This window comes from Ovis aries, chromosome 2 (assembly GCF_016772045.2).
Source record: "Ovis aries strain OAR_USU_Benz2616 breed Rambouillet chromosome 2, ARS-UI_Ramb_v3.0, whole genome shotgun sequence".
NCBI classification, from domain to species: Eukaryota; Metazoa; Chordata; class Mammalia; order Artiodactyla; family Bovidae; genus Ovis; species Ovis aries.
In genome coordinates, this window is record NC_056055.1 from 243,344,704 (window position 1) to 243,405,651 (window position 60,948).

Sequence of the window (60,948 nt, forward strand, 5' to 3'; positions counted from 1 at the left end):
ACTGCTTTATTGCACTCATGGGGAGCCTCTTTGAGAAGGAAGCTGATGTAGTGGAAAACAGAGCCTGGATCCAGCCACACCTGAAGTGGTGCCATTCTTAGACATTTAAAGTTCTGTGAGCCGATAAGTGGCCTCCCCCTTTCTTCCTTTTGCGTAGCTCCAAAGTGCTGGCTAACAGTAAGCTTAGTGCATATAAGCTGAATGTATAAATGCATTCTCAGGGCTTGCTGCATCTGGTAGTCATCCATTTAAGAGAGAAGAAACCTTATCTGCTGGAAGCAGATAGAAGAAATCTAAGATGTGTGTGAAATTTGCAGGGGGTCAGGGAGGGGGGGAGTTGTATGTTTTCATTACTCAAGCCACCCACTGAGGACACTGAGGACACTGAGAACCAGAAAGGACTGCTCTACCCAGGAGGAGCCTCCCTGTGTCATATTACGTGTCTCCTGGTGGTCCTGTTCCCTTGGATGAATCAAACCAAAGGCTTTTCCTCCCAGGTGTGTCCAGTGTGGTTGGAGAGTATCATGTACTTGGCCAAATATTTGGTTTTCCATGAAACAAGCCGTTGACAAGTTACCAAAGCACAAATATGACTGATTCCTAGCGTAACTCAATCCAGTGACTGTAGTGACAGTCTTCGCAGGCGATGCTAACCTGGGTCTACGGACTCCTGAGTTCCATGGACAGAATTCAGGCAGGACATGGACTGGAATAGGGGAAAAAATTATACCTTAGTTTTCACTATCTTCTATCCCAAAGTTAGAATGAATCAGGGCAATAGTCATACCTGTGCCTTCGGTTCCAATAAAAATCACAGATATTTTGGTACCATGTGGAGGAGAAGAGAGTGAAAAAGTTGGCTTAAAGCTCAGAAAACTAAGATCATGGCATCTGGTCCCATCACTTCATGGCAAATAGATGGGGAAGCAGTGGAAACAGTAGCTGAGTTTGTTTTTTGGGGCTCCAAAATCACTGCAGATGGTGACTGCAGCCATGAAATTAAAAGATGCTTACTCCTTGGAAGGAAAGTTATGATCAACCTAGATAGCATATTAAAAAGCAGAGACATTACTTTGCCAACAAAGGTCCATCTAGTCAAGGCTACGGTTTTTCCAGTGGTCGTGTATGGATGTGAGAGTTGGACTATAAAGAAAGCTGAGGGCAGAAGAATTGATGCTTTTGAACTGTGGTGCTGGAGAAGACTCTTGAGAGTCCCTTGGACTGCAAGGAGATCCAACTAGTCCATCCTAAAGGAGATCTGTCCTGGGTGTTCATTGGAAGGACTGATGTTGAAGCTGAAACAGCAATACTTTGGCCACTTGATGCAGAGAGCTGACTCATTGGAAAAGACCCTGATGCTGGGAAAGATTAAAGACAGGAGGAGAAGGGGACAACAGAGGATGAGATGGTTGGATGGCAGCACCAACTCAATGGACATGGGTTTGGGTGGACTCCAGAAGTTGGTGATGGACATGGAGGCCTGGCATGCTGTGGTTCATGGGGTCGCAAAGAGTTGGACACAACTGAGCGACTGAACTGAACTGAACTGATGGTTATTACAGATACCCTGAAATATTGTTTATGTCACTGAAGTGAAGTGAAAGTCGCTTAGTCGTGTCCGACTCTTTGTGACACTGTGGATTGTAGTCTATGGAATTCTCCAGGCCAGAATACTGGAATGGGTAGCCTTTCCTTTTTCCAGGGGATCTTCCCAACCTGGGGATCGAACCCAGGTCTCCCAAATTGCAGGCAGATTCTTTACCAGCTGAGCCACAAGGGAAGCCCAAGAATACTACAGTGGGTAGCCTATCCCCTGTCCAGCGGATCTTCCCGACCCAGAAATCAAACCAGAGTCTTCTGAATTGCAGGTGGGTTCTTTACCAACTGAGCTACCAGGGAAGCCGCTTTATGTCACTACAACTTTGAAATAAGCATGCCAGCTCTTGTTATTTAGTGTGTTAATAAGGAAACACTCTTATGATATCATGGGGCTTTTAAAAAGTATTTTGACAACTGTAGTTCATTATCATTTGTTTTCTTTGCAACCCTGTGTGTTTTATTTTGGGCATTTAAAAACACATTCTGAGGAGGACTCTATAGGTTTCACTAGATTGTCAAAGGGGCCTGAAGCTCAAAAAGAGCCCTTTTGTCTTGTTATTCTCTGAATCCAGTTCTTAGCCTCAGAGAACTTCTGTACACCTACCTATCAACAGGAACAGAAATACCTATATTACAAGGTGATTGTGTGACTTCCCTGATGGTCCATTGGCTAAGACTTCACATTCCCAATGCAGGGAGTCTGGGTTCAATCCCTAGTTGGAGGACTAGATCCCAAATTGCTCAACTAAGACCCAACACAGCCAAATAAATAAATATATGTTTTTTAAAAAAAATACAAGATAATTGTAATGTTTAAATGACATAACAGTATCTAGCCTGCTGCTTAATACACATGAAGACATCTGGGCATGTTTATTCCCCTTTCTTCATTTCCAGCAGTTCCTAGCTGGTGATGCAGTATAAGGCACAGGGAATCAACCCTAGAACTTCCCAGGTTCAAATCCCAGTTTTTCTGTTTTATTAACTGTGTGATCTTAGTTCTCTAAGTCTTCTTCCTCTTTGTTGAACTGTGTCATTTCTTTCCAGTGGTGTTACAAGCATGAAAGATTTTATATATGTAAAATGCCCCACATAGTGCCTGGAGCAGAGGAGATTCTGAAAAATAGAAGCTACAGAGTTCCTTTGTAGTTCCAGTGGCCAAGACCCTGTGTTCCCAATGCAGGGGGCCCGGGTTCCATCCCTGGTCAGGAAACTAGATCCCACATGCCAGAACTGAACCCAGCACAGCCAAATAAATAAATATTAAAAACAAAAAATAGAAGCTGCTCTCATCACCAACAGTCGCAACAGTTTCTATCCAAAAAAAAGGCCAGACACTGCCTAGCACCTGCCCAAGTTATCCTTGCTTTGCCAGAGAACCAGCCTTATCCTTAGCTCACCTCTTAATGGTCTTAGTCACCTCTTCTAAGTGTTGGGTAAGCATCTGGGGATTTCTCCTCCCTGATTTAGATTTTCCCCTAGTCACTCCCTCAGGATAATTCTGGAGGCAGCCTGGTAGTGTCCTCATGTATAAAATACTAGGTAGTCAGAGCTGAAATGACCTTTGGACCTTGTGTTATACATGGGGAAACTGAGTCCTGTGAGAATAAAGAGATTTTTGTTTTCAAGGTTGTGCAGATTTCCTTCAATAACATAGATTAAGTTGCTATCCTTTCTAGAAATTGTTTCATCTTTTCTCTGCATCCTTCCTCCCTGAAAAAGAATGAAAGCGTAGGCATTTCAAGAAAGTGTAGGTGAATAATAATGAGAAATAAAATAATAAAATAATAAAAATAAATAACAAATAATAAAATAAAAGAGCTAACTGTCGTGCATTTAATCATGCCTGGCCTTGTGGTACAAAACGAAGCAGGTCAAAGGCTAGTAGAATTTTGCCAAGAGATCGCACTGGTCATAGCAAACACCCTCTTTCAACAACACAGGAGACAACCCTACACATGGATATCACCAGATGCTCAATACTGAAATCAGATTGATTATTCTTTGCAGCCAAAGATGGAGAAGCTCCATACAGTCAGCGAAAACCAGACTGGGAGCTGACTGGGGCTCAGATCATGAACTCCTTATTGCCAAATTCAGACTTAAATTGAAGAAAGCAGGGAAAACCACTAGATCATTCAGGAATGACCTAAATCAAATCCCTTACAGTTATACAGTGGAAGTGAAAAATAGATTCAAGGGATTAGATCTGATAGATAGAGTGCCTGAAGAACTATGGATGGAGGTTCATAAACCTGAACAGAAAAAGAAATGCAAAATGTACAGAAAAAGAAATGCAAAAAGGCCAAATGGCTGTCTGAGGAGGCCTTACAAATAGCTGAGAAAAGAAGAGAAGAGAAAGGCAAAGGAGAAAAGGAAAGATATATCCATCTGCATGCAGAGTTCCAAAGAATAGCAAGGATAGATAAAAAAGCCTTCCTCAGCAATCAGTGCAAAGAAATAGAGGAAAAGAACAGAATGGGAAAGACTAGAGATCTCTTCAAGAAAGTTAGAGATACCAAGGGAACATTTCATGCAAAGATGGGCTCAATAAAGGACAGAAATGGTATGGACCTAACAGAAGCAAAAGATATTTAAAAGAGGTGGCAATAATAGTCAGAAGAACTGTACAAAAAAGATCTTCATGACCCAGATAATCACAATAATGTGATCACTAACCTAGAACCAGACATCCTAGAGTGTGAGGTCAGGTGGGCCTTAGGAAGCATCACTATGAACAAAGCTAGTGGAGGTGATGGAATTCCAGTTGAGCTATTTCAAATCCTAAAAGATGATGCTGTGAAAGTGCTGCTCTCAGTATGCCAGCAAATTTGAAAAACTCAGCAGTGGCCACAGGACTGCAAAAGGTCAGTTTTATTCCAATCCCAAAGAAAGGCAATGCCAAAGAAAGTTCAAACTATCACACAATTGCACTCATCTCACATGCTAACAAAGTAATGCTGAAAATTATCCAAGTTAGGCTTCAACAGTATGTGAACAGAGAATTCTAGATATTCAAGCTGGATTTGCAAAAGGCAGAGGAACCAGAGACCAAATTGCTGACATCCATTGGATCATCGAAAAAACAAGAGAATTCCAGAAAACTTCTGATTCACTGACTACATTAAAGCCTTTGACTGTGTGGATCACAACAAACTGGAAAATTCTTAAAGAGGTGGGAATACAAGACCACCTGACCTGCCTCTTGAGGAATCTGTAAGCAGGTCAAGAAGCAATAGTTGGAACTGGACATGGAACAACAAACTGGTTCCAAATAGGGAAAGGAGTACATCAAGGCTATATATTATCACCCTGTTTATTTAACTTATATGCAGAGCACACCATGTGAAATGCCGAGATAGATGATCACAAGCTGGAATCAAGATTGCTGGGAGAAATATCAATAACCTCAGATATGCAGATGCCACCACCCTTATGGCAGAAAGCCAAGAGGAACTAAAGAGCCTTTTGAAGAAAGTGAATGAGAAGAGTGAAAAAGCTGGCTTAAAACTCAACATTTAAAAAATGAAGATCATGGTATCTGGTCCCATCACTTCATGGCAAATAGATGGAAAACAGTGGAAACAGTGACAGACTTTATTTTCTTGGGCTCAAAAATCACTGCAGATGGTGACTGCAGCCATGAAATTAAAAGACGTTTGCTCCTTGAAAGAAAAGTGATGACCAACCTAGACAGCATATTAAAAAGCAGAGCTATTACTTTGCCAACAAAGGTCCATCTAGTCAAGGCTATGGTTTTTCCAGTAGTCATGTATGGATGTGAGAGTTGGACTATAAAGAAAGCTGAGTGCCAAAAATGGATGATTTTGAGCTGTAATGTTGGAGAAGACTCTTGAGAGTTCCTTGGACTGCAAGGAGATTCAGCTAGTCCATCCTAAAGGAGATCTGTCCTGAGTGTTCATCAGAAGGACTGATGCTGAAGCTGAAGCTCCTCTACTTTGACCACCTGATGTAAAGAACTGACTCATTTGAAAAGACCCTGATGCTGGGAAAGATTGAAGTCAGGAAGAGAAGGGGACGACAGAGGGTGAGATGGTTGGATGGCATCACTGACTGGATGGACATGAGTTTGAGCAAGCCCCAGGAGTTGGTGGTAGACAGAGAGGCCTGGCATGCTGCAGTCCATGGAGTCACAAAGAGTCGGACATGACTGAGAGAGTGAACTGAACTGAGCCTTGTGTTAAGAGCTGGACACACAGCTCCTCACACCAGCTTGCTCCAACCTAGGAAGCAGGTATTACTGTCGCCATCTTACAGAAGAGGAAGCCCCAGAGAGGGATACCTATCTTGCCCTCAGTCATACAGCGAGTAGGCAAGTGCAGGGATTGAATCCTGAGCTGGCGCAGCACCTGTGCTCTCTCCTGGATGACATTCCAAAGCCTCTTCTGCTCCTCACGTTTACTGAGTTCCAGAGACACTGTGCTTTACACTCATGCTGTTGTCTGGGGTCAGCGCTGTGCCTGGGGGTGGGAGACTCTCACTCCTGAAGTCTCTCACGTGTGCAACTCTGTGCCCTCTACCCCGAACCCCAGAGTCAAGAGCTGGTGCCAGCTGTAGTCCGTGTCTGCTCCAACCGGAACCCAGTTTCCAGGGGAGCCTTGGAGCTGAGTTGACCAGTGGCCTGCCCCATGGGTATCGCTCTGTCTGTCTCTCAGACAGGGCTGCATGGACCTGCTAGGGCTTCCCTGGGGGCTAAGACCTTAAAGAACCTGCCTGCAGTGCAGGAGATCTGGCTCAGTCCCTGGGTCAGCAAGATCCCCTGGAGAAGGGAATGGCTACCGCCTCCAGTATTCTTGCCTAGAGAATTCCTTGGACAGAGGAGCCTGGCAGGCTGCAGCCCATGGGGCTGTAGAGCGTCAAATGTGGCTGAGTGACTGACACATCCTACAGTACCTGCTACATGGACCTGTTAATCGTGTTTGCATTGTTGGGGTTGAGTTGTATGTGTGCTCAGCGTGCGTCCACAGCCCCCACCTTGAAAGCAGATGGGCACTCTGTGCCTTTGAAAGAAACATGATTAAGGCAATTTAGCATCTTTCTCAAGGGATGCTCTTTCTCCACATGGGAGGAAATAACTTTGGAGCTGCGTTAAGATGTTTGAAGTTTAATTCTGTGATGCTCACAGCTGGTCTAATCTAGAGGGGTGAGGGGGAAGCATTTTCCCCCTGGGGCGGGATATGGGGGAGGGGACACAAGAAGAGAGGCAGTGGGGCCTCCTTTGCGACTCCGAGAAGGTCTCTTTCCCTTTCTGAGGCTCAGGGACCCCATTAGTTTTTTAGGTGATGTAAAAATAAAACAACCACTCAGCAAGAGTTTGAGGAGCAGCCTTACTGATTCAGAATCCCTGGAGACACTTAACAAGCTTCGCAAGAGATCCTGACTCAAGCCAGGCTGGGAACCCTCTGGTTCAGAATTACAACATCCTGGGAGACTGGTTCTAGGACATCCTATCAATACCAAAATCCATGATGCTCAGTTCAGTTCAGTTCAGTTGCTCAGTCGTGTCCAACTCTTTGCAACCCCATGGACTGCAGCATGCCAGGCCTCCCTGTCCACCACCAACTCCCAGAGTTTGCCCAAACTCATGTCCATTGAGTCAGTGATGCCATCCAACCATCTCGTCCTCTGTTGTCCCCTTCTCCTCCTGCCTTCAATCTCTCCCAGCATCAGGGTCTTTTCAAATGAGTCAGTTCTTCGCATCAGGTGGCCAAAGTATTGGAGTTTCAGCCTTAGCATCAGTCTTTCTAATGAATATTCAGGACTGATCTCCTTTAGGATGGACTGGTTGGATCTCCTTGCAGTCTAAGGGATTCTCAAGAGTCTTCTCCAACACTACAGTTCAAAAGCATCAATTCTTTGGCACTCAGCTTTCTTTATAGTCCAACTCTCACATCCGTATGTAACTACTGGAAAAAACATAGCTTTGACTAGACAGGCCTTTATTGGCAAAGTAACGTCTCTGGTTTTTAATATGCTGTCTCGGTTGTTCATAGCTTTTCTTCCAAGGAGTAACTGTCTTTTAATTTCATGACTGCAATGAAACTCTGAGCCATGTCATGTAGGGCCACCCAAGACAGACGGGTCATTGGTGGAGAGTTCTGACAAAACATGGTCCTCTGGAGAAGAGAATGGCAAACCACTTCAGTATTCTAGCCTTGAGAACCCCATGAACAGTATGAAAAGACAGAAAGATAGGACACTGAAAGACGAACTCTCCAGGTGGGTAGGTGCCCAATATGCTGCTGGAGATCAGTAGAGAAATAACTCCAGAAAGAACGAAGAGACAGAACCAAAGCAAAAAGAACACCCAGGATGTGACTTGTGATGGAAGTAAAGTCTGATGCTGTAAAGAGCAATATTGCATAGGAATCTGGAATGTTAGGTCCATGAATCAAGGCAAATTGGAAGTGGTCAAACAGGAGATGGCAAGAGTGAACATCAACATTTTAGGAATCAGCGAACTAAAATGGACTGGAATGGGTGAATTTAACTCAGATGACCATTATATCTTCTACTGTGGGCAATAATCCCTTAGAAGAAATGGAGTAGCTATTATAGTCAACAAAAGAGCCCGAAATGCAGTACTTGGATGCAATCTCAAAAACGACAGAATGATCCCTGTTCATTTCCAAGGCAAACCATTCAATATCACGGTAATCCAAGTCTATGCCCCGACCAGTAATGCTGAAGAAGGGGAAGCTGAACGGTTCTATGAAGACCTATGAGACCTTCTAGCACTAACACCAAAAAATGGTGATGCTCAAGTCCCTTACAATTGGCCCTGCGTATCCTTGGTGTGGAACCCATTGGATAAGGAGAGTCAACTGTATTCTTTGCTTTATTGAAAATGCTTTTATTTTTTGTGTTTGTAGAATTATAGAGCCAGAATGTTACGTAGCCTCTCTTAAATAGTGTGGAACATGACGCTTGCTAATGTAATGTAGCTTGCTCAAAAGCCTCATAATTAATTTTTCTTATATATGCATATGTATCTTTTAAAGTATATTGACAGTTTATTAAAACACACAAAGACATAACAAGTCCAAAAAATCCCAAAGTACAAGTAGTGTGAAACTTAAATTTTTTTATCATTTTGTATATGCATTTCGAATACACATAAGTTATACACTTGTTAAAAGAAATGCCAACAATAAGAGGAAAATGCCAGCATATAAGAGAGTAAAAGATGAAATTCCTTTGCACTCACTCTGTTCCCCTCCCTCCTCAGCTGACTTTTTAAAAAAGTATTTATTTTTATTTATTTTAGCTGTGCCAAGTCTTAGTTGTGGCACATGGGATATAGTTCCCTGTCTAGGAATGAAACTTGGGCCCCCTACATTGGGAAGAAGGGGGCTTAGCCACTGGACCACCAGGGAAGTCCCCAGCTGACCGTTGTTAATAACTTGGTGTGATTCCTTCCAGGTCACTTTGCTAGCAGTTATGTGCATTTTAAAAGTTTTACATATACACAAATGTAGTTTGGGTACATGAGCAGGATCACACCATACACTGTTCTGTAACTTACTATTTTTACTTTAGCTTTTTTCACTCAGAGAGCTTATCACACCAATACACAGAGATCTGCCTATTTTTAACTGCTTAATGGTAACTCATAAGTAGACATAATTTATTTAGCTACAGGAATACAAAGTCTTTGAAGTCATCTTCATTTTTTTACAGTGATAAACATACATTTGTATACACATGGGAGAGTTTATTTTTAGGATGATGCTTAGCAATGGAATTGTCAAAGGCATGCTTACTCAAACTTTTGACAGTTGATGCCAAATTATCTTTCAAAAAGACTACCCTTATTTGCACTTCTCTCAGTAGTGAATAGGGCTTCCCTGAAGGTTCATAACAGTAAAGAATCTGCCTGCAATGCCAGAGACCCAGGTTCAATCCCTGGGTTGGGAAGATCCCCTGAAGAAGGAAATGGCTACCCACTTCAGTATTCTTGCCTGAAGAATTCCATGGAAGTTTGAGAAGCCTGGTGATCTACAGTCCACAGGGCTGGAAAGAGTCAGGTGTGACTGAGTACAGTAGTGAATGAGGGTCCCATTTCCCCACACCCTAGCCAACGTTGGGTATCACCAGTCTTTTAAAACTTCTTCTCTGATAGGTGAAAGTCAGTTCTAATTTTACAAATTGTGTTTCAAATGAAAGTTTATAGCTGCATGGAATTCAGAGGGTTGGTTTTTTTTTTTTTTAACGTTTTGAAGAGAACATCTGAGATTTTGAAAGGATGCTTGGGAATCTCAGATGGATCTGTCAAGTCATTATCCATGTCAGAAAGTTCCCTTGAATTTCAGAAACTGTCAAACTCTCTCTTTTTTTGGAGTAATGAGAGCTGATCTTTACCTTATGATTAAATTTGGAAGCATCCATGCATTTTTTTTTTCTTCCAAACCACTTTGTAGAATTAAATTCTGCCTTTGAGCTTAGTCGGGGCCCAGTGGGTGTGGTATGATGCGGTTATAAAGTAGTGAGACTGGTAGATGTGTGGGTTTACAGCATTAGCCCCATTTGTCTCTGCTCAGTCCAACTTTAAGAAAGAATCTGTGGGCTTCCCTGGTGGTCCAGAGGCTAAGCGTTAGACTTCCTAAAGCAAGGGGCTGGGTTTCAATCCTTGGTTGGGGAACTAGATCCCACATTAAAATTAAAAGATCCTGTGCAGCCAAATAAATAAATGTGGGCCCAGAGCCAGCTGCCTGCATTGGAATCCTGGCACCGTCATTTACTACCTGTGAGACCTCAGGAAAATTACCACCCTCTCTGCGTTGTTTCCTCATCTGTAGACCTGGAATAATCAAGTACAGACCTCATGATCTGTTGGGAGCTATTATGTGAAAGTGTGCCTCAAGGCGGTGGTTAGCATCCAATGGGCCCTTAGTGGGTGGCTCTTTTTTCCCAGCTCTCCCCAGGGAGCCCCAGAGAGTTATTTCAGCCCTCTGAGCCTCAGATAGTCCATCTGTAAAATGGGAATGACAGGGAGTTCCATGGTGGTCCAATGGCTAAGACTCTGAACTCCCAATGGATCTGAGGTTCAACCCCAGGTCAGGGAACTAGATCCCACATGCTGCAATTAAGACCCAGCGCAGCCAAATAAATAAAATAAATTTTTTAAAAAATGGGACTGAGAGTCCACCCCTCAAACACTGTTGTAAGATTAATTAAGGAATTATTTGAGTGCTGTGCCCAGAGCCTTGACACCCTCCTGGCCTCATCTGTTTCTCTGGCCTCAGCTCTTTCTCTCATCGATGGACACGTTGAGAGGAGTAGCGTCCTGGAATTCTCTGGGAACTATAAGACTGTGGAGGGTGGCAGGACTGACTGAGGATGCTCTCTGTGTCTCTCCCTGAGTCTAAAACTGGTCCTGTGAACCTATTGGGATTCTCAGAAATAGTCCTGATTTTTCTTCCCTCATCTTCCCCACAACCACTGCCTGCAATCAGGCCCCATACTTCCTCCTGCCCGGTCTTCCCTTCTGCACATCCTCATCTTCACCCACGCTTTGCCCTAGTTCTGGAGGTTCCTCCACATCACACACCAAGTCTGTGTTACCAAACCAAACTTGGGCCACTCGCCTGGGCAGTAAAACCAGTGAACTGACACTGAGTTGCTGTGAAGGCAAGTGCAGCATTTATTGCAGAGCACCGAGCAAGGAGTCCAGGCAGCTAATGCTCAGAAGACCTGAGCCCCTGATGGTTTTCAGGGAAAGGGTTTTTTTTTTTCTCTCTCTCTCTTCAATACTTATTAATTTATTTGGCTGTGCTGGGAACACTTACTTGTAGCATGTGGGATGTTGTTCCCTGACCAGGGATCGAACCTGGGCCCCCTGCACTGTGAGTGCAGAGTCTTAGCCACTGGACCACCAGAGAAGTCCAAAGGAAAGGTTTTGAAATACAGAGTGAGGGAGGAAGGTTGTGGAGTGTGTGATCAGCTCATGGACAGTTATTCTGACTGATTGGTGGTGAGGTCATCAGGAGTCAATATCATCAACCTTCTGGGGTCTACAGGCTTCTGGGTAGCACGCAGTTAATCTCTTCCATCTGGTGGAGGTTTTAGTCTCTGCAAGACAGCTCAAAGGATATGGGTCATAATATTATCCATAGCACTTGAGAAGGAACTGAAGGTCCTTGATTTGTTTAATGGCTAAACTATTATTATTCTGTCTTGCTTGACAGTTTCCCTTTGTTCTGCATTTTCTCACTTCTCTGATTATATGTATTCTTTGGAAACTGGGGAAGGCCTAGGAAACTAAAGTTTCTCTACAAACAAGAGGCAAGTAGAGGGCATTTCGTGGGGGCAGGAGGGTTGAGCAGGTGGGGAGCCGTCCCAGGAAGGCTCCATAGGGTCCTGCTTATTTACATTTGGAGTAAACCTTTCAATTCAACTACTACCTGTTCAAATAATTGATTTTTACTGAGCACATACTATGTACCCAACAATGCGTGACTTTATAGGCATCATTTCATGTGCCCCTCACAATATAGGCAAATAATTTTATTATGCCCATTTGACACATGACCACGGATTTAACTCATCTACAGTCATACAGCTGGTGAGTGGAGGAATGAGGTGAAAACAGAAAAACATCTACCTCTGCTTGATCACAATAAACTGTGGAAAATTCTTAAAGAGATGGGAATACCAGACCACCTCACCTATCTCCTAAGAAACCTATATGCAGGCCAATAAGCAATGGTTATAACCGGACATGAAATAACAGAATGCTTCAAAATTGGGAAAGTAGTATGTCAAGACTATGTATTGTCACCCTGCTTATTTAACTTCTATGCAGAGTACACCATGCAAAATGCCAGGCTGGATGAATCACAAGCTGGAATCAAGATTGCTGGGAGAAATATCAATAACCTCAGATATGCAAATGATACCACCTTTATGGCAGAAAGCACAGAGGAACTAAAGAGTCTCTTGATGAAAGTGAAAGAGGAGACTGAAATACCTGGCTTATTCAACATTCAAAAAACATCTTACATGGCATCCAGTCCCATCACTTCATGGCAAATAGGTGGGGAAACAGTGGAAACAGTGACTGACTTAATTTTCTTGGGCTCAAAAATCACTGCAGATGGTGACTGCAGCCATAAATTAAAAGATGTTTGCTCCTTGGAAGTAAAGCTATGAACAACCTAGACAGCATATTAAAAAGCAGAGACATTACTTTGCCAACAAAAGTCCGTCTAGTCAAAGCTATGGTTTTTCCAGTAGTCATGTATAGATGTGAGAGTTGGACTATAAAGAAAGCTGAGCACAGAAGAATTGATGCTTTTGAATTGTGGTGTTGGAGAAGACTCTTGCGAGTCCCTTGGACTGCAAGGAGATCCAACCAGTTCATCCTAAGGGAAATCAGTCCTGAATATTCATTGGAAGGACTGATGCTGAAGCTGAAACTCCAATACTTTGGCCACCTGATGCAAAGAACTGACTCATTTGAAAAGACCCTGATGCTGGGAAAGATTGAGGGCAGGAGGAGAAGGGGGCGACAGAGGATGAGATGATTGGATGGCATCACCGACTCGATGGACATGAGTTTGAGCAAGCTCTGGGAGTTGGTGATGGACAGGGAGGCCTGGCATGCTGCAGTCCATGGGGTCGCAAAGAGTTGGACACAACTGAGCGACTGAACTGAACTGAACCAGAAAATCAGCTCCTCTTGGGGGACATACTTCCATCCTCAAATAATTAAACAGTTAGACCAAGTTGAATTTTGCCTTTTTTCTCCTTTCAACAGAACTGATCAGTAGATTTTGTTAAAATGACTAATCTGGCCCCAGCCCCAAGTCAGCCCTGCTGGAAGTGAGGAAAATGCGCCCTCTTTTTTTTTTTTGCAAATGACTAACTCTCCAACCCAGGCTGTAGAAGGTTCAGAGAGGCAGGAAATTTCAGAGAGGTAGAAATTTCTTTCCTCCATGAAAAATCCTTAGAACCTGGTGATGATAGAAGGAGTGAAAGGTGTTCAAATTTAGCAAACACTCAAGAAGAGCCTGCGGGGCCAGGCTCAGTGGGAGGCATTTCCATATCAGTGTCTCATTTTCTTTTCACAATAACACAGTGAAGCAGGCACTAACATCCCCAGTTTACAGATGAGAAAACTGCGGCCCAGAGAAGTGCCCTACCTGCCCAAGTTCACACTGTGAAAGAATAGCAGCACTGGAATTTTCTCCTGGGCCGAATTTCCAAGTCCATTTTTCTGACGCTTGTCTCCCTTCTATTTTCCAGTTTTTGTCTTATCTTTCCCTGTCCCCTAATGACAAGAAAGATGTTGTTATTCTCATTTTATAGGTAGATCAGGTGAATGCATGGGTGAAGTTATTCCCATTTTATAGATGAGGATACTGAGGCTCAGGAAGTTAAAGTATCAGAATTTGAACTCAGGCCCACTGGCTTTCCACTACAGCCCAACAGCCCCAAGAAAGACAGTTGGAGTGATGTGATGGGAACAATGAGAAATATCAAACTTTGCCGATTTCTGTGGCTGGTTTAAACTTCTTACAATTTGTATCACAGAATCTAAAACTTCCCAAGATCCTGTAGGAAAAGATTCTTGTCTTGGGCGGTCACACCAAATGTCCTCTGTGAGCTGAACTTCTCTGCTGCAGCTTAACCCCATCATGGATTGGTCTGAGTCAAAAGAGGCCCTGCCTCCCTCCCTGGCCATTACCAGCCTCAGCGTTCCCTTCCCCTCTGATTTCTATTCCCTGGGCAAAGCAATCAAGCTCTTAATTAAATTCTCTGGTTAGAAGTCAAGCCAGAGGAAAACAAACAGAAAAACCTCTCCTGTGGGACCTGTCTCTTCCTTGCACGGACGTTTGAAGCTGGAGATATGATCTCAGCTGCACTCGGACAACCATCCCTCACTGCTCCCGGGGCATTTCCTGTTGGCTCCTTCCCCAGCGCGGCCCCACCCCGTCTGGCCCAGAGGAAATTGCAAAGGAAGGTGTGGGATATTATCAAGAGTCTCCTGCGCGTTCCAGTGAGGAGGGAGTCTCTGGACTCCAGTCAAGCCAGGAGGGTGGGGGCGGGAAGATTTCAAAGGTGGCGAGGAGCCACGGCAGGAAGTACTGTGACAGGGGCTCAGGGACCTCTGGGCATTTCTCCTCAAGGACAGCAGATACCCGGTCACAGACATCCTCCTTCCCAGGTGACTCCCACTCTCCTCCGACTACACTCGAATGGACACAAGCAGCCCGGAGGGCTAGAAGGGGCACTGGACTGTGAATCAGGAAGCCCGGGCCTAGACCAGCTCTGTCACTAACTCAACGTGTGACTGGTTACTCGTAATCAGAGCAAAATGTGTTATGGGGTTACCTGTTAAGTGTCATGCTAAATCCCACACATGGATAATCTTAACTTCATTCTTACAATTTTACCCCTAATTTCCCCCACCCCAAAGAAACTGAAGCTCAGAGAGGTTAAGTGACCAACCCAAAGTCACACAGCTTGTACGTGGTTAGAGCAGAGAGATTCAAACCAGTCTGTCTCCAGAGCCCAAGCTCCTGACCATATCCTCTAGTTAGTTCCTCCGTCTAGGTCGCAGTTTCTCCATCTGTAAATGAACAGGATTGGTGTTCTTGCACTCCAAAGACCCTCCCAACTGTGACAATCTGCGCCATATTCAATATTCACAAGCAATTCCCTAGGCTGGGAATATAAAGAGAAGTGAGGCTTAACCTCTGTCATCAGGTTATAAACTCTTTGAGAGTAGAAATCACAGCGGAATTATCCTTACTGACCTGCACTTCTTCCATCAGCCACCCTGCAGAGAAGTTGCTTAAAGTATTTGCTGACTAGACGTATGGTTCATGGGGGAGTACGGGCATAGCGACTTAGATACAATTGAAGGACTTCCCTGGTGGTCCAGTGGTTAAGAATCTGCCTGCCAATGTAGGCGACATGGGTCCCATCCCTGGTCCGGAAAGATCCCACATGCCACGGGGCAGCTAAGCCTTTGCACCACAACTACCAAAGGCCGAGTGCACCAGAGCCTGTGCTCCATGACAAAAGAAGCCATTGCGGGAAGAAGCCCCTACGTGCCGAAGCTAGGGAAACCCTAGCTCAGCGATGAGGACCGAGCACAGCCAAAAAATAATAAATAGACAAAACCGAGGTCCCATCCGCTTACTACCCTTCCAAGAGAAAACCCCTAACTTCTGTGTCTGGTTGCTTATCCAGCAGCAATCCGCAATGGTACTTCGTTGCAGGGTTATGGAGCGGGAATACACATCAGACACTTAGCCTAGTGCTTGGCACATAGGAAAGGAAAGTGAAGTCGCTTAGTCGTGTCCGACTCTTTGCGACACAATGGACTGTAGCCCACCAGGCTCCTCCACCCATGAGATTTTCCAGGCAAGAGTACTGGAGTGGGTTGCCATTTCCTTCTCCAGGAGATCTTCCAGACCCAGGAATCGAACCTGGATCTCCCGCATTGCAGGCAGATGCTTTACCATCTGAGTCACCAGAGAAGTCCATAAGAACTTCTCAGTAAATATTGGTTCCTTCCCTTGATGGATTCTCCATCCTTCCCCTGGCTCTTGACACCAGCTGATGAGGGGCCATGCTGTACCCCTCCCCAGGTCAAAGCTGAGAACTAATTTCCACCTCTGGGGACTAGTAGCCAATTTGCTTAGCCAGCTCCTGAGAGATGAGGAAGGAAGAAAATAGGGAGGAGGCTGGTCTTCCAGTTCCCTGAAATTCCCTGGATTCTGATTCCCAGGCAGCGCCTACTCCTCCCTGGTACAGCTGTCTCTGTCTAGACTGCTCTCCCCTGAAGAAATTACAAACCACAGACTGTCTGATGACAAAGCTTGCCCCAGACGCTAGTCCCCGGCACACAAATTCATTCAGCCCTCTTCAGAAAAGAGCAAGTCGGGGTGGATTCTAGGGGAGCAGGAGTGTCTGGGTGGCTTCTTTCATTAATTTATCCATCCACCCATCATCTATCCATTCATCCATCCATCTTTGGCTGAGTGCCTACAATGCCCGAAACTCAGTGCTGGACGTGGAGCGTGGTTAGATGAACAACCTCTACCCTTGGGGAATTCCTGATAGAGGTAGAGGCAACATAATTGTGAAAAGTGTGGCATTCCAGTTACAATGACAGCGATAGTGAAAACTCATGGAGGGCTTACTGTGCGCTAGGCACTGGGCTATCAACTTAGATACATGACTTTAAGTTGGCCCTCATCATAACCCCACAAAGCAGGGACTGTTATTTTGATCCTTTGACACATGAATAAACTGAGGCTCAGAGCATTTAGATGTGCCCCCCAGGTGGCTCAACAGTAAAGAATCCGCCTACCAAGCAGAAGATCTGGGTTCGATTCCTGGGTCAGGAAGCTCCCCTAGAGAAGGAAATGACAACCCACTCCAGTACTCTTGCCTGGGGAATCGCATAGATAGAGGAGCCTGGTGGGCTACAGTCCATGGGGTCACAGAGCCGGATTAAATAGCAGCAGCAGCACAGAATTGAGATAGCTTGTCCGGGGCTGCACAGCTACTGAGCAGTGAGATCAAGATTCACACTCAGTCTGATCACTGAGTCAACACTTTCAACTCCCCACTAGGCCCTTCAAGGAGAGAACCACCATTTCTGTTCAGAAGGAAGGAAAAGGACCTGGCAGAGAAGGGGATTTTGGAGCTGGGCCTTGAGGGATGAGTCATGGTGAGCCAAGGAGGCGTGAAAGATTCTGGAATGAGGGGAGGCATTCTGAGCAATGGAAACGAGGGTCAGAACTTTCCACACGAGAGGAAGAGCATGAGCCGGATTTGAGAAGGCAGGATACAGAGGGGACAGACTGGGAAGAGTCTGGATGCCCGAACAAGGGAGTCAGGACCATTCAGGAGGGAGGGGGGAGGGACTGGGGCTGTCTGGGCAGCAAGTCCATGAGTTTTAGGAAACCTGCTCTCTTTAAACATGGAGGATGGCTTGGAGTCGGGGAGAGCCCATCAGAAATTGCCCCAGGTTTTTCCATCATGGTAGCGGAAGTGGGGATCTGGTTGGAGTTCAGTACACTATGGATCGCCAGTCTACCCGGTCCAGCCATGTCTCTCCCTTGCTCAGAGCCCTTCCTGGCTCCCACGGCTCTCAGGATAAAACATGGGCACCTCTACCTGGCATTCGAGGCTCTCCGTAAACTGGTCCCTTCCTGCCTCTCCAGCTTCATCTTTTCATTGTTATTATTGTTAGTTTTCATTGGAATGTAGCTGCTTTACAATGTGGTGTTAGTCTCTGCTGTGCAGCAAAGGGGATCAGCTTCATGTTTACACACATCCTCTCTTTTTTGGATTTCCTTCCCATTTAGGTCACCGCACAGCGCTGAGTAGAGTTCTCTGCTCTATACAGTAGGTTCTCAGTAGTTATCTATTTTATACATGGTGTCCATGTGTATATACGTCAATCCCAATCTCCCAGTTCACCCCCGACCCCCTTTCCCCTATGGTATCCATATGTTTGTTCTCTACATCTGCGTCTCTATTTCTGCTTTGCAAATAAGATCATCTATACCATTTTTCAGTGTCAGACTTTATTTTGGGGGGCTCCAAAATCACTGCAGATGGTGACTGCAGCCGTGAAATTAAAAGATGCTTACTCCTTGGAAGAAAAGTTATGACCAACCTAGACAGCATGTTGAAAAGCAGAAACATTACTTTGCCAATGAAGGTCCGTCTAGTCAAGGCTATGGTTTTTCCTGTGGTCATGTATGGATGTGAGAGTTGGACTGTGAAGAAAGCTGAATGCTGAAGAATTGACGCTTTTGAACTGTGGTGTTGGAGAAGACTCTTGAGAGTCCCTTGGACTGCAAGGAGATCCAACCAGTCCATTCTGAAGGAGATCAGCCCTGGGATTTCTTTGGAAGGAATGATGCTAAAGCTGAAACTCCAGTACTTTGGCCACCTCATGTGAAGAGTTGACTCATTGGAAAAGACTGATGCTGGGAGGGATTGGGGGCAGGAGGAGAAGGGGACAACAGAGGATGAGATGGCTGAATGGCATCACTGACTCGATGGTCATGAGTCTGAGTGAACTCCAGGAGTTGATGATGGACAGGGAGGCCTGGAGTGCTTCAATTCATGGGGTCGCAAAGAGTCGAACATGACTGAGCAACTGAATGAAATGAAACGAAACACTATTTTTCTAGATTCCACATATATGCATTTATATACGGTATTTGTTTTCCTCTGACTTACTTCACTCTATGACAGTCTCTGGGTCCATCCGCATCCCGCACATGACATAGTTTTGTTCTCTTTTATGTCCAGCCTCATCCTGACGACTTCTCTCCACTCTAGCAGTATCTGCAGACTTTCAATTTCTGTAACCAAATTCACTCTTTTCACCCCTTTGCACTCCTACGCTGTTCCTTCTACCAGGGAAGGAACAAAGGTCCATCTAGTCAAAGTTATGGATTTTCCAGTAGTCATGTATGGATGTAAGAGTTGGACTATAAAGAAAGCTGAGTGCCAAAGAATTGATGCTTTTGAACTGCGGTGTTGGGGAAGATTCTTAAGAGTCCCTTGGACTGCAAAGAGATCCAACCAGTCCATCCTAAAGGAAACCAATCCTGAATATTCATTGGAAGGACTGATGCTGAAGCTGAAACTCCAATACTTTGGCCACCTGATGCGAAGAACTGACTCATTTGAAAAGACCCTGATGCTGGGAAAGACTGAAGGAGGGAGGAGAAGGAGATGACAGAGGATGAGATGGTTGGATGGCATCACCATCTCCATGGTCATGAGTTTGAGCAAACTCTGGGAGTTGATGACGGACAGGAAAACCTGACATGGTGCAATCCATGGGGCCGCAAAGAGACAGACACAACTGAGCAACTGAACTGAACTACCAGGGAACTTCTCTGCTCTCCTTCCCCCTTCTTTGCTCAGAAGCCTCCTACTCGCCCTTCAAGGCTCAGCACAGGGTTGGCCCTTGTTCACCTCCCAGGTGGGGCATGCAGTCCTGAGTTCCTTACCATGCCCTCCCACTTCTCTCCCTCCCCCCACACGGTGCTATGCTTAACTGCCTGTGGGTTTTCTCTCCTGGTCTGTGTGCTTCCTGAGAGCAGGGACTGGGCTTCACACATCCGCTGGCCCTGGGTGAGGGCTGAGAAGCTGAAGTGAACCCTCTCCTGCAGACCCAGCCTTTTCCCTAAACCATCTTTCCAACAGCGCTGCGCATCTCTGGCTGCTTTTATTGTTAAATGATGTCAGCTGTCTGCTGAGAGGCTGCAGTCTCGCTCTCTTTGCCCTCTCTCCCATCCCTTCTGTTTCTCATCCCTGGTCAGAGCCACTTCTGGGGCTGGCAGGGTCTTTTCAGTGAGGACACACACCCCGGGCATGTTTATATTTACCCTGCTCTGTGATTTCCACCTGCCGATATCAGGCTGATATTTTGGCAGTACCTACAAATGCTTGAGCTGTGTGGATAGGACCCCTTCCTCTACAAATCTTCAACTTGGGTCATCAGCAGTATACCCATTTTGGGCAATGCCTACCTTTGGCATTCATTGGTCCGTCTTCCCACTTCCTTGCTGGGAGAAGAGGCCAGGGCCTGAAAAGAGTGGAGAAGGCTGAGGTGTGGCTGCCAGTAACTTCTATTCGCCAGTGATTTATCTGCCTGGGATTTGCACTAAGACAAAAAGGTTTGCATTATTAATGCTCATCGATCGCAGCCTTCCAAAACAGAGAACGATGGAGAGAGCTGAAGGTTCCAGGCCAACCATTAGATGGTAAACCAGGAGGCTGAGGGGTGGAGGAAGGAGGGGAGGGCCAGGTGGGTAGAGAAAGTGTGGGGCAGAAGGGCGCAGAAGGACACTGGGAAGGAAGCCTGGACGAGCTGCTGAGTTTGGGGTATACCAGATGTCAAACAGCTGGGGGCGCTGTAAACAAACCAGCCTCTCCTGACAGCCGCTTAAGGAGATGTCACCACAAGAGCTGTTTCCAGGGACAGAGGGTTACTTCATAATGCTAAAAGGATCAGTTCAAGAAGACATGACAATCCTAGCAGCGGGTGCACAGATTGGAAATAATCCAAATAACACCGCCTGGAAATACATGAGCAAGGAGACAGAAGGCTCACAAGGAGACAGAAGGCCAGCTCCCCCGAAGGCGTGAAACCTGGCCCTAGCCAGGCCTGGACCTCCTCCTGAACCTTTCCCGTGGTTGCTCTTTGTGCTCAAGTCTTCTCTTGACCCTGTTCTCAGAACCAGGCACCCCCGACACCTGCTGGAACCTGAGGGTTGAGAATTTGCTGTTTGAAAGAGGGCGGCAGCTGCCCCTTCCCCTGCCTCCCTGACCTCACCTCCTACTCCTCGCTGTCTTCCGGGGCTGCCCTCGCGTGGAGTGTGGTGCCCCTTTATCTCTGCAGGGCTCACTCCCTCGCCTCCTGCGTGGATGTCACTTTCCCAGGGAGGCCTCCTCCCACCTCCCCGTTGGAACCTGCACTTCACTCTGTCTCCCATCTCTGCTTCATCGTCCTCCACGCCATTTACCTCTAAAATCACTTCTAACCTTTTACTCACTACCTGCACGTCACCTCCTTTAGGTCAACATCCGTTTCGTTCACTGGTCTGTCCTCACTGCCTAGAATGTGCCTGACACACACATCCATCAATATTTGTTAAATGAAGGAAAGGGGCTTCCCTGGTGGCTCAGATGCTAAAGGGTCTGCCTGCAATGCGGGAGACCCGGCTTCGATTCCTAACTAGAGAGAAAGACAGGGCACAGGGACAGATGCGGGAGGCTAGGCTTTCTCCAAGGGTCTTTGGGCAGGGCCCACCTCTCAACATCCCTCCTCTGGACCCAGTCCGCCCTCTTCCCTACAGGTGGGGGCCCGGGGGTACCGGGCTGGGGATTTCGTCAACCCCGCTTCCTTGGCGCCCACCTACCCCTGAAGCTAGGGCTGCGGCGAGGGCGGAGGCGGGGGCCCGGAGCTGGGGCCACGCGTCCGGGATCAGAAGCGGGCTGAGCCTCCCTCGGGCGGGCGGCGGGCAGGGTGGGGAGGGAGCCTCGCGGGGGAGGAGCTGGGGGCAGGGAGCGAGGAGCGGCGGCGGGCGCGGGAAGGGGAGCCTAGAGCCGGAGCCGCAGGGCGCCGGGAGGTGGGCATCGCGAGGGCGCGGGGCCAGGGCAGGGCCCCCTGGGCGGCGGGGCGGCCGGCGCGCCCCGAGCTCCACTGGGGAGGTCGCGGCGGAGGTGCGGCGGCCGCCGGCGGGGAGACGAAGCGCTGGCCGAAGACGAGGACCCGGGCCGGCGAGCCCGCGGTCCGCACCTGCGTGCCCGGGAGCGGGTAAGCGCTCGGAGCCCGGTGCCGCCCCGGGGAGGGGCGCCGGGGCCCCGGCGGCTCGCAGTCCGGCCACCCAGGTAGAGCTGGCGGGGAGGCGGCGCCCTCCTCGGCGCCCCGCGGGCCCCAGCGTCCCGCCTCCCGGTGACTTCGGACGCGGGGTCTAGCGCCCGAACGCCGGAAGGGGGTTCCCGGAGGACCTGCCCGGCCGGCGGGGGGCGCGTCGCGGGGAGCGCCGTCCCGAGCCCCGGGATAGAGGGTGGGTCGAGGCAGCGCCCGGGGCCGGCTGCGGGATGCCCGCCTGGCGCGCGTTCCCGGAGATCTGGCGGGGCGGGAGGCGTTCCCTCCATCCCCCGGGCCGGGGGCTGCGACCCCCCACCAAGTGGCCCGGGGCTGCCGAGGGTAGCCGAGCGCCGCCCCCTGTCCGCCAGGTCCGGGCGCCGCGGGCCGCTCCTTTCTGGAGTTGGAGGAACGCCTAGTGTGGACAGCGAAACCCGGCGGCCCTAACTTGCTTTGTGACCTTGGGCGGGTCACTCACTGAGTCTCCTCGAGCCTCAGTTTGCACATCTATCAAATGGAGAGGATAATTCTTTCACCCTACAGGGTGCGTGGCTGGGGGGCGGGGGGTGCGGTGGGAGGAGGATGAGATGCCTTATGAATTTTTTTTATATACTGTAAAGCTCTGTCCAAATCCCAATTAATTACATAACATCAGACATGGAAGAGCACTAAGAAACCTGCTTTAATGCAGATACAGAGAGCAGGGAATAAATCTCACCCAAGGTCATACTGCGTGGAAGAGAAGAGAAGACTTAAGTCCCTTTGCCTCATTAGCTGGGGAAGGTGTAAGGTTAAGAGCAGGGGCTCTCAGTCAGATTGGCTGCCTTAGCACACTGGGCTTGGCTATTTACTAGCTGCGTGACCTTGGGAAAGCCTTTAATTTCTCTGAGCCTTGATTTCCTGCCACGTCAAAAGGGGATTCGAGCGGCCAGCTCACAGCATTGCTGTGCAAATCAAATAGGCCATCACTGAGCGCAGCACCTGGCTGCAGACAGCAGCTCAGGCACTTGTGGCTGCCACTGCTCTGGTTGGTAGGAGCATCTTCTCACTGTCTCCCTGGAATCAGCTTCCAGTGCTTTTTAAAAAAATACTCATTGATTTTTATTATTTGGCTCTCCAGGTTTTAGCTGTGGCATGCCAACTCCTAGTTGCAGCATAGAATCTAGCTCCCTGAGCAGGGATTGAACCCGGACCCCCTTCTTTGGGGGCATGGAGTCTAAGCCACTGGACCACCAAGGAAGTCCCTCCAGTGTTTTCTAATCACCACACAGTGTGGGTCTTTGCTCTCCTTCAGGTGGCTCTCCTCCACAGCCCAGGGTCTTGGCCTTCCTCACCAGGGCATCAAGATACTCTTTACCAACAGCCACCAGCAAAAGCCACTGGGGCAACTGGGCCTTTTGCAGTTTTCAGTCCTGTCCAGGTGGTAGGGAGAAGTGGGTGGCCTTTGGCATGAAGGCATTGGGAAGCCAGTACCTCGAGGACAGCATGGGAGGGAGGGGGTGGCCACCTCGATGTGACTGGCAGGGTCTGGGGCCTCTTCATCTCCTAGTGGTGCCCAGGACAGGCTGGGAAGTATAGAGATGCTTCCTCAGTTTGTCAGTTGTCTGATGGATAAATAATGAGGGTGACCACCCCCTGGTCATCCCTTCTCTCCTAGCCCACAGGCAGATAATTGTTTTTCTTTTCTTTTTTTTTGGTGAGGGTGATGTGAATGTGAGCAGAAATTCAGATTCTCAGAAATAGGAGTTCCTAGGACCAGAGAGATCCCTCTTATTGCACAGATAGCCCTCATGAAGGGGGCATCGGCCTGCCAAGTTCACCCATGGTCTCCAGGAAGCTGAATTCAGCAGCTGCTGTTCAGTCTCTGACATCCTTCCTGATGACCCTCCTGCCTCTGGAAACGCTCTCTTCTCCTGGCTCCTGCGACTTGACTCTGTCGTGTTTTCCCTTCATCTGTTCTTTCTGCAGGTTCAACCTCCTTTCTACAGCCATTAGCTGCTCTGCTGTCCCAGGCGCTCCTCTCTCCTCGTAGTAGACACCCTCCCTGGGTGATCTCACCCTCACCATTGGCTCTAGTTCCCACCTCTGTGCACGTGACTCATTAATGCATGTCTCCAGCCCAGATAGCTCTTCAGGCTGTAGATCCACCAATCTATTGCCGGCCTGGCACTGTTCGGGGCTTCCCTGGTGGCTCAGACGGTAAGGTGTCTGCCTGCAGTGTGGGAGACCCAGGTTCGATACCTGGGTCAGGAAGATTCCCTGGAGAAGGAAATGGCAACCCACTCCAGTACTCTTGCCTGGAAAATCCCACGGACGGAGGAGCCTGGTAGGCTACAGTCCATGGGGTCGCAAAGAGTAGGACACGACTGAGCGACTTCACTTCCACTTTCAGCACTGTTCTAGGCCCTGGGGAGAGAGTGGTGAGCTAGAAAGTGCATGGGGGGAGGAGGGGAGACAGGCCATAAACACACAAGCAAAAAATATCAGATACAATTAACTGCTCAAATGAGCGTGAAGCAAGGTGATACGGTAAAGGATGGGCTACTTTATGCTTGGCTGGTCCAAAGCTCTGCCAAGAAGGTGATATTTAATGGGCCACAGGGAGTAGGGGACGGTAAGAGATGAAGTCAGAGAGGTGGCTGAGGGGGTGGGGGAATTACCTAGGGCCCTGCAGGCCATGGTGAGGCTTTCAGATTTTATTCTGAGATGGATGGTTTTAAACAGGAGAAAAAGGGATGCTGTTATTGTTCTTCAGCCCATTTGAGCCTTCCTTATGTGAAGTGTTCCTCTATGTTGATGGTAAGCCTGTTGTGCTCCGGTCGCTGGAGTGGGGAGGAAACAGGTAGATCTTCAAGGAGCTTCCAGCCAGAGGAATAAGGAGCACAAACAAACCTGGAGAGGGACTTCCCTAGTGGTCCAGTAGTTAAGAAACGACCTGGCAATGCAGGGGACTCGGGTTTGATCCCTGGTCAGGGAATAAAATCCCACATGCCGCAGGGCAACTAACCACCTGTGGGGGAGTGAGAGTTAGGCTAGATAGGTAGGGAGTCTAGACAGGCAAGGCCCTGGACCTGGCATTTATTTGCTGTGTGACCTTGAGCCAGTTGCATTACATTTCTGAGCCTCAGCTTCCTAATTCATAGACGGGAAATAACTAGTTAAATGCTGGGAAGAGGGAAGGAGGGAGGTTTCAGTTCAGTCGCTCAGTCGTGTCTGACTCTTGGCAACCCCATGAATCGCAGCACGCCAGGCCTCCCTGTCCATCACCAACTCCCAGAGTTAACTCAGACTCGCGTCTGTTGAGTCATTGATGCCATCCAGCCATCTCATCCTCTGTCGTCCCCTTCTCCTCCTGCACCCAATCCTTCCCAGCATCAGAATCTTTTCCACTGAGTCAACTCTTCTCATGAGGTGGCCAAAGTACTGGAGTTTCAGCTTCAGCATCATTCCCTCCAAAGAAATCCCAGGGCTGATCTCCTTCAGAATGGACTGGTTAGATCTCCTTGCAGTCCAAGGGACTCTCAAGAGTCTTCTCCAACACCACAGTTCAAAAGCATCAATTCTTCAGCATTCAGCTTTCTTCACAGTCCAACTCTCACATCCATACATGACCACAGGAAAAACCATAGCCTTGACTAGACAGACCTTTGTTGGCAAAGTAATGTCTCTGCTTTTCAATATGCTATCTAGGTTGGTCATAACTTTTCTGCCAAGGAGTAAGCATCTTTTAATTTCATGGCTGCAGTCACCATCTGCAGTGATCTTGGAGCCCCCCAAAATAAAGTCTGACACTGTTTCCACTGTTTCCCATCTATTTCCCATGAAGTGATCTTCGTTTTCTGAATGTTGAGCTTTAAGCCAACTTTTTCACTCTCCACTTTCACTTTCATCAAGAGGTTTTTTTAGCTCCTCTTCACTTTTTGCCGTAAGTGTGGTGTCATCTGCATATCTGAGGTTATTGATATTTCTCCCAGCAATCTTGATTCCAGCTTGTGCTTCTTCCAGCCCAGCATTTCTCATGGTGTACTCTGCATATAAGTTAAATAAGCAGGGTGACAATATACAGCCTTGACATACTCCTTTTCCTATTTGGAACCAGTCTTTTATTCCATGTCTACTGAATCATTATTAAGCCCAAACATACAGCTGTGAACAAAACCTGACTCTGCTCCAGGAAGTGACCATCTTGTGGGGAGAAAGACCCACAACATTGGAGGCAGGATGATGAGAATTGTACAGTGTGAATCCTGCCATGAGGCCTCAGCTAGCACCACTGAGCAGAGGCTGACTCCACTCAGGTGGAAGAGGTGAACACATTTCAGCAAAGAGGAGACAGCTGAATTCAATCCTGAGGGGGACACTGGAGTTAGACAGGTGGGTGAGGGCGGAAGTGTTCCCCACACAGAGGTCCCTGGGCTTCGTGTCCCCCATGTCCCCCTCCCTTCCAGACTCAAGTCCAACAGGGAGTCAGGCAGTCAGCATGTAAGCCCCCAGGGTAGGGGAGTCCAGTGTGATGAGTCATAAGAAGGCCAATGGGATGGGGGGAGGGGGAGCAATCCACCTAGAGAAACCTCCAGAAAGGATGGAGGAGTGGGGAGGAGGGCATTCCAGGTAGAGGGACTCGCCATGCAAAGGCTCAGAGAAGAGAGAGAAGCACAGGGTTTTGTAGGAGGAGGTCTCAGCCAGGCTGGGGGTGGGGTCTCTTGCTGGGTGCAGGTCAGCAGGAGGATGACAGGAGAGGACTGGACTGTGCGGTCTCTGAATGGATAAGTAGCAGGAAGTGAAGAAAAAGGATCTGGGACTTCCCTGACGGTCAGGGGTTAAGATTCCACACTTCCACTACCTGGGACAGGAGTTCGATCCCTGGTCAGGGAAACTAAGATCCCCCATGCCACCATGGTGCAGCGAAAAAAAAGAAAAAGGAAAAGAATTTGGGGTGCAAGGCAGGGAAGATTTTGCTTTCCCTGGAAGGGAAGTCTCATGTAATAGATGTCATTGGCCCCGGGTCCTCTTCACTCGCTGATTCTATTTGTTGCCAGTGCTTAGCTTCAAAGCCGCCTTTTCTTTCTTTCTTATTTATTTATTTATTTATTTTTGGCTCCACTGAGTCTTCCTTGCTCTTTTTAAGGACTTTCTCTAGTTGGTGGCAAGCGGGGGCTACTCTCTGTTGTGATGTGTGGGCTGTAGGGTTCAAGAGCTTCAGTAGCTATGGCTCACAGGCTCAGTTGTTGTGGCGCACGGGCTTAGCTGCCCCACAGCATGTGGAATCTTCCCGGTCCAGGGATCGAACCCATGTCCCCTGAGTTGGCAGGAGGATTCTTATCCAGTGCACCAACCGCTAAGGAAGTCCCTGCAAAGCCACTCTCAGCAGGGACCTTTGGGCTGCTGTAGGTGCTTGTCTTTCCCGCTCCATTGCCCTCCTCCATGGTGGCAGGTTCCAGGAGGGTTTCCCCAGGGCCGCGGTGTCTTCCTAAGAGCAGGACCCACATCTGTATTGCTCTTGGCAACATGTGATAGGCCGTTCTTTTTTTTTTTTTTTTTTTGGCCACACTGTACAGCTTGTGGAATCTTAGTTGCCCCACCAGGGATTGAACCTGTGCCCCTTGCAATGGGAGCACGGACTCTTAACCACTGGCCTGCCAGGGAATTCCTGTGATAGGCTTTAAGTCATTCACTATTGAAGGGACAATGAGTCAACAGCCTCAGACAGGTGCAGTAGTTTGCCCAAGGTCACAGAGCTAATAAATGGCTGAGCTGGGAAGCAAATTCCCCTAACTCCAAAGCCCTACCTGACTTTAAAGTTTATATTCTCATCATGGCTTCTATTGTGCTTCCCAGCAGGGAAAGCAGATGGTGAATCCTATAAACACCAACAAATTCAGTGTTTAATTTCTAGGAAATGAATTCCTGTTGTAAGTACCCTGCTCATCCAGTCTGGAGAAGCCAATCTCTCCCCTGTCCTGAATACAGTGTCACTCCATCTATCAGCTCAAGTACTTCCTGGGGACCCAGATGTGTAGCATCTGGCGGGGAGGGGCAAGTGGAGCTCCAGGACCAGAGGCTGCGGCCCTGAAGTTTTCTTGCAGAGTGTGGTCTGCCCTGCCAGTCTGCTCCCAGGAGTACTTCCCTCCCCCGTGTGGAAGCTCAGATGGGAAGCGGGGAGAGCATGTGACAATGCCAAAAGCGTGTGGTGTGACTTGGCTGTGACGGCATCTGGATACACCTGTCCTGAGTGCTGCCGCCAACTGGAAACGGTGGATGGGACTCCGAAGATGCAATCTCTGCCTGTAACTCACCGTGTGACCTTTGGCTAGTGTCTCGCCCTTTCTCTCCCTGTCAGCACCACCAGGGAGTTGGAGTGGGTCATTCCTAAGGGTCCTTCTTGCTCTGACACGCTGAGATCCCCCTTAAACCCCAGGGCTGACATTGCCATTACCCTCATGCAAGTCAGTGGCATCAGCGGAGCTGCAGCATCGCCTGGCAGCCTGTCTGAAAGGCCGCGTCTCAGCTCCTGCTCCAGACCCACAGAATCAGAATCTGCATTTTTAAGAAGTATTTATTTATTGGGACTTCCCTGGTGACTCAGTGGTAAAGAGTCTGCCTGCCAATGCAGGAGACGCGGGTTTGATCCCTGGCCTGGGAAGATCCCACTTGCCGCAGAGCAGCTAAGCCCCTGCACCACAGCTACTGAGCCTGGGCTCTGGAGCCCAGAAACGGCAACGACTGAGCCTGCGGGGCACAGCTTCTGAAGCTCACACGCCTGGAGCCCGTGCTCTGGAACGAGCGAAGCCACCACAATGAGAAGCCCTCACACCGTAACCAGAGAGTCACCCCTGCTCGCCGCAACTACAGAAAAAGCCCGCGCAGCAACAAAGACCCCGCACAGCGAAAAATAAATAAATTTTATTTTAGAATTAAAAAAATGTTTAATTAATTTATTTGGCTACCTCAGGTTGCAGCAGGTGGGATCTCTTAGCTGCAGCATGCGGGATCTAGTTCCCTGACCTGGGTTCGAACCTGGGCCTCCAGTGTTGGGAGTGCAGAGTCTTAGCCATTGGACCAGGAAAGTCCCAGAATCTGCACTTTTAAAAAGCTGGTAGGTAACGCATATGTGCACTCAAGTGTGAGAAGCGCTGCTATAATCACCTTCCCGCCCTTCTCTCTGGGCTGTGGTGAAAAAGTAAGCAGAGAATTGTGTGCAGTGTGAAAGGAAGGTGTCTGTGCACCCTCCTCTGGACCTGAGTCTCTCCCTCTACCTGGCAGAGAGAGACCCCCTTCAGGCAAGAGTGATGGAGCCCAGAACATATCAGGGACCCAGCGGAGATTTTTTTGAATGTGTGGCATCACACGTAGTTTAATAGTTGTGAATGAAGAAGGAAGTGGAACTGACTTGACTCAGTACCTTTTATGAGTGGTGGAGCTTGGAACAGACCAAGCCAGGTTCCAATTTTAGATCTATAGGGTCCTAGCTTTGGGGCTTTAGACAAAACGTTTCTTTGAGCCTCAGCTTCCTTCCCTGGGAAATGGATATAATAATAGCACCAACTTCAGAGCGTTGTGGTCAGACTTCAGTGAGTTGATATAGGGGAAGTGCTTAGCACAGTGCCTGGCACATAGTAAGCTGTTAATGATGTTGCCCATTACTTGACTACTACTGCTATTCCAGCCCCTGCCCACAAGCTCCAGGTACTGTCCTAAACCCCTTCCTGGGACTGCATTGAATTTCATGAGAGTTGTTATTCACTTGCTAAGTTGTGTCTGACTTTTTGTGACCCCATGAACTGCAGCACACCAGACTTCCCTGTACTTCACTATCTCCCAGAGTCTGCTCACGTAGTAATGCCATCCAACCATCTCATCTTCTGTCGCCCCCTTTTCCTCTTGCCCTCAGTCTTTCTCTGCATCAGGGTCTTTTCCAGTGAGTCGGCTCTTCACACCAGGCCAAAGTATTGGAGCTTCAGCTTCAGTATCAGTCCTTCCATTGAATTTTCAGGGTTGATTTTATTTAGGATTGACTGGTTTGATCTCCTTGCTGTCCAAGGGACTCTCAAGAGTCTTCTCCAGCACCATAGTTCAAAAGCAGTAATTCTTTGGCATTCAGCCTTCTTTATGGTCCAACTCTCACATCTGTACATGACTGCTGGAAAAACCATAGCTTTGACTATAGACCTTTGTTGGCAAAGTGATATCCCTGGTTTTTAATATACTCTAGGTTTGTCATAGCATTTCTTCCAAGGAGCAAGGGTCTCTTAATTTCATGGCTACAGTCATTGTCCACAGTGATTTTGAAGCCCAAGAAAATAAAAAGTCTGTCACTGTTTCCATTGTTTCCCCACCTATTTGCCATGAAGTGCTGAGACTGGATGCCATGATCTTTGTTCTTTGAATGTTGAGTTTTAAGCCAGCTTTTTCACTCTCCTCTTTCACCTTCATCAGGAGGCTCTTTAGATCCTTTTTGCTTTCTGCCATAAGGGTGGTGTCATCTGCATAGCTGAGGTTATTGATATTCCTCCCGGCAATCTTCATTCCAGCTTGTGCTTCATCCAGCCTGGCATTTTGCATGATGTACTCTTCATATAAGTTAAATAATCAGGGTGACAATATATATATAGCCTTGACATACACCTTTTCCAATTTTGAGCCAGTCCATTGTTCCATATCTGGTTATAACTGTTGCTTATTGGCCTGCATACAGGTTTCTCAGGAGACAGGTAAGGTGGTCTGGTATTCCTATCTCTTTCAGAATTTTCCACACTGTGTTGTGATCCACACAGTCAGAGGCTTTAGTGTGGTCAATGAAGCAGAAGTAGATGTTTTTTGAAATTCCTTTGCTTTTTTTGTGATCCAAAGGATGTTGGCAATTTGATCTCTGGTTCCTCGGCTTTTTCTAAATCCTGCTTGAACATCTGGAAGCTCTCGGTTCACATACTGTTGAAGCCTAGCTTGAAGGATTTTCAACATTACCTTACTAGCATGTGAAATGAGCACAATTGTATGGTAGTTGAAACATTCTTTGGCATTGCCTTTATTTGGGATTGGAATGAAAACTGACCTTTTTCCAATTCTGTGGCTACTGTTGAGTTTTCCAAATTGGCTATCATATTGAGTGCAGCACTTTAACAGCATCGTCTTTTAAGATCTGAAATAGCTCAACTGGAATTCCATCACCTTCACTAGCTTTGTTCGTAGTAATGGTTCCTAAGTTCCTCTTGACTTCACCTTCCAGGATGTCTGGCTCTAGGCGAGTGACCACGCCTTGGTGGTTATTTGGATCATTGAATCCTTTTTTGTATAATTCTTCTCTGTATTCTTGCCACCTCTTCTTAATCTCTTCTGCTTCTGTAAGGTCCTTCCTTGCCATTTCTGTCCTTTTTTGTGCTCATCTATGCATGAAATCTTCCCACCCCTCCAATTTTCTTGAACAGATCTCTAATCTTTCCCTTTCTATTGTTTTTCTCTATTTCTTTACATTGTTCACTTAAGAAGGCGTTCTTATCTCTCCTTCCTATTCTTTGGAACTCTGCATTCAGTTGGGTATATCTTTCCCTTTCTTCTTTGCCTTTCACTTCTCTTCTTTTCTCAGCTGTTTAAGGCTTCCTCCGCTGCTGCTGCTGCTAAGTGGCTTCAGTCGTGTCCAACTCTGTGCGACCCCATAGACGGCAGCTCACCAGGCTCCCTGTCCCTGGGATTCTCCGGGCAAGAACACTGGAGTGGGTTGCCATTTCCTTCTCCGATAAATGCATGAAAGTGAAAAGAGAAAGTGAAGTCGCTCAGTTGTGTCTGACTGTTAGCGACCCCATGGACTGTAGCCTACCAGGCTCCTCGCTTGGTCCATGGGATTTTTCAGGCAAGAGTGCTGGAGCGGGGTGCCATTGCTACTTTGCCTACTTGCATTTCTTTCTGAGACTACAGTCCCAAAATGATCCATAGGGGGCGATATCACCCCTGTGATATTGCTTTTGTTTTTATGTTTTGGTTTTTTTGGCATATCCCAAACCAGGGATTGAGCCAGTTTACCCTGCATTGGAAAGCGAAGTCTTAACCACTGGGCGACCAGGGAAGACCCCACAGATGTGACTGTAGATCTAGAAAATTTAGAGGCAGCCACTTTACAATAAAAGTGAAATTGATTTTGATTTATATTTTACTTATTCAACATATCCAAAATGTTTTCATGTGACTGATAGAAATATTTATTCTATTAATGGGGTATTTTACATTTGTTTTTGAAGTAAGTCTGAAACCCAGTGTGTTTCACACTTTCAGGCTCTCAGGAGCGACTGCTCCGCAGTTTCTCAGGACTGGCTGTGACTTCCAGCTGTTTTACAGAGTGCCTGTGTGGCCTTGGGCTAGGCGTTTTACCTCTCTGAACTTCAGCTTCTTCATCTGTACTATGGGGGGATTTCTACCTCAAGAGGTAGTGTGAGAGGTTAATGGCGAGAGTTTAAAACCTTTCTGTCCTCTTTCTCACAAGCATGAGAGCACCCAGTGGGAGTCTTTGTGCAATTCAGTCATTTAAAGTGGTCCCTTCCCTGATGAAGGCTGGCAATTGACGCAGCGCAAGGCTGACAGTAAGACAGGTTTGGATTCTCATGCTTCCCTGTAATAAAGGCCTTGGAAACAACCTTTACCTCATTTCAAGATAACCAGATCGCCAGTGATGAAGATCACCAGTGATGAAGATCACCAGAGGTCATCCAGGCCGTGGTTTCCAAACCTGGTCGCACCTTAGAAACACATGAGGGGCTCTGAACAATTACAGCGCCTGGGCTCTAGCCCTTGGGGGTTTAAGCCTGGACATCTGTATTTTCTTGTTGTTTGTAACAGCGTTTGTATTTTTTTTAAAGCTCCCCCAGGTGATTCTGATGCACAGCAAGAGAATCTCTGATCTGACCCAACCCTCTCATTTTCAAGATAAAGACACTGAGGCCCCAAGGAGGAACTGTCTTTTGTAAGGTCGAAGAGAATTCGTGGCAGAACCAAGCTAAAGCCCAGGGCCACTGTCTCTCAGTCCAGTACCCTGTTCTCAGGGCCCATCCCTCAGCTCATGGAGCCTTTCATAAACATTTATTGACCTCATGCTGTGGGCCAGGGGTCATGGTTATAGGAGCAAAATAAGATATGATCCCTGCACTCAATGTTCAGTGGTGGAGAGTTTGGTGTGGTAAGAGCCTTGGTGGTGGGCATCCTGAAGAGGGGGACCCAACCCAAGCTGGTGGAGGGAGAGCCTTTAGGAAAGGCTTCCCGGGGAGATGCCAGAGTTTAGTCCCGAAGGCTGACTTAGGCAAGGGACACAGCAAAGACAAAGGTGTGGAGCAGGACCCAGCACTGGGACATGGGTGCGGCAGGAGGGCGCTGGCAGGAACTCAAGCAGGCCTGTGATGCTAGACGGGGAAGGTCACAGCCTGCGAGGTTCAGAGGCGATGCTGCAGATGTAACTAAAGGTTCATGAAGGTTCTCTTCAACGAAATGATGGAGCTGAGACTTAATCCCAGGTGCAGGGGAAGCCACTGGAGGATTTGAGTGACATGGTCAGACTTTTAGTTGAAAGGAAGATCCCAGGTGTTATGTGGTAAGAGAATGGAAGGAATTGGAGGCAGGGAGACCATTTAAGCCAGAGAGGGACTTCCCTGGTGGTCCAGTGGCTATGACTCCATCCTTCCAGTGCAGGGGGCTCGAGTTCAATCCCTGGTCAGAGAACTAGATCCCACATGCCACAGATAAGAGTTTGCATACCTCAACGAAAGATCTTGCATGCTCCAAAGAAGATTGAAGATCCTGTGCGCTGCAACTAAGACCTGGTACAGCTAAATCAACAGATCGACAAAATAAATTAATAAATAAATGTTGTATTAAGCCAGAGAAAATTTTGGCCCAAAACAGGAAGTGGCAACAGGGGTAGAGAAGAATGAAGACAGCCAAGGCAGAGTTAGGTTTAGACAGTGAAGTTGGTAGGATTCAGTAGTTCAGTACTACTACACTATACTTACTATCCTAAGAGGGGACTATCCCGGTCAGCTAGAGCTGTGTAACAAGCCACCCCCAAACTCCGTGGATTAAAACAGCAACATTTACTACTGAAATTCATGCTTCTGGAGACTGGCTGATTTAATCTGAAATGGGCTGGGCATTTTTGCTATTTTAGCTGGGCTCACACGTGTGTCTGTCAGTCAGCTGAGGCACTCTATTCTCCATGGGGATTTGCTGGGGCCGTTGGTATAAGCAGCTCTGTTCCACATGTCTGTGTCCCCTCCTCTTGGGACCAGTGGTAAGCCCATATGTGGTATTCTTATGGAGATGATGGACCACAAGCAGAAATATGCACAGCATCTTGAGAACTAGCTGTAGAACAAGTTCACTGCCAGCTTTGCCTGACCCTGTTGGCCATAGCTGATCCATGCTGAGCCCAGGTCCAGGAAATATATGCCTTCTCTTGACAGGGGAAGATGGGGGCAGCATGGGGTAGTGGAAACACTGAGCTGAGCTGGGAGGGAGGTGGAACTTTCCTCTGTAATCTTGGGCAAGACATCTGTAATCTTTGAGTCTTAGCATCTCAGCTCATTATATTGGTTTATATAATTTTAAAAGTTCCTTCAAGGGACTTCCCTGATGGTCCAGTGGCTAAGAGACCATAATCTTAGTGCAAGAGGCCCTGGTTCGATCCTAGTTTTAATAGGAGCGTGTGTCCATCTATCCATCAATCAGTATATCTATAAACGAATGCAAGTTTTGAAATCTAGTCAGTCATAAAGCTATCTATCTATCTATCTGTCTATCCGGTCAGAAAACTAGGTCCCACATGCTGCAAATAAAGATCCCCCGCAACTAGGACCCAATGCAGTCAAATAATTAAATGGTTTTAAAAATAAACCAAAAAAAATAAAAGTTCCTTCAAGATCATGTTTGCTAGGGAGGGACTGTTAATTACAACTAACTAAAATGCCCAGAGCATCAACTGCATGGCGGGTGCTCTTCACTCAGCTCATTCAAACAAAATAGCCCTGTAGGGTTGGCACTGCTACCATACCCATTTGCCACATGGAGAAACTGAACTCAAGAGGTTAAACGACGAGTTCAAGGTCCCCGCTGAGCACAGAACCGGTACCCCAGGTTCTTAGGCACTCAACCACTAATTTTGGGGGGTAAACATTTTTACAAAAATGAAAGTGCCCCAAACACAAATGCACAGCCCAGTGAATATCCACAAAGTGAACACACCTAGTTCAAGAAACAGAATACAGGACGTTCCCTCCATACAAATGAATTCTGTTCTGAGAGCGCAAGTCCAATTGGTTCGCAAGTCCAATCCCATTAGCCTAGGTACCCAACTAACGCAATCAGGTATATAATACTGTGTGATAGGTCTCTAATACTTTTCACACAAATAATACATTTTAAAAAACAGAAAATAAAGCATTTTAAATTTTATAGTGCAGTACCTAGAGAAGTATAGTAGTACAGCATATCAGCTGGCATTTCCAAGGGCTGGCATCAAGGGAACAGGCAAGAAGGGTCACTGATGGCAGGCGGGAGGAGAGGCAGGAGATGGTAGATCTGAAGGATCCGTCAGCAACAGGAGACGGAGGGCAAGCTGCAGTTTCACTCACGCCTGAGGTTGATGGCACAGGTTCTGGTTCCTTGCTGGAACCAGACGCAAGCATCTTTGAAAGTTCACCACTTGAAAGGTCACATGTAGTGGGCAGACCATATGACCTTCACCCAGCAGCCCCTCTCATATTCCCTCCCCAGCACACTAACATGACTCCCATCACAGCAGATCAGGTTTGCCCCTTCATGAACGTTATGAAGCTTGACTCACACGTGGGGTCATAGCATTGAGTGTCTTCTGTGCCGTGAAGTTCATCCACATGGCTGAGTGGGGCAGGGAGGTGGGGTTCACTCTCACTGACCTGTAGTATTCCGCTGTAGGAATATGCCACGGTGGATTTATCCATTCGACTGTTGACCTTTGGGTGGCTTCCGGTTTGGGGTTGCTCAATAGTGCTGTTATGAATAATTCTTGCACATGCCTCTTGGTGAACTTTTGTCCATGTTTTTATTGTGTATATATCTGGGAGCAGAAGTTCTAGCTCAGAGGTTCGGCTGCTTTTGATTTTTTGACATTCGCCAGATTTTTTAAGAGGTCATTTTATTTTGTTATTACTTTATTATGACTCTGCTGAGTCTTTGTTGCGGCACACAAGCTTCTCCAGTTGCAGCAGCTGAGCTTAGCTTCCCGGCAGCATGTGGGATCTTAGTTCCCTGGCCAGGGATCGAACCCATGTCCCCTGCATTGGAAGGAGGATTCTTAGCTACTGGATCACCAAGGAAGTCCCCTTTCTCCAGATTTTATAATTGAGGTGAAATGTTGACTTGCTCAAGAAACTGACTAGATTTCAAAACTTGCATTCGTTTACAGATATACTGATTGATGCGTAGATGGACACACGCTCCTATTAAAAATTTTTAATCTTCCTCTCATATTTGTTTCACCCGTGGGAGACAGACTTGATACCCTGATTTTACAGAGATTGAGACTGTGGGAGGTCCCATGCAGTAGAGAGAATAGATGAAATAACAGCTGTGGATGTGCTTTGTAAAATATAAAGCAGTGTTCAGATTTGAGGAGAATGGTTTCCCCGTTCAGGGCTCACTCATCCGTACCGCACAGCTTCCAGAGAAAAAACAGACACGAATTCCTCTGTGGGGCATTGATTCTGCTGCATCAAATCTTTATCACAGCTTGTTGGTGTTTTTTTTTTTTTTTCCCCCCTCCAAAAGGATGGGACAGACTTCTGAGGATACATTAAACCCATACATCCTCTTTGTTTCTGGCAAGGTTTTATGACTCACTCGGTTAAAATAAAGCTCCTTCTGAAAGGGGAGGTGACGATTCTTCTGCAGGCTGGAGGAGTTGAGCCCTGGGTGGGAAGCCTTAGTTAAGAGGGATTAAAAAGGACTCCTGCGGTGACTGCCTTCCCGGAATCCACATAGCAGTTCTGGGCAAAAGGCGTTAGGACCCCAATTTACAGATGAGAAAGAAAAGCACAGGAGGTGAAGTGACTTGCCTCTGTCCCCAGCAGGGATTGTTTGGTGGGAAGGAGTTGAAAATCTTCTGTCTGATTTCTCTTTCTCCCGGCCTGTTGTGTCCATTTGAACTGGCTCAACAGGAAAAGTGTAAGTTGCTACAAGTGAGGTTTCCTTGGTCCAGAGGCTGCTCATAGACATCTAAGGGTAAGGAGAATTCACTGGGCTTGGAAGGCTCCTTCCTTCTCCTCTCCTGGGGCAGGTGGGTCTCCCGTCTCCCTGCTCCCTTCTCCGTGTGCCCTGTCCTCCCGCCTCTCTCTGCGGAGCTGTTGGTTTGTTGTTTACTGATGGCTTTTTCCACCCCACCCCCCACCACCACGTGCCCCTTGGTCACAGCTGTGGCCCAGTTCCTGCCCCAGAATCCCTAGCATTCGAGCTGCTCCCCCTGCATCAGCTCTCCCTCCATCCAGCTGCTCACAGTCTCCAATTTAAATTCCCAAGAGAGCACCTGCTGGCTTGTTTTGGCTCACAAGTCCACCCTGGTCCAGCCAGCTGTGGTCAGAGGTAGCCTGTGACCCAGGCGTTGCTGCTTTTTCCTCTCTACCCCTCTGCAGAGGTGTTGGCGCTGGGAGGCATATGATATGGCTAGAGTCTGTGTGATGTGGACTCCAGGGAAGATGCTGCTGGGCTCAGGAGAGGCTGCAAGTGAAAGTGAAGTCACTCAGTCATGTCCGACTCTTTGCAGCCCCATGGACTGTAGCCTGCCATGGGAGGTTCCAGGCAAGAATACTGGAGTGGGTTGTCGTTTCCTTCTCCCGGGAGAGGCTGAGGAAGGTCCTAACTTCTGCTTTGATGGCTGCCAGGACTGTGGTGGGCAGGGGAGAAGCTCCCGGGTACAGCTCGTAGTTCTGACAATGGTGACATCACTCGCTAAAACGGACAGTGATGCCTTATTCCTAGTGAAGGAAGAGACCTAGCTGCCTGGAGACCTGAACATGGTTGGATCCATCCTGGAGAAACCAGAGAAGTCATCATTTACTATGCTGGGCATTAAGATCCATGCTCTAATCAGTTCTCCCTAAATTCTGTTAAGGTGTGAATTATCACATCATCACTGGAACTCGGAGAGCTTAAGTAACTTACCCAATGGTCACAGCAAGAAAGTGGAGCGACGGGGATTGGGACTTGAGCCTGCCTGACCCAAAATGTATGCTTATAGCCATTCCCCTCCAGCTCTGTTATTATGGTTACATTTGTCCAGGATGCAACAATTACATCTTATCAGGTATATGATTTTATTGAAACACCCCTTTGGGGCAGCATAGCCATGCTAATGTTCCCGTTTTTTACAAACAAAGAAACTGAGGGTCAAAGAGAAATCATGTCTTGCCCATGATTACCCTGCTGATCAGTGGCAGAGCTGGGATCAGAACTCAGAAATTTGGGACTAGGATGTATGGATAGATATTAACGTGTCAAAATCAAGGTATCAATGCTGGTTCCAGTACTACCAGTGCTGGTTATATGCTTTTCTTTTTTATAATGTACAAAATTGATTAAGAAAAAATATGAAAATATCAATTCCCTACAAAAGAATATGTGTGTGTGTGAATGTATTTATAAAACATACTTACAGATTGAAGACTAACAATTAACAACCACGTACTCACTACTGCCTTAAAAAACATCACTGATACCTTTAAAACCCTTCTGTGATTATTACATCCCTGTTTCCTTTCCCCTCTAGTGTTAACCACTAGCTTGAATTTTATTGCTATTTTAATTTATTTATTTACTACTCCGCTTGTGGGATTTTAATTCCCTGACTGGGGATCAAACCCACTCCCCCTCTAATGAGAACTCTGGACTGCCAGGGAATTCCCCTGAGTTTTATGTTGAATGTTTCCTTGCTTTTCCTTATGGCTTTGCCACATATATTTATATCCTTAAACAGTTTGTTTCTTCTGGCATGTTTTTGTCGTTGGCCCTGTTCTGCACGCGCTTTGATTTACCCAGTCTTGCTGCTCTAGCAGCCGGCACAGGAATATACCACGTTCTGCCATCCTGCTCCTGATGGATGCTTGGGTGGCTTCCAGTTGTTAGCTGTTACTCATTACTGCTGTGATTATTCTTGTTGCTGTCTGCCGGGGAACACACTGAAAAGTTTCTCTGTCTTGTATACCTGGGAGTGGAATTACTGGGTCATGAGGTGATTATTACATTTTTAGATTTATGACATAAGGCCAAGTTGTTTGCTAACAAGTGTCCTCCAAAGTATACCTAACCAGTGGGAGGTGATCATTTCTGTTGCTCCCACCTTTACCAAAGACACGACACAACTAGATTAAAATTTTGTACCTACCTGCTGACTGAAGGCAGGAGCTCATTGTCTGAATTTCTGTTTTTTTACCTTATAATTTGAAATTACATCAGATTTCTGTTTTTTATCTTATTATTTGATGGGAGGGTCGACTATGGACCTAGAGTCTATATCTCCAAAGGTAGCTGGATTGTGGGAAATTCCCCCAACTTTGTTCAAGTTGGGGAAGAATGGTAGGCAGGAGACAGCCTCCGAATCACGTGACTCCCAAGTGGCAGATATAAACAGTGGAATATTACTCAGCTGTAAAAGGAACAAAATAGTGTTATTTGCAGAGACATGGATAGACCTAGAAGCTGTCATACAGAGTGAAGTAGATCAGAAAGAGAAAAACAGATATTGTATATTAATGCTTCTATATGGAATTTACAAAGATTTGGACAGACGTACCAAATCTTCCGCAAAGCAGAAATAGAGACACAGATGTAGGGAACAAACTTTTGGATACCAAAGGGTGAATGGGGAAGGGATGAGCTGGGAGATTGGGATCGACTTACATACACTAACATGGATCAAATAGCTAGCTAATGAGAACCTGCTGTAGAGCACAGGGAACTCTGCTCAGTGCTCTGCGGTGAGCTAAATGGGAAGGAAATCCAAAAACGAGAAGACAGACGTATTCATATAACTGATTCCCTTTTGCTGTACAGCAGAAACTAACACGACATTGTAAAGCAGCTATACGCCAATAAAAATTAAAAAAAAAAAAGAAAAAAGAATCATGTGGCTTCCTACAAAGCTCCAGCCTGGCATTCCTGACCAAGGCAATCCGCACTGTCCTTCTTCCCAAGATGTCACCCACCAGCCTCCCGGGCCTTTCTGAGCCCACGCCTTTCACTGGAATGAGGTCATTGGAATGCCTGGAACCCAAGGAGTGACCGCCTGGGTTTGTGGGGCAAGCACACCAGCCTTCCGTGGGAAATGATGCCACCTCGCTCACCCAGACCGTCTGGAGGGAAGAAAACTCCGAACAGTCCAACCTGACTTCACATTTTCCCGTGAACCAAAGGAGAGCTTCAGCCAGAGGCCTTTGGGGGTTGAGGATGGGACAAGGAGTGGGGTGGGGTAGCGTGAAGGAATCACCATTTTCCTTTATCTCCAGGAGATCCCAAACCAGCTTCATGCCTAGAAGCAAACATGCCAGAAGGCTTTTCTTCCTGAACTGAGGCAGTGTGGAGAGTAGAAATGTCAGAGTTGACCCTGGACCCGGTTTTTCCACTTCCACCTGGTGACCTTGGGGCAGGTGACATCACCTTTCTGAGCGCTGATTGGTTCATTTGTCAGTTGGGGGCCATGGGTGGAGTGGGTCCCACCCTGGAACATACCAAGAGCTCCATCAAAGGTGCGATGCTAATATTCCTCAAATTCGGGGAATGTTTCAGAACAAGCAGCTTAAGAAGGGTTTTCTTAACTCAGGCTGTTTTCCCTCCTCTAAGCAGATTTTTTTTTAAAGACAAAGCAGATTTTCTTTTTTTTTAACTTTTGGGGCATGAGGGGGAAACTACCATCTTGTACGTTTAGCTTCTTATTGATTTAAAATCAATCAGTAGGGACTTCCCTGGTGGCTCAACCATTAAGAATCTGCCTTCCAATGCAAGGAATGTGGGTTCGATCCTGGTCCAGGAACTCAGATCCCACATGTCATGAGGAATAAGTAGGCCTGCGTACTACAGCTACTGTGTGCAGGGGCCACATCAGGAGAATTCTCGTGCTGCATCAAAAGAGCCCACACAACACAACAGAGCCCCTGTGTCCCACAGCTACAACCAAACACAGCCAAGTTAGTAATCAAATCAAAAATAAACAGCTCAACAGCCAGAGACTGAACTTCTCCAACAAAGCCCTGAGCCGAGCAGAAGGAGGAAAGTAGGATGACCATGATTCTTGACATCTTGGGCTTTTAGTGGGTTTCAAAGGCTGACCTTGCCAGGAGCAATGAAAGCCCCGCGGCAGTTCTGGTTGGCAGGTGGGGTGGCTCCTGTTTTGGGAAAGAAATGTGAGGCATAAGGACTTGCCCAAGATCATACAGAATGGCTGGGGTAGAACAAGGATTAGAGCCTAGATTGCCCCAGTCCAAGCGAGACTCTTACCCCATGCCCTGCTGCCCCCCCGCCGCCCCCCACCCCACCCGCACGCCTGATCCTCTAATCTCTGCACTCCAGCCTCCAGGCCTCTATTCTCATCTTTCCAGCCACCAGGAATGCCATACCTCTCGACTTTGACTACTGAGACCCTTCTCCTTAATGTAGTCAACCAACGGAACAATATGCAGTCCTTAAGACTGAAATTGTGAAGACTTCGCTGGGGGTCCAGGGGTTAAGAATCTGCCTTGCAAAACACAGGGGACTCGGGTTTCGAACCCTGGTAGGGGAACTAAGATCCCACCAGCTGCTGATACCACGTTTTTTAGAAAAGCATGTATATATAATATATATTCTGCCTTGCCAGCTCCATCCCAGGGTCCTTGACGCTACATGTGTGCCTCCCTTCCTGGGCTGTGAATGCTCTCAGGGCAAGACCTGTTTGCTGAGTTGAGCTGGAAGAGATAATGATAAATGAATCATAGGGATTCCTAGTGGAGTCGTAGCACTCCACACAAGATGAGGGGAGACACAGTAGGGTTATTGATGGGGCTAAGGGATCTTAGCATTCTTATTGCTGACCCCATATACCCAGGGGCTTCCTGCCAGACCCTGTAGACTTCAGATACCAGGACTTGCCCGTGTCCCAAATACTGAAACCCAGATTCAAGTCCACAGACACAGAAAAGCAAAGAAAATGATTCTTCAAGATTGTTTTGTGACTTAATTTCCAATTCTCATTTGCAAAGCCAATTTTATTTTTGTATTTCAAATTTCACCATGAAAAAAGGCACAGGATTTTTATTTTTGCAGTTAATTTTTTCTTTTCTTTTCTTTTTTTTTTTGGCCACATGGCTCGTGGAATCTTAGTTCCCCAACCAAGGATCAAACCCAGGCCCACAGTCATGAAAGTGAGGAGTCTTTATCATTGGACCACCAGGGAGTTCCCTGCAGTTCAATTTCTTTGCTAAACGAAAAGGTATTGTTTGCACTTTTGATTTAAAGAGTCATACATGCTCACTCTAGGAAATTTGGAAAACTCATATGATATGAAAAAGGTCACCACCCCCTCCCCAATTCCTAGAGAAGTACATGGTAACAATTTGGTATCTTTCCCAGTGGCCTCTGTGTGTGTGTGTGTGTGTGTACAGTTATTTTTGTTTAGGTTCCATTGTTGCTGAATAAATAGGATGATTTCTGATTCACAATGCACAGAGCTAGTTTCATGTACTTGTAAGAAACCTGTGATACGTCCAACAGCTGTGATACTGTGCCCCCCTCTGAGAATTGTGGGGGTGGGGCTCCTTGCCCTCCCCTGTCTTCTCCAGACCCGTGTGAAAATGCCAGTTTGGCTGCACAACTGCCAGCACTAAACAGTATCCTTTTAATCTTACAGTTAATCTCAAACATCTAAACTGTCCTTCTAGAACCTAACTCTGCTTTTTGTCTTTCCTTAACTCCCAGAACTTCTGAACACGTGCCCTTCGGGATGAACCCACAGTGATCTCTTTGTTTTGCCTTCTCCCAGCTTAGGCATTCTTCGAGTCTTGGTAACTGGAATGTTTTGTCTGTTCAGGCTCCAGACGTTTAGTGGGACAGGAACCGAAGTTAACTACCTCATGACACATGCAGACGAACCTGGGAAAACTGAGCTGGTGACTGCACTGTCTCTCTGAATCAGCTGGCACTTCTTTTTGTCTCTGGTTAAAAAAAAAAAAAAATCCCCAGGGGTGACCTGAAATCCAGAATCTTCTCAGAATAGAATGGAGGAAATTCTTAAGCTCTCATTAAACAACATTTATCTCTCAAGCTTTGGAAGGAGCCAAAATGCCAAAAGCAAGAATTTCAGAGCATTGCTGAGACTGTTTTGATATCCTGGTAAATGTCTAACAAATCCAGCATGTGTCCTCAACGCCTGATCAGTTGCTGGGCAAAGTTCCAGAACAGTGAGACATCTTGGGATTCATCTGATTTAGGAAAGACCTTTAACTACCAGGTGGTAGTCACCTCAGTGTTCTTTTAAACGGTCGAGTTTTGAGGGCTTTTCGCTGGGTTCTGTTCTGATGGCTGCCTCCCACCAGCGTGAAACAGAAGGATGACCTTATTCTGTGAGCAGGACAAGTGTGAAAAAAGGAGCTGTGTATGTGAAAGTCTGCGGAAAGACACAGCCACCGAGAATGTCCCCCCCAAACCAGTCAGGAGAAGGTCTTCTGCAGGGGGCTCCCAACAGATCCCTGAATGCCACAGAAACTCCAGGCGCTTGGGACCCAGGGACGCTCCAGGCCCTCAAGATTGCTCTGGCCGTGGTCCTTTCCATCGTCACCCTGGCCACAGTCCTTTCCAATGCCTTTGTGCTCACCACCATCTTCCTGACCAGGAAGCTCCGCAGCCCAGCCAACTGCCTCGTTGGCTCCCTGGCGGTGACGGACCTGTTGGTGTCTATCTTGGTCATGCCCATCAGCATCGCCTACACCACCACCCACACCTGGAGCTTCGGCCAACTCCTGTGTGACATCTGGCTGTCTTCTGACGTCACATGCTGCACGGCCTCCATCCTGCACCTCTGTGTCATTGCTCTGGACAGGTACTGGGCCATCACGGATGCGCTGGAGTACAGTAAACGCCGGACTGTGCGCCACGCGGCCGCCATGATCGCCATGGTCTGGGCCATCTCGGTCTGCATCTCCATCCCACCCCTCTTTTGGCGGCAGGCCAAAACTCACGAAGAGATGTCGGACTGCCTGGTGAACACGTCTCAGATCTCCTACACCATCTACTCCACCTGTGGGGCCTTCTACATCCCGTCCGTGTTGCTCATCATCCTCTACGGCCGTATCTACATGGCCGCCCGGAACCGCATCCTGAATCCGCCGTCCCTCTACGGGAAGCGCTTCACCACCGCGCATCTCATCACAGGCTCTGCAGGGTCCTCGCTGTGCTCGCTCAACCCCAGCCTTCAGCAGGGGCATTCTCATTCAGCCGGCTCCCCTCTCTTTTTTAACCACGTGAAAATCAAGCTTGCCGATAGTGTCCTGGAACGCAAGAGGATTTCTGCTGCCCGGGAGAGGAAAGCCACAAAAACCCTGGGCATCATTCTGGGGGCCTTTATCGTCTGCTGGCTGCCCTTCTTTGTAGCATCTCTGGTCCTTCCCATCTGCAGAGACTCCTGCTGGATCCCCCCAGCACTTTTTGACTTTTTCACCTGGCTAGGCTATCTTAACTCCCTCATCAATCCAATAATCTATACTGTGTTTAACGAAGAGTTTCGGCAAGCGTTTCAGAAAGTTGTCCGTTTCAGGAAAACCTCTTAGTCTTATTTGATGGTGACTCTTGATACCTTTTATGTCCTGAGAACCAACTGGAAATTATCTTTTTTATTTTTCCTGAGAGTTGGGTTAGTTCCAATATCTTGGGGTTTGGTCCAGTTGATAGAATTGTCCAGTGTTCTTTTTTGCTGTTTTGTCTTGACTTCTGAGCCACCAAAAGCTGGGCAGCTGTGTGCAAGAGGGCAAGACTTTACTTAGTGTAATATATTTTCATGGTTCATCCATGTTGGAAAGAATGTGACCTACAGGTTTCCCCATTGATGCATTTTGGGCAGAAAGCTGGCTGACTCTGTAGAAAGACCCCAAGTTCAAAACGGGAGGCTTTCTGATCTGCCTAAGTTTTGTATGGAGGTCTAAATCACAAGAATCAGACATGACTTAGCAACTTCACCACCACCACCACTAAAGAGAATCAGTGAGATGAATGACCTGAGTTGAAACAGAATTGGAGTTGGATGGAGGGTTTCCATTCCATGCGGTGCCTTAGTTGGAAAATAACACCCAAGTATTTCTTCCACTGAGTCCTTCTTAGATTGAATCTCCTTTAGTTGTTCATGAGGAAGGAGTCAACATTTGAGGTGCCAGTGATATAGAGTGATGGATACAGAGTGACAGAGAGAGATTCAGAAGCCAGGGGCAGGAGAGTGGATGGCTGGGACCAGATCAGCTACCCATCCTCCTTCTGCACCATCTGAATGTTCTGAAGTTAAAACCCACAATTTACCCCCATGGAAGTGGACTGACAGAATTTGCACCTACCAGGCTTTCAATGGAACACCATTCTGAACTTTTTTCCTGAATTATTTTTTTACATCCCATTCTCATTAGAGATCTTAAGGTGTTGAGTCTTGTCAAATAAAAGGCATGAGACATCATTATCAGTAAAGTCTTTGAGTAGTTTTTACTCCCTCCCTGGGTGCAGGGACTTTTCAATTCAATTTAGTCTCTAGTATTTATTGAGCACCTACCACACGCCAGGCCCTGTGCCAGAATCCTGGTATTTATTGTTTGATTGGAGTCTGATAACAACGGTGCATGCTAAGTCACTTCAGTTGTGACCAACTCTGTGAGACCCTATGGACTGTAGCCTGCCAGGCTCCTCTGTCCAAGGGATTCTCCAGGCAAGAATCCTGGAGTGGGTTGCCATGCCGTCCTCCAGGGGATCTTCCCAACCCAGGGACTGAACTCCCGTCTCTTTATATCTCCTGCATCGCAGGTGGATTCTTTATCACTAGCACCACCTGGGAAGTCCCATAACAATGGAAGTCAATATAACATGATGATTAGAGCTGAGGACCTGATGCCTCAGTTCAAATCCAAGTACTACCAATTTCTACCTGGATGAATGACCTTGGACAAGTTTCTTGATCTCTCTTTACCTCACACTCCTCAAATGTAAAATGAGGAAAATAATGGGTGGTTATTGTATATTTTAACACAATGGTTGGTACAAGAGCTCTTATCATTTCAGAGATGCAGACACTCACCTGCCCGAGATTAAGCAACATAAAAATAATAGCTGTTATGTACTGAGTGCCTGCAACACTCCTCATATACAATTTCTGTCTTGCTTTCCGTCCTCGTTTCACAGATGCAATAAAGAAACTTGCCTGTGATTTGGGAAATGGAGAAAGGGGAGGTGTGACGAAGCTTCAGCAGAAGTTGGTTCAGAGCAAAAGGAAGGTAGGGAAGGTCATGCCAGGTGGAGAAAAGAGCAAGGACAGGGCCTAGGAGGCCTGTAAGGCTCCATGGGATCTCTGGGAACATGGAGGAGAGTCAGGAATATGGACTATCAGAAAGGGAGAGATAAGCAGGGAGGCCAAGATTGGTGTAGGGGGCGCACCAAGGGAAGTCTTGTGCTGACCCTCAAGTTTCTGCTGGGCATCTCACAATGTGTTTGCTCACCATCTGCATCAGAATCTCCCAGGGAGATTCTGTCAACCCTGAATTTCTTGTTCCCGATTCAGACCCACTACGTCAGAATCTCTGGTAGTTAAACCCAGGAATTGGGCTTTAAATAAACCTCTCTTCACTTCTTGCATTAGGTGAATTCTATCCACTAGGTTGTTCCCGATTTTCTAAAGTTTCTAAACTGATTGCATCCTTGTCTAGGTCACCCCATGGGAGTGCTCCCTGAGCCCAGAGACATGTCTCTGCACCTTCACTCCTCTCCTCTGCTCCCTCATGCCCTTCCTGACTTTCCTTTAAGGCTGCACTCTTCCTCACCAGCTCTGTGTCACCTAGGGCCATCTTTCTGATCTGGGAAAGATTAGGAAACCAAAGACTGGACAGGGATCTATGTACACACAGTATGTATCAGTGGCTAAGGGCACAGGCTGTGAGGTCAGAAATACCTGCAGTCGGAGCCCAGTTCTGCCATTTATCAGCTCTGTGACCTGGGGGCAAGTCCCTAATCTCTGCATGCTCCTGTTTCTTCATTGGTTAATGGAGTTGTCCGTATCTAAATCATAGGATCTCTGTGAAGATTAGATGAGGCAGTGATTTGCAAAATGCTTCTCACACTGAGCACTATAGCCTGACACTAAGTGCTCAGTGAAATGCTACCTGTTACTATTTGAGAACTCTGAGCCAGCTCCAAAAGAGGCTCAGCCTTCTTCAACTGTCTACGACAAAAGTTTTTATTTATTTCAGTTGAGTTTCTCAGTCATGTCTGACTCTGTGACCCCATGGACTGCAGCACTCCAGGCCTCCCTGTCCATCACCAACTCCTGGAGTTCACTCAGACTCATGTCCATTGAGTCGGTGATGCCACCCAACCATCTCATCCCCTGTTGTCCCCTTCTCCTCCTGCCTTCAATCTTTCCCAGCATCAGGGTCTTTTCAAATGAGTCAACTCTTCCCATCAGGTGGCCAAAGTATTGGGAGTTTCAGCCTCAACATCAGTCCTTCCAATGAACACCCAGGACTGATCTCCTTTAGGATGGACTGGTTGGATCTCCTTCCAGTCCAAGGGACTCTCAAGAATCTTCTCCAACACCACAGCTCAAAAGCATCAATTCTTTGGCGTTCAGCTTTCTTCACAGTCCAACTCTCACATCCATACATGACCACTGGAAAAACCATAGCCTTGACTAGATGGACGTTTGTTGGCAAAGTAATAGCTCTGCTTTTTTAATATGCTGTCTAGGTTGGTCATAACTTTCCTTCCAAGGAGCAAGCGTCTTTTAATTTCATGGCTGCAGTCACCATCTGCAGTGATTTTGGAGCCCCAAAAAATAAAGTCAGCCACTGTTTCCATTGTTTCCCTATCTATTTGCCATGAAGTGATGGAACCAGATGCCATGATCTAAGTTTTCTGAATGTTGAGCTTTAAGCCAACTTTTCCACTCTCCTCTTTCACTTTCATCAAGAGGCTCTTTAATTCTTCTTCACTTTCTGCCATAAGGGTGGTGTCATCTGCATATCTGAGGTTATTGATATTTCTCCCAGCAATCTTGATTCCAGCTTGTGCTTCATCCAGTCCAGCATTTCTCATGATGTACTCTGCATAGAAGTTAAATAAGCAGGGTGACAATATACAGCCTTGATGTACTCCTTTTCCTATTTGGAACCAGTCTGTTGTTCCACGTCCAGTTCGAACTGTTGTTTTCTGACCTGCATACAGATTTCTCAAGAGACAGATCAGGTGGTCTGGTATTCCCATCTCTTTCAGAATCTTCCACTGTTTATTGTGATCCACACAGTCAAAGGCTTTGGCATTAGGCTGCAGCATATGGGATCTTAGTTCTCTGACCAGAGATCCAACCTGTGCTCCCTGCAGTGGAAGTCCATTCTTAACCACTGGACCACCAGGGAATTCTGGTAAACCTTTTAAAAACAGCCTTATTGAGATATAATTAATATCCCACACAACTCATTCATTTAAAGTGTACAATTCCAGGCCTTTTAGTATTTTCACAGAGTTGTGGAACTATCACACATTCAGTTTTCATCACCCCAAAAAGAAACCCTTCACCCTTTAGCCATTACTGCCCAGTCTCTCCAGTCCTAAGCAATCAGTAGTTTGTTTTTGCTATAGATGGACTCTTCTGGATATTTCATAAATGGAATCATACACTATGTCACTTTGTGACTGGCTGCTTTTACTTAGCATAATGTTTTCACATTTGCCCATATTATAGCCTATATCACTATTACATTTCTTTTTATCCATTGTATAGCTATACTACTTTTTATTTATTCATTCATTCATCATTGTCTACTAGGAATAATGCTGCTCTGAAATTTATGGTAAGTTTTTGTGTGGACATATACTTTCATTTCTCTTAGGTATATACGGAGGAGTCGAGCTGCTGGGTCACGTGGTTACTCTGTGTCTCCCCTTTGAGGGACTGCCAGACTGTTTTCAAAGTGGCTGCAGCATTTTGCATTCAGGGTGTGAGAGTTCCAGTTTGCTCACATCCTCATCTGTACTCGTCACTGTGTGTCTTTTATGATAGCCATTCTAGTGGGTGTGAAATGGTATCTCCTTGTGATGGCTAACTTTAAGAGCCAGATAGTAAATATTTTCAGCTTCACAGGTCATATAACCTCTGTTGTAATTATTCAACTCTGCCACTGTAGCATGAAAACAGTCATAAACAATACGTAAATCGATGAGCTTGGTTGTATTCCAATAAAATGTTATTTACTAAGATAGGTAAGAAGACCTCTGATCCAGAAAAGCAGGCACCCCTTTCCTTCATCTACCTAACCATCTCTACCCCGTTCTCTGGTTTTCTCTAGTATATTTATTACTGATGATGATACGTATCAGTTCTTGCTTATTGTCTGTCTGCCATCTCTAGAATGTCGGCTTCGTAAGGGTGAGGATCTTTATGTATCATAATTTGATCTCCAACACACTGCAGTGCCTAAACATAGTAGGTATTCAATAAACGTTTGTTTGTTTGAATGAATAAAATGTCGTTTCCAGGTTTACAAATGACTTGTTCTCAAAGTCTTTGTCTTTAAAGTTTTAAGAGGCAGTGACTGGTTCCTGTGGCTGGAACCTCACAAATCATGAGCTTTGGTGTCAGCTAAACGTCAGTCAGACTCAGGGTGGTCCTATCCTGAGTGTAGCTAAGGTAAGAGGTGAGGGAGGAGGCTAGGTGACCCCAGTATCCCGCTGGAGCTGGAGCTGGGGCTGACCCCTTAGCTTGAACTCAGCCCAGCCCCTCTGTCCTGCTCAGATGTCCCCTCCTCCACAGTCTCTACCCAGGGACAGTCAAAGGGAAGACCAGCTTAGGAGAAAAATCAACTGTTTTCTGGGTTTGTTAGTATTACCTGAAAGTTGCCCATTTAAAAATCATGCCTGGAGAATTGCACACTAATTAGGTCAGATTAAAAATAAACTTGTTTTCCATGACCACAGAGGAAGCCTGTATTTGGGGGCCTTTCTCTTCTCCCCTCCCCCAACATCCTTGTCATGCTCCTAATTCTTTCACACTTAGTCACAAACCCACACACACAGCATGGCGGTGGTGATGCCGGGGAGAGCAGAGCCTAGTCTAGGGCAGGAATTTGCTGGTTTCTGAGGCACACAGTGTGGCAGACACTGCAGATGCCCGTCTAGCAGCCAATCCTGTTTCCTTGCCCACAGAACCTCACAGCAGGTCAACTGGCAACATGCCATTTCCCCCAGGAGGTAAATCCTGATTGGTTTAAACCAGTTGGAATACTTCCATTCTCTTTACTAGTGATTGGTCAAAGGATGGACATTGACCCAGTTCTGGCCAATGGGATATATAAGTAGGGACACCCCACTGGTCAGATCTGCCAGGGAGGAGGGTGTTCCCATGAGCTGTGAATTTAGGTAAAAAATGGAAAAGTACCTGGCAAACTGGGACAAACTGGTTATGCAAGGTGTAAGGCGAAACTAACAACACTGTAAATCAACTCTACTTCAATTTTTAGAATTAATAAATAAAAAGACATAAGGGGAAGTTGTTAGTGGCTTTGGGAAAGATACTCCTTACAGGAAAAGAGAGACATGCAAGGGAAAAAGGTTCTTCCTGCTTGAACGCTGTCTGGTGAGGATGGGAAGCTTAGGCCGTCATCCTGTGATCCTGCAGGAAAACGCTGTGGATGCCCTGAAGGTGGCAGAGGAGAAAGAGCAACACCCTTGACTGAATCACTGCGGTACCAAAGCATCCCTGGGACCCCCTGTCTCAGAGTACTTGTTAAGTGAGTAGTAACCATCCTGTAACAGGAACACTGTTCGCTGGATTTTTCTGTTACTTGCTTCTGATCACATCCAGACAGACGCCAGGGGGACACACCTCTTTCTTGCTATTCGGCCCTCGCAGAGGTTGGATGGCAGCAAGGTTGGGCAGCACTCTCAGGTTGGCACGGGGTTGGTGTCTTGAGCAGGGAGATCTGGGGACAGCCAGAGGATGTTTCTCAGTGTGAGCCAGTCTGTGGGGTAAACAGCTAATGTTCACTGGCTGCTTTGAGAGGCGACCCAGGGATTTCCAGGGCATCACGAGTACTCTCTGAGGTCTACGGGCTCAGAGAGGATGACTCATCTGAGGTCACACTCACATTAACTAGTTTGAATCTAGGTCCGTCCCATCCAAAGTGCATACTCTTTTCTTTCTCTTCACAACACTGTCTTGGTTATATCTCGAAGAAGGGACACCCCCTAGAACATTCTTGGTGACAGGGAGATCAGTGCCCATGAGATGCCCAGGCCATCTTGGTTAGCACTGACTGTTCTTCCCTCAGGCCCAATTTCTGGTAACTTTCACTTTCCTGTGCCTTTAAAAAAAAATAATAATTTCATTTATTTAGTTTTGGTTGTGCTGGGTTTTCGTTGCTGCTTGAGCAGTTTTCTCTCGTTTTGGCGATGGGGGCTACTTTCTAGTTGAGGTCCATGGGTGTCTCATTGCAGTATAATCTGTTTCAAGCTCTAGGTGCTCGGGCTTCAGCAGTTATGGCACACGGGTTCAGTAGTTTTGGCTCCCAGGCTCTAGAGCAAGGCCTCAACAGATGTGGTACATAGGGTTGGTTGCTCCACAGCATGTGGGATCTTCCTGGACCAGGGATCGAACCCATGTCCCTTGCATTGGCAGTCGGATTCTTTACCACTGAGCCACCAGGGAGGCCCTGCTTGTCCTTATCTTGACTTTCTGAAACCTGGAGGCCAGAAATGTGTCTCCTCAGGCCAATCAGCCTCATATCTCATCATGACTTAACCCAGGGAGGAATCGAAGTTTGACTTCTAGTCAAACTAAAAGTGCCAGCTCTTTTTAAAAAATATTTATGTATTTGACTGCGTTGCATCTTAGTTGTGGCATGCACAAGGGCTTCTCTCTAGCTGTGCACACGGGCTCCATAGTGTGGGCTCAGCAGTCGTGGTGCCCAGGCTCAGGTGCCCTGTGGCATACAGGATCTTAGTTCCTGGACCAGGATTTGAATCTATGTGCCCTACATTGCAAGGTGGATTCTGAACCACTGAGTCACCAGGGAAGTTCCTGAAAGTGCCAAGCGTTATACACACCTAGAGTTTTTCACCTGCCCGCACTCTCCCACCCCCGACCCCTGACTCTATCTCGGCATATTAGAGCCCAAGGGGAGGACTTTTCGCTGATGCATGTTACATTTCTTCTTGTAGATTCCTACACATTGTTCTGAAGATTAAGTGGGCTTTGAATCCTCATTATTTCAGCCTCTATATTTGCTCTCTCCCAGCTTTGTGTGATCCTTGTAGCAAATGTGTCCCAAATCTTAACAAACTGTTACATCTACTGGGGACAGGGTCAAGGCCCTTGGATGAACTTCTTCAGGCTAGGATCGCTAAACATAAGAAGGATCACTCTTCTGGCAAAGGTATTGGTACTACCCTTCCTCTTTCAGAATTCTCCAGAGAAATGTAACAAACAGGACATGCAACAAATAGGACATGCATTTGTATACAAGGAGGTTTATTTCAAGGAATCCACTTACATAATTGTGGAGGGTTGATGAATCCAAAATCTGATGGGGAGGCCAACAGGCTGGAGATTCAGACAAAAGAGTTCTACCTTGGGGACTTCCCAGATGGTCCAGTGGCTAAGACTCTGTGCTCCCAATGCAGGGGGCTCACGATCAGTCCCTGGTCAGGGAACTAGGTCCCACATGCTTCAGCTGAAAGATCTCATGTGCTGCAGTGAAAATCGAAGATCCTGTGGGCCACAACTAAACCGATGCAGCCAACTAAGTAAAAAAATGCACACTTTTTTAATAGAGAGTTCCACCTTGAATTTAAAGGCAGTCTGCTGTAGAAGAGCCAACATTGCTGATGAAGTCCAAAGGCCATCTTCTTGGGAGGTCGCTCTTGCTTTTGTTTTATTTGGGCTTTCAACTGATTGGATAAGGTCCACCCACATTTGGAGGACAATCTGCTTTACTCAAAGTCCACTGGCTTAAATGTCCATCTCATCTAAAAAGAGCCTCACAGAAACATCCAGAGCAACATTTGACTGAATATCTGAGCACTGTGGTCCTGCCAAGCTGGCATGTAGAGTTAACCACCACCCGCCTTGCTTCCACAGCCAGGCTCCCTGACAGCAGTCACTCTGACCTCTGTTCTCTCATCAGGCCTTGAGCCCTACAGGGACGCTCATTGATCTTTGTACTCTCAGTACCTGGCACACAGCCAGTGCTCAACTGATGATAACAATAGCTAGCATTTATTGAGCTCTTACTGTGTACCCAGGTACAGCCCTAAGAGTTTTATGAGCTTTAACTCATTTAACCCGCATGCAGATGGTCCTTTTATTATCCTCCGGATAAAACACCAGAAGTCCCGAGAGGTTAGATAATTTGCCCAGTGTCACACTGCTGGTTAGTGCCAACTGAAGTGCCTGTGTGCTCAGGCGTGTCGACTCTTTGTGATCCCATGGGCTGTAGCCCACCAGGCTCCTCTGTCCATGGAATTTTCCAACAAGAATACTGGAGCGGATTGCCGTTTCCTACTCTAGGGGATCTTCCCAACCCAGGGATCGAACCCACATCCCTTGTATCTCCTGCACTGGCAGGCAGATTCTTTACCAACAGCATCACCTGGGGAGCTGGTTAGTGCTGGAGCCTGAATTCTAGTTCTACAGTTATAACTTAAGAGTTCACATTCAAGCCCAGTGGATGTGTCCAGGGCCAAAATGGCATGTGGTTGTCAGGGGAAAGCACAGGCTTGAGAATCAGACAGACGGGGCTACATAAGCCAGCTCTTCCATGTACTTCTTTAATATCTTCCTGTACCTCAATTTGCTTTTCTGTATAGCACAGATAACAATAATGCTGGCCTCATAGGGGGGTTGAGACCTGACACGGTGTCCAGGACTGTGGCATTCAAAACCAGGCAGACTATTGGGACTTCCTGGTGGCCCAGTGGCTAAAACTCTCCCAATGCAGGTGGCCCAGGTTGCATCCCTCATCAGGAAAGTAACCCATATTCCACAATAAAGAGTTTATATACCACAACTAAAGATTACATGTGCCACAACTTAAAAGATTCTGCATTCTGCAACTAAGATCCAGCACAGCCAAATAAATAACTATTTTAAACAAAGCAGCAGCAGGGAGAATACTGAATGAGGCTGGGCCATGGTTTACTCATGAGGAATTTTTGTTGAGCACCTGCTATGTTCCAGATGCTTTACATACATTTTCGTATTTAATCTTCACATCAGCTCTGGAAGGAGTCTGTGTCTTTATCCCTCTTCTTGCAGATGAGGAAATGGAGTTCAGAGCACTCGTGAGTCACATACCAGGCTGGGATTTGTCCCATTGTCCTGAGATATTACAAAGCCAATGCTCTTCCCCAGCGTCCCCTGCAGTCTGCTCCCAGGGTCACAAAGAATCTCAAGGATCATAAACTCAAGGGACTAAGGCTCAGAATTGTTAAGCAATTTGCACAGTCATAACTGAGTGAAGCTGACCGGTGTGATACAACTAGGAGGTATGGGGATTCTAGTGACTGCAGCTCATGTGCCCTGACTAAATGTGGCAACCACGACTCATCTCCTACGAACTCTCTCAGGCAGAAATATACCAGCTCTATTGACTCTGAAGACAGTAGGGAACTGGGATTTTCTATGCAATTCCCTTATTTTTAAATGTTGACAACTAGTTTAAAAACAAACCACTGTGCAACTATCTAGACCACAAATCAAACCTGAGAGCCCGATCTGGCCCCTGGGCCACCATTTGGCAACCTCCAATCCTCCCCCAGCTGTTGGTTAATTTGTGTACCCTGGACAGCAGTTGGATCACTCATGGGGCTCATGGTTTATCTGGGGACCAAAGTGCATGAGCAGATTAGAAAGCCAGACAGCCTGTTCACCACTGTACTGTCCCATAACCCATCCTGTGTCTGCCCCCTCAGCTTCCTCAGATGCCAAACTCAAACACAGGCAGGGCTGGCTTATGGAGGAGGGGAAGGGACAGTGCCCTGTTTACATGCCCCTGGCAAGGAGCAGATGCAAGCACTCCTCTGGGAGTCTTCAGTTCAGTTCAGTCAGTCACTCAGTCATGTCCGATTCTCTGCGACCCCATGAACCACAGCATGCCAGGCCTCCCTGTCCATCACCAACTCCCGGAGTCCATCCAAACCCATGTCCATTGAGTCGGTGATGCCATCCAGCCATCTCATCCTCTGTCATCCTCTTCTCCCCCTGCCCTCGATCTTTCCCAGCATCAGGGTCTTTTCAAATGAGTCAGCTCTTCCCATCAGGTGGCCAAAGTATTAGAGTTTCAGCCTCAACATCAGTCCTTCCAATGAACACTCAGGACTGATCTCCTTTAGAATGGACTGGTTGGATCTCCTTGCAGTCCAAGGGACTCTCAAGAGTCTTCTGCAACCATAGTTCAAAAGCATCAGTTCTTCGGTGCTCAGCTTTCTTTATAGTCCAACTCTCGCATCCATACATGACTACTGGAAAACCATAGCCTTGACTAGACGGACCTTTGTTGACAAAGTAATGCCTGTGGAGTCTTAAGATTGCATTTACCTCATTCCCCAAGGTCCCCTGCGTTCTGCTCCCAGGGGCAAGGGCAGAGAATCCAGACCTGGAGAATACCAGATGGGCAGGGACCTTCACGGTCATCCAGGACAACCCCAATCAGACCACTAACATCAAAGCAGCAGTGCACATTTTGATTGCTTTACCTTCTTCATCCCCCAACACCTTGGCGAGGCAGGAACTACTTATCCCCATTCTGTAGCTGGGAAGACTGAGACTCAGAATGGTGATGTGATTTACACAGCAATTCAATGGCAAAGCCAGGATAAACATCTAGTCGGTGTGACCAAGAACCAGTACTACTAACCACCAGCCTACACTGCCTCCCCGAGCCACAGTACTGCTGGGTGCTCGGCTCCTTCCCATTCCTACCAAGTTGTCCTTGAGCCTCTGCTTACACGTCCAGTGACAGGGTGCTCACTCCCTCTCTGTGTTTTTAACCACAGCTATACTCACTCAGCACCAACTAGGTACTTGGCCTTGCGCTAGCCATTTAAAGAATATTTTATATCGTTCTCTCCTTGCAACAGTCTTGTGTACTCCACATTATACCCATTTTACAGATGAGAGAACCAAGGCTTGACATGATGAAGAAGCTTGTCCCAGGTTACAGACAGCTAGTGGGAACCTACTGCATAGCACAGAGAGCTCATCCCGGTGCTCTGCAGTGACCTAGATGGATAAGGTAGGGGCGGGTGGGAGGGAGAAGCAACAGTGAGGGGATATAAGTATGTATGTGACTAATTCACCTTGTTGTACAGCAGAGGCTGCCACAACCTTGTAGAGCCACTATACTCTCTTTTAAAAACATAGCTAGTTAGGGACAGACTGGGATTCAAATTGAGGTCTGTTCATTTTTTTCTAGCTCAGACTGAAAACTTCATTTGTTTGGGGGGAGAAATATCTGTCCCCTTGAAATAGCAGCCCTTGTTCCTAGTTCTCCCGGTTCTTTTCCTTAGATGCCCTCTCCAGATATTTGAAGGGAAAACACATGTACCCCTTGAGTCTTTTTTAGACCAGAGTCAATATTCTGGTCCCTTCTACTGCTCCCCCATATAATGTGGTTTTTTGGGATCCCTCTTTCAGCTATTATGTTGCTCATCCTCCCATGAATGAGTTCTACTTTCTCCACGTCATTTTCAAAGTTCTGATCCCAAAGGGGACCTCAGACATGGGCAGAATGACTTTCACCTCCTTCATTGCATATCAGTGCTGTTTAGTTGCTAAGTCCTACCTGACTCTTTCATGTCCCTCTCTTTCATGACCCCATGAACTGAGGGGGGTCACCATTTCCTTCTCCAGGGGATCGTCCTGACCCCGGCATCAAACCTGCGTCTCCTGTGGCTCCTGCACTGGTAGGTGGGTTCTTTACCACTGAGCCACCAGGGAGGCCCCACGTGGTATATGCAGTGTTTCTATGAACGCAGCCGCAAACCCAGTAACGCATCTACCTATGAAGCACTGACCGGTGCGCTAGTGATAGAGAGGGAACAAGCCAGCAACTTCCCTGACTTCCTGGAATTTACGTTCTTCCCACTGAGCTAAGGAAGGAGGCAGAGTCACAGGTCACTTAGTGAACTTCAGACATAATCCTAGAGTATCAGAGCTGGTAGGGCCCAATCTCTTCAGGCCCATTTTTATAAATGAGGATCCTGAACCCAGAGAGTGGAAGTGACAGGCCCAAGATTCCACAGTGCGATGGAATCAACGTCTGCCTCTCTCCAAATTTCAGGTGCAGGTGAGCCCTGGGTCCTTAGAGGGGAATGTAGACTGAGATGAAAATGCTTTTACCCTGGAGAATTTGTTTAACGCCCTTCCATCCTCAGAGCAGAAATCCCTCTATTCCAGGTATGACCACCAGGGGGCGGAAGGGCACCAGAGAAACGCACAGAAATCGAAGGCGAGTGGGTGCCTTCCTCACTCAGGGCAATTCTCTTTGGCAGGAGGGGATAATGAGGTGGGAAGACTGCGTGCTCTGGGACAGCGTCAGGCGGCTGTGTACATTAAAGACATACACAGGGGTGAATTCTGCCTCCTCCAAGGAGACCACATAAGGGAGTTGTTAAAAGCTTGGGCACAGGCATCATGGAGAACTTGGAAGGAGATCGCGCTTCCCTTCGCTGCTTTATCATGTCACCTCCCAGACAACTAGCCTCAGGCACGGAGCATGGATGCAGGATGATGTCCTCGCTTCCCAAGGCTCTACACAGCGCCTGAGTTGCCGGTGCTGTCTTCCCGACTGGTCCCTTTTCCAGGTCGGTGGTTAGCAATTCCTCCTGGCAAAGATGTCTCGGTCAGAGGGCAGGCAGAAGGTGAGACTGCCAGAACCTGACAGGTGCCCAGCTCAGGCTGGCAGCTCGTTCACCGCGCATCACACAGAACCGCGGGCGCAAAGGCCCCAGGGCTGGAAACCATGAATATTTGGGACCATGGGGGCCAAGGATGCCTGAGAGCAAAGAGAGGGTTGGAGAGGTAGGCTGGACCTTGAGGACCACAGCAAATAACTGACTTCAAACTTTATCCTGGGAGCAACAGGGAGCTACTGGAGGTTATTTATCAGGGGAATGACTTGCTTAGCTAAGTGTTGAAAACAGTCACCTGAGCTGTGAAAGGAGGAAGGGAGCTGGGGGAGCCTTGAGACTGAAAAGGAGCCCAACCAGGAGGCTGAGAAGATGAGACCGGACATGATGATGATGTCGGTGGCTGGCTTTCCACCCACTCAGAACTGATGACCAGCTTGAGTCACTCCACTGACACTGTGTGTCTTACCCAAGAGATGGTTCTCACAGGGGAAGGGACTGCCCCGACAGGAGGAATAAGTTGGTTCCTACAGCATATGTTTCCTAGAAGATCCTTGAGAGAAACAAACAGCTTAGGCTCAAGAGAGAGAGGAGATCCTGGCCCAGGGTGGAGGGAAGGGGCCGTGTTGCCTCGAGGTTAGAAATACATGCTAGTGTCAGGCACATCTGTCTTATGTCCCAGCCTTGCCACTTCTCAGCTGTGTGACCCTGGACAGATCACTTTGCTTCTCTGATCCTCAGTTTGAAAAGAAAGTGAAAAGTGAAAGTGAAGTCGCTCAGTCGTGTCTGACTCTTCGCGACCCCATGGACTGTAGTCTACCAGGCTCCTCCGTCCATGGGATTTTCCAGGCAAGAGTACTGGAGTGGGGTGCCATTTCCTTCTCCAGGAGATCTTCCCGACCCAAGGAGTAAACCCGGGTCTCCTGCTTTGTAGGCAGACGCTTTACTGTCTGAGCCCCCAGGGAAGTCCTTCAGTTTACTCATCCATAAAATGTGATTGCCAACACGGCTTACCCTTTGAAGGTGTTGTGGTGGTTAGGCAAGATAATATGTGAAGCACCTAACACGTGGAAGCCCAAGGGGGAGCTCTCTGTTCCCATTTCCCCTCAAAGACAGTCTTTTGCTCTAGCATAGTAGTCATTCTGGGCTTTCCAGGTGACCCAGTGGTAAAGAATCCACCTGCAATGCAGAAGATGTGAGTTCGATCCCTGGGTTGGGAAGATCCCCTGGAGGAGGGCATGGTAACCCACTCCAGTATTCTTGCCTGGAGAATCCCATGGACAGAGGAGCCTGGTGGGCTACAGTCCATGGAGTCACCTGTCTGACCCCATGGGGGTGGGCTATAGTCCATGGGGTCACAAAGAGTCGGATGCAACTGAGCAACTGAGCACACAGTGGTCATTCTGGCTCTGCAGAACCTCACCAGGCAGAGGTGGCTCCAAAAACAGACCAGCTTGTGCTGCACGACAGACTGAATCAGGCCGAGGGAATCCCAGCCAGAAGCAAAAATGTAGTGGTTTGGTCAGCCCCAGGGACACATCCTGGGGGAAATGTACCAATTCTGTTTCAACTTTTAAAATTTTATATTTATTTATTTTCATCACATGGCATGTGGGATCTTAGTTCCCTGACCAGGGATAGAACCTGAGCCCCCTGTAGTGAAAACTCAGAGTCTTACCTGTTCCCCTTTTTGAAGCATTAAAAATGATTCTCAGGCTTCCTTCGTGGTCCAGTGTTTAAGAAGCTCCTTGAGGCAGTGAGTGCTTAATCTCCGGCCTTGTGGCTTAGTTTTTCTCTCGGTTTGGACTCGAGGCCTCTGTTGCAACCATGCTCCGCCAGATCATCGGTCAGGCCAAGAAGCATCCTAGCTTGATTCCCCTCTTCATGTTTATTAGAGGGACTGGAGCAGCACTGTATGTCACGTGCCTGGCGTTGTTCAATCCCAATGTCAGTTGGGACAGAAAGAATAACCTAGAACCCTGGAGCAAACTAGGTCCTAATGATCAGTACAAGTTCTACTCTGTGAATGTAGATTACAGCAAACTGAAGAAAGAAGGTCCAGACTTCTAAGTGAAATATTTCACTATAAAGCTGTTTAGAATGAAGGTCTTCCAGAAGCCATCCGCACAATTTTCCACTTAACCAGGAAATATTTCCCCTCTAAATGCACAAAATCGTGTTGGTGTATTGTGTTGGGGTTTACACTGATGAATAAATAGTCTGAAACTTGAAAAAAGAAAGGAGCGCCTTGAAATGCAAGGGACACCTGTTTGACCCCTGGTCCAGGAAGATCCCACATGCTGTGGAGCAACTAAGCCATGTGTCACAACTACTGAGCCAGCGCTGTGGAGCCCGAGAGCCAAAACTACTGAGCCCACACACTGCAGCTGCTGAAGCCTGTGTGCCTGGAGCCCGTGCTCTGCTACAAGAGCCGTTGCCAGAAGCCCGCGCATAGCAACAGAGAGTGGCCCCTACTCCTCGCAGTCTGAGTGCAGCAACAAAGACCTCCCATAGCCAAAAATAAATAGATAAACCTTAAAAAAAAAAGAAAAAGATTCTCCTTACTCCAGGGGTCTCAGGTGCGGTTCCCTATTTTAAATTTGGCAGTTTCTTCCCTATTTTGTGAGTTTCAGTGTAGCACAGTCTTCCCATAGTCAGTCATTGTGGCAGTGATTTTGTATCTATCCTTTCCCATAGTCTTTGCAGCTCTCTCGGGTAGATACTATTTCTTGTTGTCTCCACTCTATAGATAAGAAACTGAGGCTTGAAAAGGTTAACAAACATACCTGAGTCTGTCTGATACCAGCCCTTTTGCTTGTCACCACAACACTTACCTGCCTTGGGGGTGG

At 47.3% G+C, this 60,948-nt stretch overlaps 2 protein-coding genes and 1 non-coding gene across 3 annotated transcripts; 2 read left to right on the forward strand and 1 right to left on the reverse strand.

Moving 5' to 3' along the window:
• Window positions 1-11,428: 11,428 nt before the first annotated feature.
• On the reverse strand, window positions 11,429-11,501 carry TRNAV-CAC (transfer RNA valine (anticodon CAC)). The gene has a single exon. It is a non-coding gene; the product is annotated as a tRNA-Val (tRNA).
• Window positions 11,502-21,713: 10,212 nt separating this feature from the next.
• HTR1D (5-hydroxytryptamine receptor 1D) lies at window positions 21,714-45,674 on the forward strand. Its single transcript, XM_060411455.1, has 2 exons — window positions 21,714-21,928; window positions 27,879-45,674. The coding sequence occupies exon 2, from the start codon at window positions 43,648-43,650 to the stop codon at window positions 44,779-44,781; it is 1,134 nt and encodes a 377-aa protein (XP_060267438.1). The 5' UTR covers window positions 21,714-21,928; window positions 27,879-43,647; the 3' UTR covers window positions 44,782-45,674.
• A 14,211-nt stretch (window positions 45,675-59,885) lies between these two features.
• On the forward strand, window positions 59,886-60,339 carry LOC114112910 (cytochrome c oxidase subunit NDUFA4-like). The gene has a single exon (XM_042242746.2). It carries the CDS (start codon window positions 59,927-59,929, stop codon window positions 60,167-60,169), a length of 243 nt encoding a protein of 80 aa, XP_042098680.1. The 5' UTR covers window positions 59,886-59,926; the 3' UTR covers window positions 60,170-60,339.
• The last annotated feature ends 609 nt before the right edge of the window (window positions 60,340-60,948 follow it).

Bases quoted from the DNA above. Each gene is read 5' to 3' on its own strand.
- HTR1D (XM_060411455.1), top strand. From the start codon at position 43,648: ATGTCCCCCCCAAACCAGTCAGGAGAAGGTCTTCTGCAGGGGGCTCCC.
- LOC114112910 (XM_042242746.2), top strand. From the start codon at position 59,927: ATGCTCCGCCAGATCATCGGTCAGGCCAAGAAGCATCCTAGCTTGATT.